The following is a 72089-nucleotide window of genomic DNA, read 5'->3' on the forward strand; positions in this document are numbered from 1 at the left end:
ACAGAGCAGACAGGGCGACACCGTTCCTTCTCGTCCAGCTCGTATGACGAACAAGCGGGGACGCTCGGGGGACGGCCTGTGGGGGGAGGTGGAGGGATCCTTCACCTGGGGGGGGGGGGGTCTGGCCCGAGATCGGGGCCTACCGATCGGCGGGCCGGCCACTTCGCCTCCCCCGGGCCTACTTCCTCCCCCGGGCCTACTTCCTCCCCCGGGCCTACTTCCTCCCCCGGGCCTACTTCCTTGCGCGGTCGGCCCCTGAACATTGACCCCCATATTGGGTCCGCCCATTTGGTGCCGGGAACGGAGGCTGGAGTGGCGTGAACCGCTCCAGCCGCCGTGCTGGCCCCCTGTGGGGGTCGGAATAGGTCGGGCCCGGGCCTCAACATCGGAGAATCGCCCCCGTGGTGTGAGAAAAATCATTCTGAGATTATGACCTTTTAAAACGAGAGGTCATAATCTTGGGATAAGAGGTAGCAAATTTAAAGCAGATTTGAGGAGGACCCATTTCTCCCAAAGGGTTGTCAATCTGTGGAATTTGCTACCCCAGAGGGCGGTGGATGCTGGGACAGTGGGTAAATTTAAGGAGGAGTTTGACATTTTGAAGGGTTATGGAGAACGGGCAGGAAGGTGGAGTTGAGGCCAGGGTGGGATCAGCCATGATCACATTGAGGGCGTTAGGCTCGGGAGGCTGTCGCCAACTTCCTCTCCGAGGTCCTGTGTTCCAGGGGGGAGACGCTCTGGCTGATATTGCAATCCAGCTCTTGGTCTGCAGCATTGTAGGTAGCACATGAGGAGCGTATCAGCCACGGGAGAAGGGCAGAGCAGACTCGATGGGCCGAATGGCCTAATTCTGCTCCTGCAACCTAGAACTTTGAACTTTGAACTTTGAACTTGTGCGTGGTTGGGGTTCGGGATGCACGGCCTGGAAGTGTGGTGGAGGCAAGGTTCGAGCGAGGATTGAAGGGGCATGGGATGAAGATTATTTGTGTGCGAGGGTTCGGGGGGGAAAAGGCAGAGGAATGGTACAAAATCATGGTGGTCATTTGTGGAGCTGGTGCAGAGACGACGGGCTGAATGGCCCATTTTACTGAACTGTAACAATTCTGCGACTCTGCAAATGTGGAGGGGGTGAGTGGGAGCAAGTTCTGAGTGAGGTCCCTCGGGGTGCAGGGTTGGAATCAATGCTCCTTCTAATTTCTGCCAATGATTTGGATGCCCAAAATCTTTGACAATGGGCCTGTGTTCCATCTGCTGGGCAGGGGCTTCAACCTACCCAACCAACCAGCCTGATTGGAGGAAGAAGCTGGATTAGGCTCCGTTACGAATGGGCTGGGGAGAGGTTAGGTCGGAGGGTCCATTACTGATGCCCACTGGTTCACATTGAAATGTTTGTAATGCATTTGCAATTGCTCCTTGAAGCTCATTGCAACCACTTACATTTCTATCAGACCATCAAAGAGAGGAAAACATCTCCAAGGCTGCACAGGAATGATTTGGGGGAGGGAGGGAGTGGCGTTGTGGCATAATCACTCGAGTAGTGATCCAGAGAGCCAGCAAAATGCTCTGGTTTAAAATCCCAACAAGCCGTGGGTTAAATTTGAATTCAATAAAAAGTCCGATGATGAAATCATTCCTGACAGTCACAGGCCCTGCTCACCAAGGCTCTGCGCATCACAGCAAGAAACACTGGTGCAGGTCCCAAAACCCGGGATAGCTTCCAAATGAGGATCCGCAGAACCCTGTTTGGCACAGGCCACCTCCCCCGGTATCGAGCCTGGTGTGGAAGCGCCGCTCACAATTGCCGATGCTGCAATGTCGATGGAAATAAGGAGAATAAAAGCAAATTAAAATCCTCGAGAAAAGAAATATCTGGTGCACTGCTGTTGTCCTTTAGGGAGGGGAATTCTGCCATCTTTACCTGGTCTGGCCTACAAGTGGCTCAATATCCACAGCAATGTCCTCTGAATTGGCCGAGCAAGCCATTAAGGCCAAGGCAAGGAGTAATTAGGGTCGGGCAATCGATGCTGGCCTAACCTGCAGCACCCACACCACAGGGAAGTTTACAAACTTCCAAAATTAGCAAAGAACTTTTGAGGTGAACAAGGAGATACTCAGGAAGATGGCCAAAGGTTGGCTCAAAGGTAGGTTTTAATGATTCTCTTAAAGAGAGGGATTGAGAGAAGAAACAGAGCAATAGATGGATAGGAGCGAAAGCAACAGGGTAGTTGTTATGGGGGACTTTAACTTTCCAAATATTGACTGGAAACGCTATAGTTCAAGTGCTTCAGATGGGTCCGTTTTTGTCCAATGTGTGCAGGAGGGTTTCCTGACACAGTATGTAGATAGGCCAACGAGAGGCAAGGCCATATTGGATTTGGTACTGGGTAATGAGCCAGGACAGGTGTTAGATTTGTAGGTAGGTGAGCACTTTGGTGATAGTGACCACAATTCGATTACGTTTACTTTAGTGATGGAAAGGGATAGGTATATACCGCAGGGCAAGAGTTATATCTGGGGGAAAGGCAATTATGATGCGATGAGGCAAGACTTAGGATGCATTGGATGGAGAGGAAAACTGCGGGGGATGGGCACAATGGAAATGTGGAGCTTGTTCAAGGAACAGCTACTGCGTGTCCTTGATAAGTTTGTTACCTGTCAGGCAGGGAGGAAGTGGTTGAGCAGGGGAACCGTGGTTTACTAAAGCTGTCGAAACACTTGTCACGAGGAAGAAGGAGGCTTACGTAAAGATGAGACATGAAGGTTCAGTTCGGGCACTCGAGATTTACAAGTTAGCTAGGAAGGACCGAAAGAGAGAGTTAAGAAGAGCTAGGACGGGACATGAGAAGTCTTTGTCAGGTAGGATCAAGGATAACCCAAAAGCTTTCTATAGATCTGTCAGGAATAAACGAATGACTATGGTAAGAGTAGGGCCAGTCAAGGACAGTAGTGGGAAGTTGTGCTTGGAGTCCGAGGAGATAGGAGAGGTGCTAAATAAATATTTTTCATCAGTATTCACACAGGAAAAAGACAATGTTGTCGAGGAGAATACTGAGATTCAGGCTACTAGACTAGAAGGGCTTGAGGTTCATAAGGAGGAGGTGTTAGCAATTCTGGAAAGTGTGAAAATAGATAAGTCCCCTGGGCCGGATGGGATTTATCCTAGGATTCTCTGGGAAGCTAGGGAGGAGATTGCTAAGCCTTAGGCTTTGATCTTTAAGTCATCTTTATCTACAAGAATAGTGCCAGAAGACTGGAGGATAGCAAATGTTGTCCCCTTGTTCAAGAAGGGGAGTAGAGACAACCCCGGTAACTATAGACCAGTGAGCCTTACTCCTGTTGTGGGCAAAATCTTGGAAAGGGTTATAAGAAATAGTATGTATAATCATCTGGAAAGGAATAATTTGATTAGAGATAGTCAACACGGTTTTGTGAAGGGTAGGTCGTGCCTCACAAACCTTATTGAGTTCTTTGAGAAGGTGACCAAACAGGTGGATGAGGGTAAAGCAGTTGATGTGGTGTATATGGATTTCAGTAAAGCGTTTGATAAGGTTCCCCACGGTAGGCTACTGCAGAAAATACGGAGGCATGGGATTCAGGGTGATTTAGCAGTTTAGATCAGAAATTGGGTAGCTGGAAGAAGACAAAGGGTGGTAGTTGATGGGAAATGTTCAGACTGGAGTCCAGTTACTAGTGGTGTATCACAAGAATCTGTTTTGGGGCCACTGTTGTTTGTCATTTTTATAAATAACCTGGAGGAGGGCGTAGAAGGATGGGTGAGTGAATTTGCAGATGACACTAAAGTCGGTGGAGTTGTGGACAGTGCGGAAGGATGTTACAAGTTACAGAGGGACATAGATAAGCTGCAGCGCTGGGCTGAGAGGTGGCAAATGGAGTTTAATGCAGAAAAATGTGAGGTGATTCATTTTGGAAGGAATAACAGGGAGACTGAGTACTGGGCTAATGGTAAGATTCATGGCAGTGTGGATGAGCAGAGAGATCTCGGTGTCCATGTACATAGATCCCTGAAAGTTGCCACCCAGGTTGAGAGGGTTGTTAAGAATGCGTACGGTGTGTTAGCTTTTATTGGTAGAGGGATTGAGTTTCGGAGCCATGAGGTCATGTTGCAGCTGGACAAAACTCTGATGCGGCCGCATTTGGAGTATTGCGTGCAGTTCTGGTCGCCGGATTATAGGAAGGATGTGGAAGCATTGGTAAGGGTGCAGAGGAGATTTACCAGAATGTTGCCTGGTATGGAGGGAAGATCTTATGAGGAAAGGCTGAGGGATTTGAGGCTGTTTTCGTTCGAGAGAAGAAGGTTAAGAGGTGACTTAATTGAGGCATACAAGATGATCAGAGGATTGGATAGGGTGGACAGTGAGAGCCTTTTTCCTCGGATGGTGATGTCTAGCACGAGGAGACATAGCTTTAAATTGAGGGGAGATAGATATAGGACAGATGTCAGAGGTAGGTTCTTTACTGAGCGAGTAGTAAGGGCGTGGAATGCCCTGCCTGCAACAGTAGTGGACTCGCCAACACTAAGGGCATTCAAATGGTCATTAGATAGACATATGGACGATAAGGGAATAGTCTAGATGGGCTTTAGAGTGGTTTCACAGGTCGGTGCAACATCGAGGGCTGAAGGGCCTGTACTGCACTGTAATGTTCTATGTTCTAGATGGGATTGGATCTGTTTATTGTCACGGTGAAAAGTATTTTTCTGCGAGCAGCTCAACAGATCATTAAGTACATGAAAAGAAAAGGAAATATAAGAAAATACATAATGGGGCGAGACAAGGTACACAATGTAACTGCGTAAGCACCAGATTCCATAGCTGCTAATGGTGGCGTATTGATGGACTAAATGGCAGAATTGAAGCTGTGAAAATATCCGTGAAGGTTTTAGGGATGGAGGAGTTTAGGAAGGCGGGAAGGAGGGAGCAAAGCCATGGAAGGACTTGCATACAAGAACGAGAATTTTAAAATGGAGGCGTTGCCGGACTGGGAGCCAGGGCGGGTCGATGAGCACAGAGGTGATGGGTGGGTGGGGCTTGATGCACGTTAGGACTCAGGCAGTGGGGACAGGTCTATGGGCGTGTGGAAGGTAAAGTGCTGAGAACTGAATAACCTGGTCCCCACAGGTTGGTGGGAGGGCATCTGATTGGCATAAGGCAGGTGGGTACAAGTGGAACCACTATCAGCTCCCCGGTGCTGACTGGAAAACGCTGTCCCTTCCCATCAGGCACTGGTGCACAGATGTTGACATTTTTACTCGGTGCCAATTTCCTGGGAACATGGAGCAAGCCTGTACTGGCTCCGTCTGCGATATCCAGGTCTGTCAGCAGGTGGCGGTGTCACAGGATACCAAACTCTGCACCCACCACGGCCTTCCTCATGATGGTAGTATTATTCAGGAGGATCTGAAATGAGGACAGTATGCAGCCTCGCCGTACCCCTCGGGATCCGCGATCCCCGTGCTGGTCCTGGCCATGCAATAGGTGGCATAGAGTTTTGAAGATGTCTGTGGTATTATGTATTAGGGGTCATGTGGGACTGGAAGCCCTAATGTCATTGGCTGACAGATCCCGGGTCCTGGTTGGCCGTTGACCTCTAGCTCCGCCCTGAAGGCGGAGTATAAGAAGCCGGAGTCCTCTCCCGCAGGCCATTCTACTATCGAGCTGCGGGGGAACAGACACGCTTAATAAAGCCTCATCGACTTCACTCTATTCGTCTCACGGAGCCTTTGTGCGCTACAATGTCAAAAAACCGTTGTGTCTTGTGGTGTACCAGGAGTGACCACCGATGGGTGCTACCAGAAGTGACCAGCGATGGGTGCTACCATTCCACAGATTGCCAGATCTGCGGAATACTTCTGCATTTGGTGTTATTATTGTGAAAACACAAGTTATTTTTTGTGCTACAACTGGTGTTTAAAATAAGCAGGTTATAGCCTGGCTGAAGGCTTGAATCAAGGGAGCATCGAGGTAGGGCCTGCTCACCTTTTCCGGGTGTGGATTTGCCTTTCCCAATGAGGCAGACAGCGTGCCTGCATCCGGAAATTTCTGTACTTTCGATGCCCGCCATGTTGGGCCCTTAGCCACCCAAGCTGTGAAAACGTGGCCTCTGATCAGGTCAATGTCCAGGCCTTTGGCCCTTTCTAGGCCTGGGGCTCTGGTCACGCTGCCCCACTGGGAGCTCTCTCGCTGCTGGAGATGGCGGTTGCTCAGTCGCGCCACCAAGACGGTTGCACCTTTCCTGCACTTTGCACCTCGAAGCTCGAGCTTGGTCCTATAATTCCCCCCTAACGCACACCGTGAAAACCAGCTCCCGATACCACCGGACAAAAAGATGAAATGCCGGTTTTGGAAAGAGCCCTCGCTGAGGGAGCCTTCAGGCAGTGACACTGAGAGATTTTTTTTTTTTAAATGTTTTTTTAAATTCATTTCTGGGATGTGGGCGTCTCTGGTTAGACCAGCATTTATTGTCCATTCCTAATTGCCCTTCAGAAGGTGGTGGTAATTACCTCTTGAACCGCTGCAGTCCCTGAGATGTAGGTACACACACCGCGCTGTTAGAGTAGCAGTTCCAGGATTTGGACTCAGCGACACTGAAGGAGCGGCCGATATATTTCCCAGTCAGGATGGGGAGTGACTTGGAGGGGAACCTCCAGGTGGGGGCGATCCCAGGTATCTGCTACTCTTGTCCTTCTCGATGGTGGTGGCCGTGGGTTTGGAAGGTGCTGCCTGAGGAACCTCGGTGAGTTCCCGCAGTGAATCTTGTCGATGGTGCACACGGCTGACACTGTCCATCGGAGGGGGAGGGAGTGAATGTTTGTGGAAGGGATGCCAATCAAGCGGGGCTGCTTTGTCCTGGATGGTGTCGAGCTTCTTGAGTGTTGTTGAACCTACATCACCCAGGCAAGGAGAGAGTATTCCATCTCACTTCAAAAGTATTACATCTCACTCCTGACTTGTGCCTTATAGATGGTGGACAGACGTTTGGGTCAGTAAGAAGTCTCACAACACCAGGTTAAAGTCCAACAGGTTTATTTGAAATGAGAAGCTTTCGGAGCACAGTTCCTTCATCGGATGAAGTGGAGGCAGATTCACAAACACAGCATATGTATATAGACAAAGGCACAATTGCAAGACAATTAGATTGGAATATGAAGAATGGTTGGAGTGCGAGTCTTTACAGGTAAACAAGTCTTTACAGGTGCATCAATGTGAGTGGAGTGAGGGATAATCACAGGTAGTTGAGGTGAATTGTCTCAGTTTGACTTTCGTGGGGTCAGGATGTGGGTTACTCACTGTAGGATTCCTAGCCTTTGGTAGCCATACTATTAAAAGCAAATGACTGCGGACGCTGGAATCTGAAACGAAAGAGAAAATGCTGAAAATCTCAGCAGGTCTGGCAGCATCTGTAGGGAGAGAAAAGAGCCAACGTTTCGAGTCCGATGACACTATTAATATGGCCACTCCAGTTCCATTTCTGATCAATGGTAACCCCCCATTGCAAGAGTTGCCTGTAATTGTGCCAGTTTTGGCTCGTCTCACCACAACAGTCTTATCGTTTTAACCACAGGGTTCAGGAGGGAAATTTGCTCGAATTATTGACGAGAAGGTTCAACACGAGTACACAAGATGACTGTGAGTCTTTAGTTGTCAGGAACCTTCTACGACCGGGAACATTTGAAGGGGATGTTTAAAGGGATGGCAGACAGCATAGGAGGGAGAAGGGGAGAGCAGATTTTGATGGTTAATTGGGCGGTAGAATAAATGGAGAGGTGAGCTGAATGTTGGCCTTTGAGGAAGAGAGTTCCAGAGACTCATCGACCCTCTGAGGGGAAAATATTTTTCCTCATCTCTGTATTAAATGATTTACACCTTATTTTTAAACAGTGATCTCCTTGGTAATAATAATCTTTATTACTGTCGCATGTAGGCTTCAATTAACACTACAATGAAGCTACTGTGAAAATCCCCTCGTCGCCACATTACGGCGCCTGTTTGGGTACACTGCATGAGAATTCAGAATGTCCAATTCACCTAACCAGTATGTCTTTTGGGACTTGTGGGAGGAAATCGGAGCACCCAGAGGGAATCCACGCAGACACGAGGAGAACGTGCAGACTCCACACAGTCAGAGACCCAAGCCGGGAATCAAACCTGGGACCCTGGCGCTGTGAAGCAACTGTGCCAACCACTATGCTACCCCACCCAAACAGGTTCAATCAGCTCAATAAAGAAATGGAAGCGCCCAACGTGGGGCTCGAACCCACGACCCTGGGGTTTAAGAGTCCCCTGCTCTACCGATTGAGCTAGCCGGGCTACTGGTCTAGATTCCCTGACAAGCGGAAACATCCTCTCAGACATATCTCCTTTCCTCGAGGCTGGTTGGAAAGAGGAATTCACTCCCACATGCACTGGTTGAGAGGAACACTGTGGAAGCTGGATAAATACACGACGGGGAACAAAGGGACAGAACGTTGATAAGTCAGATAAGGAGGGGTGGGAGAGATTTGTTCGATGGTCTGTTTCTGTGTTGTAAGCAAAGTGTAAAGCTGTACACTCTTCCTGCGCACCTAATTTACTGCTTAATTGTTACTGCCCTCCTCGGCAATTGGTTATCCAGAGCTGGGGGGGGGGACGACAAAATAATGCAGTAGGTTGATGCACCTAAGTCGCTGCTCAGTGAGCCTGAGTGGGAGCGCGATACTGCCAGGGATGCTGCCTTTCCAAAGGGTTAGATGGTGGTGCAGGAGTAGTGTCACTGCACTAGTAGTACAGATGTCCAAACTAAATGCTCTAGGGAACACTTGGCTCACCCAAAAGGGGAAACATCCTTTCAACATCTACCTCATCAATACTATTCGGGATTTTATATACTTCAATCAGGTCCCTGGTGGTCTCGGGGTTAGACCATAAGACATAGGAGCATGATAGAGTATTGATTTATTTATAGTTTTCGGTGCTAGCTGAGAGGTAAAATTATTAAAAGTGGCTTGACCGTGAGAATCCAGTCATTATTTCATATAAGCCATTGTATTCCAGTGTATTCAGCACTATTCAGGATGTTCTCGGTCTGATCGACTAATCAGTTACCGCAAGGTCTCAGGGCCGAGCTGTGTATTATGGAATGCGTGAGAAACATATCCAGTAATTTTCCTGAGACTGTGTATACAGATGCTGAGCTCCTTTTGATAGGCACCAGTCAATCTTGAGTGGGCCGAGCTGTGTATCATGGAATGCGTGAGAAACATGTCCAGTAATTTTCCTGAGACTGTGCATAGAGATCATAGAGTTATCATAGAATTTACAGTGCAGAAGGCTGAGATGCTGAGTTAGTTTTGATAGGCACCAGTAAATCTTGAGTAATGTCCAATTTTTGATTAACAAATCACCCTCTAAGTAACAGACATTTATTCGAACAAACCAGGAGGTCTCAGCTGAGAATTAGAAACCAATGAGAGTAAAGGAGGGGTTAAACCAGAAGTCCCTTTAAAAGTAGGGCCTCGTGGACGAGGGCTTTGATCCTGAATGCTTGAATCATCTAATCTGTTTGTTTGTGTGAAGGTGATTTCCTTTTGTTTTATGATTTTTGCCATGTGTCCAATATGCCAAACCGCCAATCAACCGGACTATGACTTCTGGGGGTGGCCGAGCCACACCAGATATTCCTGCAGAAGAAATGTTCCAGATAACAACATGTTACATAGAACAGCAATTTGACTTGATCAAAACGGGTACGGAGATTGAACAGATTTTCTAAAGTAGAATACTTCCAAAGGAATGGTTCATCGATGATTTAAGAAGAGTCTTGGGGGAAAAACGCCCATATGGGAGTTAAAAAACGGACCAAAAGGCCCCTGATTGTAATGAGCAGGTTCCGAAAGAGAAATGAGAATTGCAAGTACCAACTACGATCGTGAAATAAAAAGCAGAAGGAGCAATTATGGGCAGTCAGTGAGCAGTCTGGGAGGGGCTAAAGAGAGAGAAACCCAAAATTGAAAAGATACAGGGCGGGGTTCTCCGAAAATGAGACGATGTCCCCACTCCGGCGTAGAAACGGTGCCGTTTTATTCCCGAAATTCCTGGAAAAAGATTTAACGAATTCATAGCCCTGCAGGGGGCTAGCAGGGACCTGAAGTGAATCTCGCAGCTTTTGCTGCAGATATGCGCCCCTGCACTTCTGGGTCAGAGGCCGCGCATGCGCATGGCGGCGACCTCCAGCGGCCGCGCCGTGCTCCAGGACGGATTTGGACCACGGAACCATACCGAGGAAAGAGGCCCCCCTGATTGATCGCATGCCTGAGCCTCAACCCCTGCACATTAAACCCCGGCCACCTATATGGCCCCCGCCCCCCCCCCCACCCGGACTCCGATCCGTACGCCGCCGACCAGGGCGTCCGCGGACTGAGTCCGCAGCCGCCACGCGAACATCCCTGACCAGCAATAGGTGGTTCCTTCCACACCATCGGGAACTCGGCAGGTCAGGAGCGGAGGAGTGCTGAGCGGGCTTCTGGCAATGGGCCTCCGGCGTATTCCACGGTGACGCCGATTTCCGGTGCCCAGAGAATCGCCGGACCGGCACCGTGCCCGATAATGGCGTGAACCTGGATTCTCCGCCCCGGGTCCAGCTCCCTTTGGGGTCGGGCTACTGGGTGGCTAAGGTCCTGGGGAGCCTCAGTGGTGCAAGGCTTGGTAATGTTCTTTGTCACCATTTTTGTTCTGTATGTTCTGTTCCTGATGACCAAATGTATCTGCAAGAGAATGTCAAGAAGCCCGAAAATGGTGCCGCTGTATTCGCTTAAACAAATACCTCCACAGGGTATGAGCGGTTCTTACTATTATCCCAAAGTGCTTGTCACTCTTTCAAGGCTTGCCCATTCCAGTGTTGAAGGTTGTTCCTAAACAAAGGGACAATCAAAGGCAACTGTGAATGTGCCCCTTTTAGCTTTTAATTATTTTATTTTATTTTCCTTTTCGCTTTATGTTAATTGTGATTTATTCTATTAAGTTTAGAAGAATCAAAAGGGGGGACTGATAGAGTATTGATTTATTCATAGTTTTAGGAGCTGGTTGAATGCATGTAGCTGCGAAGTAGAATTATTAAAAGTGTCTTGACCATGAGAATCCAGTTATTGTTTCACATGAAGAATTAGCCATTGTATTCCACTGCCTTGACTGTGGGAATCCAGACATTGTTTCAGTAATTATTTCACATAATCAATTAGCCATTGTATTCCAGTGTACTCAACACTAAGGATGTTCTCGGTCTAATCAACTAATCAGTTACAGCAAGGTTTCTGGGCTGAGCTGTGTAACATGGAACACATGAGAAACATATCCAGTGATTTTCCTGATACTGTGCATGCAGAAGCTGAGCTAGTTTTGATGGGCACCAATCTTAAATAATGTCCAATGTTTGATCAACAAATCACCCTCTAAGTAACAGAGGGTGCAAACCAGGAGGTCTCAACTGAGAATTAGAAACCAATGAGAGTAAATGAGGGGTTAAAACAGAGATAGGAATTCCCTTCAAAGTAGGAGCTTGAGGCTGAGGTCTTTGTTCCTGAATTGTTTGTGTGAAAGTGATTTATTAATGTTTTATGATTTTTGCTATGTGTGTTTGACCTTTTTATGTAGTGTTTGATGTTTTGTTTCTCTGTTTTGATTCAGTTCTTATTCAAGTGAATAATTAGCACTAAAGTCATATTCTTGACACCTCCAATCAACCGGACTATTGACTCTTATTGGAATGTAAAATAAGAGTCCCAACAGAGCAGAATTAGGCCATTCGGCCCATCGGGTCTGCTCCGCCATTCAATCATGGCTGATATGTTTCTCATCCCCATTCTCCTGCCTTCTCCCCATAACCCCTGATCCCCTTATTAATCAAGAACCTATCTATCTCGGTCTTAAAGACACTCAGTGATTTGGCCTCCACAGCCTTCTGCGGTAAAGAGTTCCACAGATTCACCACCCTTTGGCTGACGAAATTCCTCCTCATCTCTGTTTTAAAGGATCGTCCCTTTAGTCTGAGATGGTGTCCTCTGGTTCTAGGTTTTCCTACAAGAGGAAACATCCTCTCCACGTCCACTGTATCCAGGTCACACAGCATCCTATAAGTTTCAATAAGGTCCCCCCCATCCTTCTAAACTCTAACGAGTACAGACCCAAAGTCCTCAACCGTTTCTCATACGACAAGTTCTTCTTTCCAGGGATCATTCTTGCGAACCTCCTCTGGACCCTTTCGAAACCCAGCACATCCTTCCTTAGATATGGGGCCCAAAACTGCTCACAATACTATAAATGGGGTTGGGATTCAGCATTCCCATTGCTGCGACATGAGTTTGATTCCTGGTCAGAGAATGAATATTTACAGGGCGGCACGATGGTTAGCACTGCTGCCTCACAGCGCCAGGGACCAGGGTTCAATCCCAGCCTCGGGTGACTGTGTGGTGTTTGCACATCCTCCCCATGTGTGCGTGGGTTTCCACCGGGTGCTCCAGTTTCCTCCCACAGTCCAAAATTGTGCAGGTAGGTGGATTGGCCATGATCAATTGCCCTTAGTGTCCAAAGGTTAGGCATGCCCTTTATGGAGAGTCAATGCAGACATGGATGGACCAAAGTCATCCCTCACTCTTCTAAACTCCAGTGGAAACAAGCCCAGTCTGTCCAATCCTTTCTCATAAGACAACCCAATCATTCCAGGTAAGGTAAAGTCACCACAGTCCCAGATGACCACAGGCTGCTTTCCCCTCTGAGGGGGGAGAGCTGACTGGTGGTGATTTAACCTGAGGATCACCACACCTCAATGGAGGGGCAAGATTGAGAAGGCAGGGCCTTCATGATAAACCCTAGCCGGTAGGGGAATTGAACCCCCGCTGTTGGCCTGCTCTGCATTACAAACCAGCTGGCTAGCCCAGTGAGCTAAACCGGCCAGGTATCAATCGAGTAAACCTCCTCTGAACCTCTTACATCGTTCCTTAAATAGGAGCCCAAAACTGCAAACAATATCCAAAGATGTGCAGGTTACGTGGATTGGCCATGATAAATTGCCCTTAGTGTTCAAAATTGCCCTTAGTGTTGGGTACCCCACCCAACTGGGTTATGGGGATCGGGTGGAGGTGTTGACCTTGGGTAGGGTGCTCTTTCCAAGAGCCGGCGCAGTCTCGATGGGCCGAATGGCCTCCTTCTGCACTGTAAATTCTATGATAAAAAGGTGTGGCCTCACTAACACCCCTGGGTAACTGAAACATAACATCCTTACTGTCATGTTCAATTCCTCTTGAAATAAAGAATAGCATTTTATTCGCCTTCTTAATTACATGCTGCACCTGCATACTAACCTTCTGTGACTCATGCACAAGAACATCAAGGTCCCTCTGCAGCACGGAATTTTATAGTCATTATCCATTCAAGTAATATTCTGCTTCTTTATTCTTCCTGCCAAAGTGAACAACTTCACATTATCCTGCATTCTACTCCACCAGCTAGATCTTTGCCCTCTCACTCCACCTATCTATATCCATCTGCTAACCCCATATGTCTTCGCAACATACTTTCCTACCTATCTTTTTGTCATCAGGACACGCCATGACCATGCTGTTTCTCCCTCATCAAAGTCATTGCTGTGAATTGTAAAATGGTCAGGGCCCAGCACAGACCCTTGCAGAACTCCACTCGCCACATCCTGCCAATCAGACAAAGACCTATTTCTGCATTCTCTCTGTCTTCTGCCAGCCTGCCAATCTTCAATCCAGACAAAGGTGTTATCCCCTATGTGGTGATATGCCTGTAAGCGATATTGTAGATAACTGGTGGCACCCACCTCCAACCAGCAGGTGGTGGTACAGACCAACCATGCAATCTCAAGGCAGTGGTCATGTGACAAGGCACTCCGATATAAGTGCAGGCAGATCTGGTGATCATCAAATGGTAATAAGACGTACATGAGGATAGTCGTGCTGTGGGTAGTTCCAGGGGAGTACAAAGAAACTCCACGATAACTTGCTCTGTTATCTTACTACGTGTGATTGAATAAAGATCCTGGTTTGGACAAGTCACAAGCTGTTCTGTGGATTCTTTGCAAGACATCGAACACCGAACACAACACCCTACACCATGAGCTTTTACTTTTTGCAATAAACTTTGATGTGACACTTTAGTTCAATAAAGGGAATTATGTCAGCATGACAAAATATTTAGCTGTAGTGGACTGGGTAGGAAGAATAAAAGGTAGAACAGTTGATAAACAGTGGCAGTTATTTAAGGAGATATTCGATTCCTATCACTTAAAATGTATTCTAGAGAGGAAGAAAGATATTAAGAAGGGGAAAAAAAAAGTCCCTGGCTAAGCAAGGAAGTTAAAGATAAAGAAAAAACTGAGGCATACCTTATTGCAAAAGGCCAGTGGCAGGCTAGAAGATTGGGAAGCCTAGATCAACAAAGGGTGACTAAAATAAGTTATAAAAAGAGCTGAGACAAATTATGAAAGAATACAAGAGCAAAATATAAAAAAGCACAGCAAAGGGTGACTAAAATAAGTTATAAAAAGAGCTGAGGTAAATTATGAATGAGTACAAGAGCAAAATATAAAAAAGCACAGCAAAAGTTTATGTCAGTACATAAAAGGTAAGAGAGTAGCTAAAGTGAATGTTTGTCCCTTGGAGGATCAGACCAGAGAATTAATAATGGGAAACACATAAAAGGCGGAGACACTATATCAATATTATGCCTCAGATTTCACAGTGGCGGACACTAGTACTATCCCAATAGTAACGGGTAATGCGGAGTTAATAGAAAGGAAGAAACTTCAAAAAATCATTATCGATAGGGACAAATTACTGAAAAAACTATGGGGATTGAAGGCAGACAAGTCCCCTGGGCCTGATGACCTACATACTAGGCCCTTCAAGCAAGTGGCAGCGGAGATAATGGATCCATTGGTTATCGGAGTCCAAAATTATTGGATGTGGGAAAGGTCCCAGTAGATTGGGAAAATGCTAATGTAACGACCTTATTCAAAACGGGAGGGATGCAGAAAGTAGGAAACTATAGAGCAGCTAGTTTAACACCTGACTTTGGGAAATCGTTCGAATGCAGTATTGGGGAAGTAATAACAGGACATTTGAAAAGTCAAAACGCAATCCGTCAGAGTCAAGAGTGTGTGTTTATTGAAGGGGAAATAATGTTTGACTAATTAGCTAGGGTTCTTTGACGATTTAACAAGCCAAGTGGATAAGGGGTAGCAGATTTAAAACAGAGATGAGGAGAAATTACTTTTCCCAAAGGGAATCTGTGGAATTCAATCCCCAGAGTGCGGTGGATGCTGGGACAGTGAGTAAATTTAAGGAGGAGATAGGCAGATTTTTAATTAGTAATGGGTAGGAGGGTTATGGACAACGGACAGGAAAGTGGAGTTGAGGCCGAGAGGAGATCAGCCATGATCGCATTGAATGGCGGAGGGGTTCGAGGGGCTGCTCTTAGTTCTTATGTTCTTATGTTTATCAAATGCTTTCTGGAAATCTAAGTACAGTGCATTTACAGGCTGTCCTATATCTACAGCTCATATCACTCTTTCAAAGAATTCAAGTAAATTGGTTAAACATGATTCCCCTTTCATCAATCCGTGCTGACTCTTTGCAGTTACTTTGAGCTTGTATAGGTGCCCAGCTATAATCTCTTTAATGATCTATTCTAACATCTTCCTCATGACAGACATCAAGCTAACGGGCCTATAGTTTCCTCTTATCCGCTTCCCTCCCTTCTTGAACAGAGGGGTTATATTTGGTACTTCCCAGTCTGATGGAACCTTTCCAGAACCTAACCCAGATCCAGGAGCCCGTCAACGACAGCACGAACCCGGGTCGACAGAGCTCCACGTCTTAGTGCCCTGACTGCCATGCCTCAGAGAAGAACGGTTTGCATTTATATAGCACCATTCAACACCTCAGGTTGATCACTGGATTTCTCCCCCTGGCCTCTGAATCAGGATGTTGCAGGCCCGAGTCCCACAGAGACACGGACGCCCAAATGCAGACTGACATTCCCGCTGCAGTACTGACCGAGCGGTGTGCAAGTGTGTGTGTTTGTGGGTATGTGTGAGTGTTTGTGTGTGTGTGGTGTGTGTATAGTGTGTGAATGTGGGGGCACCTGTTTGAGTATGTGTGTTTTTGTGTGAGTGTGTGTTTGTGAGTGCGCGTGTGTGAGAGAATGTGTGTTTTGTGTGTGTGAGTGTGTGTTTTGTATATGAGTGTGTATATGTTTGGATGTGTTTGTGCTTGTGTGAGCATGTGAGCGTGCGCTGTGGTGATATGCCTGTTGGCTATATCATAGATGGATGGTGTGCGACCTCCAAACAGCAGGTGGCAGTGCAGAGACACCATGCGGACTCAAGACCAAGGTCATGTGACCAGTGACAGCCATATAAGGGGAGACACATCGGGCCATGATTGGAAGATTTCAGAGGGTAATAATACATACAAGTGAATGGTTGTTGCTAGGTGTAGTTCCAGAGGAGTAATTAGCAGACTCCATGATAACCTGCTCTGTATCAGATTGCTATCTGACCACACCAGGCTCAATAAAGATGCTGGTTTGGACAAGTCGAGGTGTTTGGAGGATTCCTTTGTCAGGTATAGAAGACCAAACACAGCATGTGCGTCAGAGTGTTTGTATCCATGTGAGAGTGTCCGTTTGGTTGCTTGTGTACGTGTATGGGTTATATTTGTGAGCATTTGTCTGTGTGAATGTGTGTGTTTCTATGAGTGTGAGAAAATTTGTTTGTGAGTGTGTGACCATTTTGTATGTTTGTGAGTATTTGTATGTGTATTTGTGTGTGTGCATGTTTCTGTGCTGTGTCTATTTGTGTTTGTGAGTGTGTGTGTTTATATATGCGTGTTTATTTTTGTGCTCCTGTCTGTGAGAGTGTGTTTTTGTGTGCGAGTGTGCACATTTTTTGATTATGTGTGAATATGCGTGTGCGTGTTAATGTGAATGTGTGTGTGTTTGTGCTTGTGTGAGTGTTTTGGTGTGTGTGAGAGTGTGTGTTTGGTGTGTGTGTTGGTATGAGTGTGAGTGTGTGAACACTAGTGTGTGAGTGTATTTGTGTGTGTGAGTGTTTGTGTTCATATGAGTATGTGTGCTTGTGTGCGTGAGGGAGTGTGTATTTTTATGTGTGTGTGTGTATGTATGTTTGTGAGAATGTGTGTGGTTGTGTTTGTGTGAGAATGTTTGTGTGTGACAGTGTGTGTATGAGTGTGTCTGTCTGAGAGTGTATGAGAGTGTGTGTGATTGTGTATGAATGAGTGTGTGTGTGCGTGTCTGAGTGTGTGTGTGTCTGAGTATGCGTGAGTCTGTATGTGTGTGAGTGTGTGAGTGTGCGTGTCTGAGTATGTGTGTGTGTGTCTGAGTGTGTGTGTATGTGTGTGTGTGTGAGTGAGTGTGAGTGTGTGTGTGAATGTGAGTGTGAGCAGGTGTGCCTGTGCTATGGGAGAGATAATATAGAAAAAAACACAATTTGTGATCAGTCAGCCATTCGACAGCTGACGAGCATCAGGACAGAGTATAACATGCTGGGGTTGGTGTGAAGAGTGATTTACGCATGACACCGCCTGTTTTGTACAGTTGCCCTTAGTTAAGACGATTCGCTCGTATGTTCGTGTGAAAGAAGGAAGCTGGGACCAGGAGAGGGAAAATTTAGATGGGACAGGGAAATAAGAGCACGAGCCCCAAAATTTCCCTGAGTGAAACCCGTGACCATATTATCAGCAAATATATCCTGGGTACTTTTACAAGTTATTTTATTGTGAAGTCCCCATCATGTGTAGAAACTCAATCCTCAACCACAGAGAATCAGACCAAAATAGACCAGAAACAATGTAACGCACACGGCATATAAAGCAGTAGGTGTGCCTGTAGTCATATTTATATTTATATATGACGTATTTATAAAGCTATTGGGCAACTTTAAACCTTCATAATATTGAATTTTTAATGTGGCAGGGTGTTGACAGTATGAAGGAATAATCCCGAACATTTGAAAATAACAGTTTTCATATTTATAGGTAGCACAGTGGTTAGCACTGTTGCTTCACAGCACCAGGGTCCCAGGTTCAATTCCCGGCTTGGGTCACTGTCTGTGCGTAATCTGCACGTTCTCCTCGTGTCTGCGTGGGTTTCCTCCGGGTGCTCCGGTTTCCTCCCACAAGTCCCAAAAGACGTGCTGTTAGGTGAATTGGACATTCTGAATTCTCCCTCTGTGTGCCCGAACAGGTGCCGGAATGTGGCCACTGGGGGATTTTCACAGTAACTTCATTGCAGTGTTAACGTAAGCCTACTTGTGACAATAATAATTATTATTATTAGAGGTTCAACCGGTTTCTAAATCCAATTTTCCAACTGTTTGGATACCATTCTCCGGGTGCTGTTCCCAGTGTTCCCGAATTGTATTCAGCAAACATTTGAAGAAAGAGGATTTGATGAAAACAACTCACAATTCTAATGTGCCCCACCCAGGCCCCCCTCCCTCCTCCCGCCACCCCCGGAAGTATAGACCGTTGGGGACACTTGAGATGGACTGGATGCAGGGTCACAGAAGCGGGTGCGACGAGCTCTGAATTGGCTGATCTGTAGATTTTACCACATGTGGGACAGCTGCTTTTGAAGAGTTGGGTCGATGGATTGTTTGGTGGTTTGTGCGCCCGCTCCGTTGCATCGCATTCAGCTCTGCACATTCCCGAGGAAGTCTCCCAATGCGTTCGGTGTTTTCCTGACTGAACCTTCCCGGTTTTGGTCGGTCACAGGCCAGGAACTCTCATGAGTCAATGGGGTTGTTTGACCTCTTCACGGAAAATGTGAGGACATCCCTAAAGAGGTTTCGCTCTCCTCCTGGGAGTGTCCTGCCTTGACTGAGCTCCGGGTAGGGCAGTTGATTCAGGAGTCTGATATGAAGCAAGCAAATGTCATGTCCAGCCTCGTGGAGCTGGGTTTGACTGATTAGTGTCTCGATGTCGGACAAGTTGGCTTGAGAAAGAACCCTGAGATGGGACCACCATTCTTGGCGCAGCATTTGGAGAATCTTGCCAAGGCTCCATTGATGATACGTCTATAGTACATTGAGATGCTTTGTTAGCCACAAACACGCGTGTGCAGGAACACATACTTGGGCACACACAGCTATATAAAGAAAGATACACACACTCACACACATACTCACACAGACCACTCACACACTCACACACACACACACACAGAACACACACACACTCACACACACACACTCACATGCACACACTCACACACACATACTCAAACACACACACAGGCTTAAACACATAAACACGCACATACTCACACACACACTTAAACACACACTTACACACACTTAAATGCACTCACACACACACACTCACACAAACACACACATGTGCACACACACATACACAAACATTCACACTCACTCAAACTCACATATACATACACACTCATATAGATACACGCATTGACACACATTCGCGCAGATACACGCATTGACACACACTCACCACACACTCAAACATACACTCATACACACTCACTCACGCTGATACACACACACAAAAGAAAACAGATATACATACACAGTCACAGATATACGCATTGACACACACAAACATGCATACACACATTCACGCAGATACACACATTGACACACACTCACACTGACACACACACTCACATAGACACACATAGATACTCATACACACAGTCACACACGTTCACTGACACGCACACTCACACTGACACAGACATACACACTCACTCTCTCACACACAATCACACACACAATCACACACTCTCTTTCACACACCCGCGCACACACTCACACACACACACACATTCTCTCTCACACTCACACACATAAACACACAAGCGATGAACAAGCACACATCGGGATGTAAACTGCACGTGTGAACACAAACACAGAGACAGTTTGGAGATACTGGGCTGGATTCTCCGTCGGAGGGATCCTCCGTTTCGCCGACAGCGCACTCGCGCCCACGGATATCCCTACGGCGTGGGGATGCCCACTGCGAGTGGAGGCATGCCGCATCGGAAAACAGGTGCTGCGGGACAGAGATTCCCGCCCACAATTCCAGCTGGATTGCAAATGAGGGACCATTAACAGAGTGAACAGGAGCAATGAAGGAGAGCGAAAGGTGAAGGATTGTGGATTCAAAGCCCCACTCTGTTATGTTTGAGGACAAACTCCAGGTTGACTTGCCTCATGCGGTGCTGAGGGAGTGCTGCATTGTCAGACCTGCCTTTCAGGGGGGACATGTTAAACTGAGGACCCCATCTGCCCTCTGCTCGGGGATGGGGGGGGGGGCAAGAGACTCCAATCTTCAACTGACGTAGAATTGGGGGGGGGGTGGGCGAAGGGTTTCTCCCTGGTACCCTGGCCAATATTTACCCCTCAATCAACACCACTTGAAATGGTGGGTGGGATTTTCCAGACCCTCCCCCACCACAGGAACTTGCAATCGACCGCTGAATTTCCAGCCCTGCCCGTGATGATTCCTTGAGCAGTCGGGACTGTAAATCGCCAGCGAGTGTCCCTGGGCTGTTTGTTGGAGTTTGCTGGGTACGAGCTACCTGTTATGTTTCCTGCGTTAAAGCAGTGAAATCATTTCATTGGCTGCATGGCTGTGTGTGTCTGTGTGCTCAAGTGCATAGGAGTGTCTGTGCAACTTCGTATCTTGTAGAGATGTTTGCATGTGTGTGTGCGTTTCTCGGTTCGAATTTCTGTGTTAGAATGTGTGTCCATGTGTGTTTCTTGAGTTTTTGTGTGAATGTGCCTTTTCGTAACTGTGTGTCGGTGTGTACCTGTATTTGTGTATGTGTGTGCACCTGTGTGTACCTGTATTTGTGTATGTGTGTGCACCTGTGCGTATGTGTACCTGTATCAGTATGTGTCTATGACTGTGTGTGCACCTGCGTCTTCATGTACCTGTGTCCGTCTGTGTATGCACCTGTGTGTGTGTGTGTGTACCTATGTGTGCATTTGTATCTGTGTGTGCACCTGTGTCTCTGTGCATAAGTAACTGTGTGTGTACCTGTGTATGTGAGCGTGTGAACCTGTGCGTGTGTGTGAGTGTATGCGTGTGCACCCGTGTGTATGAATGTCTGTGTGTGTACCTGTGCCTGTGTGTATACCTGTGTCTGTGTGTACTTGTGTCCGCAAGTATTGGTGGCGTAGTGGTTAGCACCGCTGCCTCACGGCGCTGAGGACCCACGTTTGATCCCGGCCCTGGGTCACTATCTGTGTGGAGTTTGCACATTCATAGAATCATAGAATTTACAGTGCAGAAGGAGGCCATTCGGCCCATCGAGACTGCACCGGCTCTTGGAACGAGCACCCTACCCAAGCCCACACCCCCACCCTATCCCCACAACCCAGTTACCCCACCCAACACTAAGGGCAATTTTGGACACGAAGGGCAATTTATCATGGCCAATCCACCTAACCTGCACATCTTTGGACTGTGGGAGGAAACCGGAGCACCCGGAGGAAACCCACGCAGACATGGGGAGAATGTGCAGACTCCGCACAGACAATGACCCAAGACGGGAATCGAACCTGGGACCCTGGAGCTGTGAAGCAATTGTGCTAACCACTATGCTACCGTGCTGCCCTTACCGTGCTGCCATTCTCCCCATGGCTGCATGGGTCTCACACCCACAACCCAAAGATGTGCAGGGTAGATGGATTGATCACGCTAAATTGCCCCTTACTTGGAAAAAAAAAGAGTTGGGTACTCCAATTTTTTTTTTTCAATGAAATAAAATGTGTGCACTTGTGTCTGCGTGTGTGTTTGTGCACCTGTGTCTGTGTGGCCGTAGACACATGTGTTTGTGTATGTACCCATTGTTGTGTTTGCACTTGTGTCTGTGTGTATCTGTGCTTGTGTGTGTACAGCTGTCTGTGTGTCTGTATGTGTGTCAATGCATGCACCTGTGCCTGTGTATGTGTGTACCCATGTGTGTGTTCAGTTGTGTTTGTATGTACCTATGTATGCATGTGTGCACCTCTGTGTCTATCTAGGTCTGTTTGTGTATGCATGTGCACCTATGTCAATGTGTGTACCTGTGTCTTTGTGTATGTATGTTTGTGTGCACATGTGTGTGCACCTGTGTGTGTGTGTCTGCATGTGTACCTGTGCCTGTGTGCATATGCCTGTGTTTGTGTCTGCACCTCTGTCTGTGTGTCTGTGTGTATGTAACTATGTATGCCGGTGTGTGTATGTCAGTGTGTGTGTGCCTGTGTCAGTGTGTGTGCCTGTGTCAGTGTGTGTGCCTGTGTCAGTGTGTGTGCCTGTGTCAGTGTATGTGTGTCTCCGTATGAGTGTGTCAATGTGAGTTCACCTGCAGAATGTTTGAGGTGAGGGACGCCGTCAGTGTCCCTGCTGATTTCATATGTGGGAAATGCACCCATCTCCAGCTCCTCAGAAACCGCGTTAGGGAACTGGAGCTGGAGCTGGATGAACTTCGGATCATTCGGGAGGCAGAGGTGGTCATAGATAGAAGCTTCAGGGATGTAGTTACTCCGAAGAATAAAGATAGATGGGTGACGGTGAGAGGGGCTGGGAGGAAGCAGCCAGTACAGGGATCCCCTGTGGTCGTTCCCCTTAGTAACAAGTGTAGATCTCCAAATTTCTTTCTCTGTCAGTCTGGCCTCAATAAAAGTTGAGACGGATTCGCACGTAAACAGAAGTTATTTATTTAGCTTGCAAGCTTGAATCATCTTACAGAAATGTAAGAGACATCCAGCCTCTTACATCCCAGAAAACGACTGAACTAAAAGACAAAGGGATCTCTGCAAAATCAATTCAAATGGTATCAAGTTTCACATACTCGACGGACATAGGTCAGCCTATGTCCCTCCTGACCTGTTCGATCTATTCTGATTGGCTCACTTCCAATCCCTTTCTCTGGCCCCTATCAATGCAGCATCACTCTCATAGACACACCTCTTCCTGCTTTTTCCATGCGGTCTCAAATTCCTTTGTCCCTAACTGCAAGAATCAAAGTGGCTTATTTCTACATTACATTAACTAGTATCTCTAAAGTAACTATTTTATATCACATTCGTCATTCCCTCCTTTTATCATTCCATGATAACCGAACTATCCAATCTATAGCTACGGGTCCTCATCTAAAAAGATCCGTCGCTGCATTTCCAATTCCTGTCTTAGCCCCCCTTCATCTGCCTCACCCTCATGGATTTTAACAGTTACATTTTTTTTCTCGGTGATTGGGGCGGTGATCTGATCTAGTGCACCCCGCATTCTACCCATCACACATTTAAGGATGGCCAGGCCCACAAAGATGCAGCCGATAGCTACCACTAGATACATGGCCATATTTATCAACCAGTCCTTCCATCCTCCAGATCCCCAGTTACCCCAAGAGTCAGGATCCTGCATCCCGTCCAAGTGATCCCGTATGCGATCCATAAATTTAGTAATGATAGCGGTCAAGTCCTGAACACCCATGATACACTTGCCCTGTACTATGGCGCATACCCCACCCTCACGGGCCAGAAGATAGTCAAGAGCATACCGGTTCTGCATTGCAAACAACCGTAGCTGAGACAACTCCTTAGTTATTGCCCCGAGGGCTCCCAAGGTTTCATTTCCCAAGATGGTAAGGCCGCAAATAAAATAATTCCGATCACTAACAGCCAAGGAACCCCCCACACCTCCCAGTGTCAATACGCTCAGAATGCCCCACCCGGCTGAGTGGCCCCGGTTGGGTGCAAGAACCTGAGGTTTTTTCCAGTTCTCGCAAAATTCAGCAGAGACTGCCCGGCGTGCTAACTGATTATGCAGGTTCCACGCCGAAGGGCAGGGGACTGTGGTAGGGACTAGAGTCCCTATAGCAATTCGGCGGGGAAATAGGGGTGACAAAACGTTGGTCGCCGTACCATTAAATAAAAAGTAGTATCCTTGTTCCGTGTGGAGACTAGCATCACAATCAGCATATCGGTTGCGTAAGGACCTCCCAGTAGCCCAGTTTATCCAATTTTGAAATGCCCATTCGGGCCGCCCAGCAATGCGGAAAGCCCTATTCCCAACAGTGATATGAGAGACATTCGCCCAGCCACAAAGGAGCTGGAGGCCGGCGTTCAATGGAACGCAAGTGGTGCTATAACAAACGCATTGGCCAGACGCCTGGGTGATATGGCACCTCCTGTCCGTACAGGTGGGAAACAGACATGTTATATTTGTGTCCATCTCTACCAGCAAACAGCCATATCCTTCACTGCTGAAGCAATTCTCGTACGACCGGGAATCCCTATTGGGAGTGAAGTGGCTAGGTATGTACGCCCTCCACCGTCGCAGCCTATCGTACTGTGAATGGGAATTATCCCGAGGGAGGGGAAGGCAAATAGCCGGTGGTGCTGAATCCGGATCGTAAGGAAGAGTGACGTGCTCGGGCAATGGCTCGGAACGCTGACAATGAACCACCGTTTGGGGAGTGCCCCAAAGCGGTGAAACAGAAAATAACCTAGACACCGCTGCGGGGTTTGGGTAGCAGACAACCCGTCCCTGGCCATACAGACGGTGGTAAATCTGGTAGAAGAGATTCATACTACCCGGGTTTTCCTCAGTTTGGCCTTTAATTAACTTAAGTGCATCTCCCGGTAACCTACGTTCTAGCTGTACTTCCCTTCTCACACGCCCCGTCCTCTCTCTAGTCCCTTTCTCTTTCTCATGGTCTCTTCCTACACTCTTCTGACAGCCTGATGTTACCTTTATTGTACCACTTTTAACACATCCAAAATCAAATTTACATGTATTCCAAAAACAAGGCAATGTCCATATAATGTTCCCTTCCCATCGCCGGGACCGGTGCAGCTGCTTCATGACTCCCGCATTCTCCTTAACTTTGATGACCTTCCATGAGTCGATACCATGTCCTCGTATATGGGGGCAGTGAAGGACATCACCTTTGCATAGGTGATGTATCCTTGTAGATTGGTTGGGGCTACACAGATACATAATATTCCCCTTTTCCATGTCCATCGCCAATAACACGCCAAGCGAAGTGAGGCCAAATATCAGACAGACGATGCGTAGCCACTCCATCATGCTCCACACCTGTAAAATAGCACTGGAGAAGGGAGGCAGGTTAGTATCCGACCTTTTACAGTAGTGGAGATGGACTCAATTTACAGTGATGTAGGTGGACCCAAGCACTTCGCCCCTCCACTTTAACTGCTGTGGGGGTGGTAAGGAGAACTTGGAAGGGCCCGTCCCATCGCGGCTCCGACCCCTTCCTAGTCCAATTTTTGACCATGACATAACTACCGGGCTGGACTGAAAGTGAGCTAGGTACTGGGGCAATGGCTGGTGAGCCGCACGGACTGGGCCATGGAGTTCCTTGAGCACTTGCGTAAGGGCTAGAACATAGGTGGTCATTTCTTCAGTCATCTGATGAAACTGAACCCGTCTGGGAACCTGCAGGCTCCAAGGAGTTCTAAGAGGCCTGCCATAAAGAATCTCGGCGGGAGAGAGCCGGGCTGGTCCCGCAGGTGTAACCCGCAGCTGGAAGAGGGCAACGGGGAGCAACTTAAGCCATGTCAGTCCCGTGTCTGCTCTTAATTTAGCCAATTTAGTTTTGAGGGTCTGATTGTGTCTCTCAACCACCCCGGCTGCCTGCGGTCTGTAAGCACAGTGTAACTGCTGGCGTATGCCCAACTGGGAGCAAAACTCCTTGTTAATTTGTCCAATAAAATGAGGCCCATTATCAGAACTTAACTGAGCTGGTATACCGTACCGGGGAATGATTTCCCTCATCAAGACTTTAACCACAGTAGCAGCTTTACTATAGATAGTCGGATACGCCTCGACCCATCTGCTGAACACATCCACAATGACCAAAACATATTTGTAACATTGACACCTTTCCAACTCAATGTAATCCATTTGGAGCGTCTCAAAGGGACCACTGGGCAACGGGGTTTGCCCCTTCCCACAAGGGATACCTTTTCCGGTGTTATATTGCTGACAAATCAAACACCAATTACTGATACTTTGGGCCAACCCCTGCATTTTAGGGTGCCACCAAGTGTCCAGCAACAAATCACTAGTCCCTCGAGCCCCACAATGAGTTGCAAAGTGTACACATTCGATGACCCATAAAGCCAGTACATCAGACATACAAGTCTGATGTGCTGGCGTGGTCCATAAAGAGGAAACAGAATCATATGTACAACCTAACCGTTTCCACATTTGTTTATCACTCTCAGGAGCGTCCTCCTGTAACCTTATGACGTCTTGGATGGTTGCCATTGGCTTGTCAGAAGCAGACACATTCATAGTAGATCGTTTAGTCTGACTTAACATTTTAGGCACCATCACTTGCTGAATTTGTGCGGCTGTGCGCGCTGCACAATCTGCTCGTTCATTACCAACGTCAACTGGGGTTGTACCATTCGTGTGGGCAGCGCATTTAATAATGGAAATCTGCGCTGGCAGAAGGAGGGCCTGCAGTAGGTCATTAACTAAACCCCGGTGGGATATTTGACCACACATAATCATGTCAGGTTGTTCTGACGAAATGTCACTCAAATCGCCCCTTATTGTGGTAGTTTCCTGAATCAAGGCTAAACAGTCGTGGCCAGGTATGTCTTCATGGACAGGGGGACCACTAAGAAAACAGGCTGGATTGATAGTGGTACAGTATTTAAATGTCAGACGTGGATTGTTCAAAAGGTATATCTCATACCTATTCTGACGAGCTGCAGTAAGATGCTGACCATTCGCCCCATATCCCTGGCATGGTACTGGTCATGGACCTGACGTGTAATATGAGGGCTTACCGAAGCTGACTGTGGCCATAAATGTGGTGATATTGTAACAAAATCGGCTGTACCTTCTTTTCCCGTGACTGTGGCTGTAACCTTGACTGGCCATTCGGTCTCAAGTAATGGCCGGTATTTGTCCTCCAACTCCCTGTTTCGTCCAGTTCTGTCATAGGCCAGGGTAACGTGATGCAGTGACTGTTCAATGTCTAACGTCCACCACTGGGGGGTGATAGAAATATAGCACTGTTGTCTCATCCTCCTCTTCGCTGATCCATCCACCCAAAGTCACTATATTGGAGCTCCTGCTGGTAAACTACCATTTCTGCCGCTTGTTGGGATCGCAGATCATCCTTTTTCATTACATACTCAGTCTTAACCTTTGTAACTGAGCCTCCTTCTTGGCCTACACCCTCCTTCCAGTAAAATCTGACTGCCCTTGCCATCTGGGAAGGGTCGTTCTCTGTCCAATTCATGTTATTACATTTCACAGCAGTAACCACAGAAGGTGGTAGGCAATGCATTAACATAGCACAGTATTGAGGGGAATTCTGACCATTTTGATAGAGCAAATCGCCTGACTGCCCCCGGTAGATTTCATTAAAACGCCCCAGAAATTCCTATGGCTCGTCAATCTTCCTAGGTTTTAGGTCTAAGATAACAGAAAGATTTATGGGCCTTTGAAATGTGCTATTCAACGCATTCAAGATCTGTGTCCTTCTTTTCTCTATTTGCTCTCTTTTTTTTTAAAACTTAAAAATGTTTGAAAATTCAAATTGAATTACTGCAACTTGCAAGCTTAGCTCTGATCTCAACTCAGAACTAAATTTACAATTTGCTTAACACAACCTTGTATAACATTTACAACTTAATTATTTCTTTATCTTAACAATTTTTCTTTTAACAAGTTTTTTTTCTTTTACATACACATAAGTATTAGCAAAATCAACTATCATAAGTATTAGCAAAATCAACTATCATCTCCAGATTGACACTTTTTAAAATGGTGTCCATGATCTTCTTTAAGTTTCTATTAATCTCCAGATAAAATGAGATAAACCTTATTTCAAGTAAGTAAAATTTAAGATTCTGGCAATTTCAATCAATTGCTTTCGAAAATAATAACTTTTATCAAAGAGGTGGAGAAACCCACTGGTTTCCTTTAATTAATTCAAAACGTAACTTTGCTGGTGTTCACTGACTCAAAGGAAAGGTATCCGATTACACTACGGCTGCTGCTGTTATCTCAAAGCCTGAGTGAGAAGCACTGTCTGTTTTCAACTCCGCCTGCTGCTGTTAACCCTTTGAGAGACTTCTGCTTCAACCAATATGCAGCATTCCTCACAATCTCAACTAGACCTCGGAACTTTACAGTCCAAGGAGACAATTTTAGCTTAATCAACTATATATTTAAAACACTCACACATAGAGTTGAACCATCTTCAGATTTAAAAACAGTTATACTGGACTGAACCTTCATTAATTAAGTCACATCAGCCTCTGAACCCTGATAATAGACTGAACCTTCATTAATTAAGTCCCATCAGCCTCTGAACCCTGATAATAGACTGAACCTTCATTAATTAAGTCCCATCAGCCTCTGAACCCTGATAATAGACTGAACCTTCATTAATTAAGTCCCATCAGCCTCTGAACCCTGATAATAGACTGAACCTTCATTAATTAAGTCCCATCAGCCTCTGAACCCTGATAATAGACTGAACCTTCATTATTAAAGTCCCATCAGCCCAAAACCCTAACCCAAGCCGAAACAACAATATGAAATCCCATCAATTAAAGTGCTAATCCCCAGACTGACCTGTGATTTCGTCGAGGCGGTCTTTCTGTGCCAACCGCGAGTGACCAGACTAATCAGACGATAAGAAGAGGGGAACAATCAATGCACGGTCGTTTTCCAGTTCTACATTGAGGGCCCTTTGTTCCCCATCTTCCTGTTCATAATCAGTCTAATTCTGATTTCGCAGTTGGATCAGGATCGCCCAGAGAAATCCCGGTTTTCGGCACCAAATGTAGATCTCCAAATTTCTTTCTCTGTCAGTCTGGCCTCAATAAAAGTTGAGACGGATTCGCACGTAAACAGAAGTTATTTATTTAGCTTGCAAGCTTGAATCATCTTACAGAAACGTAAGAGACATCCAGCCTCTTACATCCCAGAAAACGACTGAACTAAAAGACAAAGGGATCTCTGCAAAATCAATTCAAATGGTATCAAGTTTCACATACTCGACGGACATAGGTCAGCCTATGTCCCTCCTGACCTGTTCGATCTATTCTGATTGACTCACTTCCAATCCCTTTCTCTGGCCCCTATCAATGCAGCATTACTCTCATAGACACACCTCTTCCTGCTTTTTCCATGCGGTCTCAAATTCCTTTGTCCCTAACTGCAAGAATCAAAGTGGCTTATTTCTACATTACATTAACTAGTAACTCTAAAGTAACTATTTTATATCACATTCGTCACAAGTATACCGCTTTGGATACTGTTGTGGGGGGACACTTACCGGGGTAAGCCATGGGGTACAGGTCTCTGGCACAGAGTCTGTCCCTGTTGCTCAGAAGGGAAGGGGGGAGAGGAGTAGAGCATTAGTCATTGGAGACTCCATAGTTAGGGGGATAGATAGGAGGTTCTGTGGGAACGAGAGAGACTCGCGGTTGGTGTGTTGCCTCCCAGGTGCCAGGGTCCGCAATGTCTCGGATCGTGTTTTCGGGATCCTTAAGGGGGAGGGGGAGCAGCCCCAAGTCGTGGTCCACATAGGCACCAACGACATAGGTAGGAAAAGGGATAGGGATGTAAGGCAGGAATTCAGGGAGCTAGAGTGGAAACTTAGATCGAGAACAAACACAGTTATTATCTCTGGCTTGTTACCCGTACTACGTGCTAGCGAGACGGGGAATAGGGAGAGAGAGAGGAGTTGAACACGTGGCTACAGGGATGGTGCAGGAGGGAGGGTTTCAGATTTCTGGACAATTGGGGCTCATTCTGGGGTAGGTGGGGCCTCTACAAACGGGATGGTCTACACCTGGACCAGAGGGGTACCAATACCCTGGGGGGAAATTTGCTAATGCTCTTTGGGAGGGTTTAAACTAGTTCAGCAGGGGATTGGGAACCTGAATTGTAGCTCCAGTAGAAGGAGGTTGAGAGTAGTGAGGTCATGAGTAAGGTTTCAAAGTTGCAGGAGTGTACCGGCAGGAAGGTGGTTTAAAGTGTGTCTTCTTCAATGCCAGGAGCATCCGAAATAAGGTGGGTGAAGTTGCTGCATGGGTTGGTACCTGGGACTTCGATGTTGTGACGATTTGGAGACATGGATAGAGCAGGGACAGGAATGGTTGTTACATGTGCCGGAGTTTAGATATTTCAGTAAGCTCACAGAAGGTGGAATAAGAGGAGGGGTGGCATTGTTAGTCAAGGACAGTATTACGGTGGCAGAAAGACGTTCGATGAGGACTCGTCTACTGAGGTAGTATGGGCTGAGGTCAGAAACAGGAAAGGAGAGGTCACCCTGCTGAAAGTTTTCTATAGGTCTCCGAAAAGTTCCAGAGATGTACGGGCAAGGATTGCAAAGATGATTCTGGATAGGAGCGAAAGTAACAGGGTAGTTATTATGGTGGACTTCAACTTTCCAAATATTGACTGGAAACGCTATTGTTCGAGCACGTTAGATGGGTCCTTTTTTGTCCAATGTGTGCAGGAGGGTTTCCTGACACAGTGTGTAGATAGGCCAACAAGAGGCGAGGCCATATAAGATTTGGTACTGGGAAATGAACCTGGACAGGTGTGAGATTTGGAGGTAGGTGAGCACTTTGGTGATAGTGACCACAATTCGATTACGTTTACTTTAGCGATGGAAAAGGATAGGTATATACTGCAGGGCAAGAGTTATAACTGGGGGAAAGGCAATTATGATGCGATAAGGCAAGACTTAGGATGCATAGGATGGGGAGGGAAACTGCAGGGGATGGGCACTATTGAAATGTGGAGCTGGTTCAAGGAACAGCTACTGCGTGTCCTTGATAAGTATGTCCCTGTCAGGCAGGGTGGAAGTGGTCGAGCGAGGGAACCATGGTTTACTAAAGTAGTTGAATCACTTCAAAGAGGAAGAAGGGGGCTTATGTAAAGATGAGACGTGAAGGTTCAGTTAAGGTGCTCAAGAGTTACAAGTTAGCTAGGAAGGACCTAAAGAGAGAGCTAAGAAGAGCCAGGAGGGGACATGAGAAGTCTTTGGCAGGTAGGATCAAGGATAACCCTGAAGCTTTCTATAGATATGTTAGGAATAAAAGAATGACTAGGGTAAGAGTGGGTCCAGTCAAGGACAGTAGTGGGAAGTTGTGCGTGGAGTCCAAGGATTTAGGAGAGGTGTTAAATTAATATTTTTCGTCAGTATTCACACAGGAAAAAGACAATGTTGTCGAGGAGAATACTGAGATACAGGCTACTAGACTAGAAGGGCTTGAGGTTCATAAGGAGGAGGTGTTAGCAAATCTGGAAAGTGTGAAAATAGATAAGTCCCCTGGGCCAGATGGGATTTATCCTAGGATTCTATGGGAAGCTAGGGAGGAGATTGCTGAGCCTTTGGCTTTGATCTTTATGTCATCATTGTCTACAGGAATAGTGCCAGAAGACTGGAGGATAGCAAATGTTGTCCCCTTGTTCAAGAAGGGGAGTAGAGACAACCCCGGTAACTATAGACCAGTGAGCCTTACTTCTGTTGTGGGCAAAGTCTTGGAAAGTTTGATAAGAGATTGGGTGTACAATCATCTGGAAAGGAATAATTTAATTAGAGATAGTCAACACGGTTTTGTGAAGGGTAGGTTGTGCCTCACAAACCTTCTTGAGTTCTTTGAGAGGGTGACCAAATAGGTGGATGAGGGTAAAGCAGTTGATGTGGTGTATATGGATTTCAGTAAAGCATTTGATAAGGTTCCCCACGGTAGGCTATTGCAGAAAATACAGAGGCATGGGATTCAGGGTGATTTAGCAGTTTGGATCAGAAATTGGCTAGCTGGAAGAAGGCAAAGGGTGGTGGTTGATGGGAAATGTTCAGGCTGGAGTCCAGTTACTAGTGGTGGACCACAAGGCTCTGTTTTGTGGCCACTGCTGTTTGTCATTTTTATAAATGACCTGGAGGATGGCGTAGAAGGATGGGTGAGTAAATTTGCCGATGACACTAAAGTTGGTGGAGTTGTGGACAGTGCGGAAGGATGTTACAAGTTACAGAGGGACATAGATAAGCTGCAGCTCTGGGCTGAGAGGTGGCAAATGGAGTTCAATGCAGAAAAGTGTGAGATAGTTCATTCTGGAAGGAACAACAGGAAGACAGAGTACTGGGCAAATGGTAAGATTCTTGGCAGTGTGGATGAGCAGAGCGATATCGGTGTCCATGTACATAGATCACTGAAAGTTGCCACCCAGGTTGAGAGGGCTGTTAAGAAGGCATACGGTGTGTTAGCTTTTATTGGTAGAGAGATTGAGTTTCGGAGCCATGAGGTCATGTTGCAGCTGTACAAAACTCTGGTGCAGCCGCATTTGGAGTATTGCGTGCAATTCTGGTCGCCGCATTATAGGAAGGATGTGGAAGCACTGGAAAGGGTGCAGAGGAGATTTACCAGAATGTTGCCTGGTATGGCGGGAAGATCTCATGAGGGAAGGCTGAGGGACTTGAGGCTGTTTTCGTTAGAGAGAAGAAGGTTAAGAGGTGACTTAATTGAGGCATACAAGATGATCAGAGGATTAGATAGGGTGGACAGTGAGAGCCTTTTCCTCAGATGGTGATGTCTAGCACAAGGGGACATAGCTTTAAATTGAGGGGAGATAGATATAGGACAGATGGCAGAGTTAGGTTCTTTACTCAGAGAGTAGTAAGGGTGTGGAATGTCCTGCCTGCAACAGTAGTGGACTCGCCAACACTAAGGGCATTCAAATGGTCATTGGATAAACATATGGGCGATAAGGGAATAGTGTAGATGGGCTTTAGAGTGGTTTCACAGGTCGGCGCAACATCGAGGGCCGAAGGGCCTGTACTGCGCTGTAATGTTCTATGGGTGTACCTGCGCCTTTGTGTGTCAGTCTGTGTGTGTACCTTTATGTGTGGTGTGTACCTGTGTGTCAGTGTGCATATACCTGTGTGTGTGTTTCTAAGTGTGACTGTGTGAGTGCGTATATATGTACCTGTGTCTGTGTTAGGTGCACCTGTGTCTTTATGTGTACTTGTGTTTGTTTTTGTATGTGTGTGTGCCTGTGTGAGTGTGCACCTTTTTGTGTGTGTAACGGTGTCTGTTTGTGTACCTGTGTCTCTGTATACATGTGTGCCTGTTTGTGTGTACCTTTTCTATGTACATGTGGCTGTGTGTACCTGTGTCTGTGTGTGCATGTGTTTGTGTACTATGTGTGTATACCTGTATGTGTACATGTGTCAGAGTGTGCCTGTACATCAGCAGCAGTGTGTGGGTGTCTGTATGTGTGGTGTGTGTATCTGTATGTGTGTCAGTGTCTCTGTGTATGTCAGTGTGTGTATACCTGTGTTTGTGTGTCAGTGCATGTGTGTGCCAGCCTGTGTATGCCAGTGTGTGTCAGTTGTTATGTGTCATTGTGTGTTTTTGTGTATGTGTCACTGTGTGTGCGTCAGTGTGCATCTGTGTGTGTACATCTGTGTGTGCGTCAGTGTGTGTGTGTCTGGGTGTGTATGCGATTATGTGTTTGGCAGTGCATGTGTGTGTCAGTATGTTAGTCTGCATGTCAGTGTGTGCAACTGTGTCAGTGTGTGTGTCTGTGTGCCAGTGTGTTTGTACCTATGTTGTGTGTGAGTGCGCATGTGTGTCAGCCTGTGTGTGCCAGTGTTTCTGTGTCAGTGTGTATGTGCGTGTTTTTGTGTGCCAGTGTGGGTGTGTGCATCTGTGTCTGCATGTGTGTGTGTGTCTGCGTGTGTGTGTATGTCAGTATGTGTGTGTCAGTATGTGTGTGACTGTGTCAGTGTGCGAGTGTATGTGTGTTATTGCACGTCAGTATGTGTGTGACAGTGTGCGTCACTGTGTGTGTGACTGTGTGTCAGTGTGACTGTATGTCAGTGCATGTGTGTCAGTGTGTGTGACTGTGTCAGTATCTGTGTATGTCAGTGTGTGTGTGGTGTCAGTGTGTGTGTCAGTCTCACAATGTGTGCGACTGTGTGTCTGTGTGTATGTCAGAGCGTGCACGACTTTGTGTCTGAGCGACTGTGTGTCTGTGTGTGTGTCAGCGTGTGTGCAACTGTATGCCTGTGTGTGTTTCAGTGTGTGTGAGACTGCATGTCTGTGTGTGTGTGATTGTGTGTCTGTATGTGCGACTGTGTGTCTGTGTGTGTGTGACTGTGTGTCAATGTGTGTTTGCAATTGCAGTTTGAAATCATTCCACACCAACAGTTAAACAATCGTTACGATGCAGTTTATTCATCGACACTGAAATGTTTAAAAGCCCACATTAAGCTGTGGAAATTACTTTGAGTAAAATCTCTGGCACAATCCATCTTGTACCTAATTTACACCAGCCTGATTTCAGGCATTGCGTTTTCACCTGACACACTTCATAAAGCATCCTAACAACTCCTCAAAGATATGCTGCAAAAGAGAGAAAAGAAATGATTTCTCCTGTCAGTCTTTCTGACCTCGGGAAGATGATCGGAATTTGCAAACTCACAGAGAATCTGCAGAGGAACCAATGGCCTGTACTGACCTGCCTGCCTGAGGCAGCTCAGGAGAGATGTAAGAAGCAATACAGGGGCCTATCAATGTCAGACGCTGCACTAACGCACACTCGCGGGCTCGATCACCAATCCTGAGCGTGGATGAGCTGGTCACTTTCTAAGACACTCAGTAGGGAGGGGTCAAGGGCAGAATGTCAATAGAGCTGCGACTGTGATGGGGTGTCAGTGTGACACTGCCTGTTATTGCCCAGGCCGGGTTCCACCTGTCTACATTTGAGTTGAGGAATTCTGACTGAAGCCTTGAAGGAAAGATGCGATATGGGGCGTGTTGTGTGTTAAACACTCCCTGCCAACACCCCCCCCCCCGATGAAGAATAATGGTTCATTATTATTAATTTGGTGATCCCTTCGGTTCTCCGGGAGAGTTCTGGTGGCTTTAAGTGCCGGAAACGGTTCCAGTGCTTTGGATTTCCATCGGAATGATTTATTTCTCCTCGTCCGGGAGAGCTCCGCGAGATGAAGCGGACGAGCAGGTGAGATCCCCGTCTGCTTTACCGCGCTTTTGTAAATGGGCAGCTAAATTATGCATGTGACCCGATGCAACGAGAACGCTCGCCACCCTCCGCATCGTCCATCATAATCCCCTGCGGAACGCTGAGGGGTGTAAGGAGGTCAGAATTCCAACAATCCCCGCGGCATTCTGACCACAGCACAACACAATCACTTCAATCGAGAGGGGAAATCCCAGAGTGTCCCCAGAGTGAATTCCTCAGTGAAATCTCAACTCAGAAATTACACCTCTTGGTCCAGAAGTGTGGGTGAACAGTTAAAACCTGCCAATCATTGCTAAGCAGTGTCAAATAACATCTGCAAAATGCCAATCATTGCTAAGCAGTGTCAAATCACATCTGCAAAATGCCAATCATTGCTAAGCAGTGTCAAATCACATCTGCAAAATGCCAATCATTGCTAAGCAGTGTCAAATACGCGTCGCAGGCTGGGCCAGCATTTATTGCCCATCCCTAATTGCCCTTGAGGGGGCAGTTAAGAGTCGACCACATTGCTGTGGGTCTGGAGTCACATGTAGGCCAGACCGGGTAAGGACGGCAGATTTCCTTCCCTCAAGGGCATCAGTGAGCCAGATGGGATTTTACGACAATCGCTAATGGTTTCATGGTCATCATTAGGCTTTTAATTCCAGATTTATTTTACTAAATTTAAATTTCACTATCTGGAATGACGGGATTTGAACCCAGGTCCCCAGAACGTTACCCTGGGTTTCAGGTTTACTAGTCCAGTGAGAATGCCACCGCCTGCCCTCAGTCAGCGTCTGTGTGCCACATACACCCTACTGCATCGCACCCTATTTTTAATTCCCTTACGGGGGCCGGAATGTTCCGGCTGTTTTCTGGCAGCGGGATTCTCGGGTCCCCGCCGGCAGCCCGTCCACCACCCACCGCCCCCTCCCCGCCCCCTCCCCGGTCGGCTTCCTGGCAGCGTGGGATGGTTTCAATGGGAATTGCTATTGGCAAGCGGCAGCGACAGGGAATCCGTCAGCAAACGATCGGTGGGAAACACACAGCTGGGTGGACAAAGAATCCTACTCGGATGCGGGCATCACCGGCTGGGCCAGAGTTTATTGCCCATCCCTAATTGCCCCTTGACAAGGTGGTGCTGAGCTGCCGTCTTGAAGCCGCTGCATTCCCGGAGGTGTAGGTACACCCACCGTGCTGTTAGGGAGGGAGCGCCAGGATTTGGAGCCGGCGACACTGAAGGAACGGCCGATATAATTCTCAGTCAGGATGGGGAGTGACTTGGAGGGGAACCTCCAGGTGGGGGCGATCCCAGGTATCTGCTGCTCTTGTCCTTCTAGATGGTGGTGGCCGTGGGTTTGGAAGGTGCTGCCTGAGGAACCTCGGTGAGTTCCCGCAGTGAATCTTGTCGATGGTGCACACGGCTGCCACTGTCCATCAGAGGGGGAGGGGTTAGAGAATAGCGAAGGATACACAGTGTAACTAATGAAGCTGAACAACAACATACCATGCGACAAATAAACATCTGAGAACAGTATCAAACTCAAACTGGAGGCAATTTTCACTTGCTAATCCCATTGGGAAACGGACAGGATAAGGTGAGCCACTGGTTTTATTCTCTGCCCCATTGAAGACAGCAAAGAACATTAAAGGACTCAGTATCTGATTACATTCACCTTGTTCCTGTGGGCTTCCCGCTTAGTGGGTGAGGTGAGTAAAACTCCACGGATGTTTCGCGTTTCAGCACAAAAAATTAAATTTCCATTTGTTTCATGGTCATTTGTGGCCAGAGTGTTAAAGGTCCGACTCCTGCGAACGTCTTTCAATATTTAACGCGATTTATGACTGGTGCCCTCGAGACACAGTGGACGTTAATCCTGAGGACGTGGGCCAGACCTCAGAGTGGACAGATTCCTTTCAATAGAAAACATGCAAGAACAACAAAATCCAATGGGACGCCAGACGAACAAGCTTGTTTCTTGTTGCGCCTGAAACATTATGGAGGGGCACGGTGGTCAGCTCTGTTGCTTCACAGTGCCAGAGGCCCAGGTTCGATTCCAGCCTCGGGTGACTGTCTGCGTAGAGTTTGCACTTTCTCACCGTGTCTGCGTGCGTTTTCTTCGGGGGCTCTGGTTTCCTCCCACAAGTCCACAGGTTCGGTGGATTGTCCACGATCAATTTGAACAACACCTCACTCTTCAATTGGACACTACGCAGCCTTCTGATGCTCAGCATTGTGCTCGGCAGTTTTAGGCTGGAACCTCTGCCTCCATTTCTCTTGGCTGTGTTTTTTTTTCTCTCTCTATCACTTGGTTCTCTCTCACTTACTTTGCTTCTGGGCGACAGCCGTTCAGTATCCTGCCATTCACACCTCCTCTAGCCTCCTCTCTTGTTCTTTACTTGCCCCGTTCCCCATTCTTCAGCCCTCCGCCCGATCACAGCCCTTCCCTTCTTCTTCCCGGCTCGCCACCTTTTCGCTTGCTCAAAACCCATCAATAACTTTTCCCAGTTGTGATGGAAGGTCCCAGGCCTGGAACGCCATCTTTCTCTCTCTCTCTATATATGAATGTCGCCTTCCGGCATTTTCTGTCCTTATAACAAAATAGATACTATGTTAAAAAAATAAAATCACCCTTGTATTATCTTACGGATCTCCCCATCCAAACCAACAGCACCCGCCCCCCCCCCCCGCCCCCCCCCCCCCCCACCCCAACCCATCATCCAGTGCGGGTTCAGATCTTAATTACACCAAAGAATGTCTTTCCATCCACATAATCCACCAGATGTGGGTTACTGACATTGACAAACAGATGGTGATCCCTCTCGAGTTCCACCACGGCTCCCTGGCCCAGGGTGGTGTACCAGGTTCCGCGGTTGTGATTCCTGCCACACACGGTCTCGGTGCCGCTCAGCAGCAGCAGGGGCTGGGGGTAGGAGTCGTGTTTGCGGAAGACCCAGTTGTAGAGGGTGACCGGCTTGTCCTTGCACTCGCTGCCCCGGAAGCCCACCTGGCAGTAGACGTAGTACAGGCCGCGGGTGGGGATGACCAGCGAGTGGCCCAGGTACCTGACCGAGTCCTTGGTGAAGGCCAACCCTCTGACCGACTCCCATTCCAGGGTCCGGTGAGAGTCAGCGCTGGGACCGTCCTTCAGGGAATGGTGATAGATTCCTAAGGGAGGGGAGAAAAAAACCAAGATCAGATCAGTGGGAAATTGCTCGACACCCTTAATAGATGAATCCAAAATTTCTGTGGGCCCCAATCCTCACTTCCTGTGGGTTCCAATCTGCACTGACTTCCTGTGAGCCCCAGCCTCACTTCCTGTAGGCCTCATTCCTCACTTCTTGTGGTCCCAATCTGCACTGACTTCCTGTAAGCCACAGCCTCACTTCCTGTCAGCCTCAATCCTCACTTCCTGTGAGCCTTGATCCCTACTGGCTTCCTTTGGGCCCAAACCTGCACTGACTTCCTGTGAGCCCCAGCCTCACTTCCTGTAGGCCTCATTCTTCACTTCTTGTGGTCCCAATCTGCACTGACTTTCTGTAAGCCACAGCCTCACTTCCTATGAACCTCAATCCTCACTTCCTGTGAGCCCCAATCCGCACTGACTTCCCGTGGGCCCCAATCTTCACTTCCTATGAGCCCCCATCCTCACTTCCTGTGATCGCCAACCTACACTGACTTCTTGTGAGCTCCAACCTTCACCCTGTGATCCCCAATCTGCACTGACCTCATGTGGGCCGCAATCCTTGCTTCCTGTGGCCCCCATTCTGTACTGACATTCTGCCTGCCCAATTCTGTACTAACTTCCTGTGGGCCCAATCCTCACTTTTCGTGAGCCCCATTCCTCACTTCCTGTGATCCTCAATCTACACTGACTTCCTGGAGCCCCAATCTTCACTTCCTGTGGGCCCCAATCCTCACTGACTTCCCGTGGACCCCAATGCCCACTGACTTCCTGCGGACCCCAATCACCACTGACTTCCTGTGACGCCAATCCCCACTGACTTCCTGTGAACCCCGATCCCCACTGACTTCCTGTAGGCCTGTGATGAACGGTTATTGTATTACTGTACCCTTATCATCATGTAAGGTGTTGTCCCCTTTAAGACCGGGCTTGGAACCCTGGGGGACTCCCCCTACGACTCCACCCACCTGGAAGTCGAATATAATGGGCCGCCTTGCAGGCAGCACCCAGTAACCACCCGTCTCAGCACTAGGCTAGTTCTTAGCTTATTAAAGCCTTCTTTACCGCTTTACTCTCTAGCGTCGTTATTGAGGGTACAACAAGGCCCCAATCCGCACTGACTTCCTGTAAGCCGTAATCCTCACTCACTTCCTGTGGGCCGTAACCCTCACTCACTTCCTGTGGGCCGTAATCCTCACTCACTTCCTGTGGGCCGTAATCGTCACTCACTTCCTGTGGGCCGTAATCCTCACTCACTTCCTGTGGGCCGTAACCCTCACTCACTTCCTGTGGGCCGTAATCCTCACTCACTTCCTGTGGGCCGTAATCGTCACTCACTTCCTGTGGGCCGTAATCCTCACTCACTTCCTGTGGGCCCCACCCTCACCCACTTCCTGTGGGCCCCACCCTCACTCACTTCCTGTGGGCTCCACATTTGAGGACGTTTGTCTTGGGATGAAGCGATTATGCCAGGGCAAGTGGTTTATTGAGGCGTGAGATTGTGCCAAAGTGCATGGGGGTTCGGGCAAGTGACCTGAGGGAGGGGGGGGGGTGTCCGTTTGTAAGTGCCTGTGTGGTCCCCAGCTAACATGTGGCGAGACTTGATCTGGAGCTATCAGAATGCTGAATAAACCAGGAAAGGCCTCGGTTGTGAGACTTTGCGAGGGCAGTGGGATGTGAGATCTTCCCTGTGTGTGTGTGTCTGTTATTTCTTAAAGTGACATTCTCGTGACAGTGTCACTCACTAACCTTCTGGCCAGTGCTAACTCAGTACCTCTCTTAAAAAACGGGAGCTCTCACCCTGCCACTCCCCACCCTCGACATTTCTCAACCTTCCTCTATATTTAGTTTGTGCTCGGGAGCCAGCTTTCCTAACCGAGTTCCAGCGAGTGGGAAAGTGAAAGCTTTCTCTTTTGTGAAGTCTTGAAAAATGTGCTCCGATTACCGATCAGATGTGCTGCTGGCTTCTCGCTGTCCCTCACCTCCCGTTGTTCATCACTCCCTGCAACAGAATAAGCACACAGGCACAGACACAGAGTGTTACTGGTTAATGAGGGAGTCATACAGATGCCACTACAGATAACTGTGGTCAGTAGCAGCAAATCGACACATCGCAATTCAGCACCAGCATTGCATAATTGGCAATCATTTGAAAGAGGTTAAATGCCATATTAAGGGAGCATTTACAAACACATTAACCAATTTCAACAGGCTAAACACTATGTTGAAACAACACCCCGGGCAACTTAACAGGAGCAGGTTGTTTTTTAAACAGGTTCACACCTATGCTCATGATTATAACAAATGATTGAAGACTTAATGTGCATGTCACCCGCAGAGGAGTGTTTTTTCCTGTTCAATTTTTCATGAACCAGATAGCCTTTCTCTCGTTGCATTTCTGTCCTTAGGTGCAGTTGTTAACCAATTCGGCACCAGTTCATATTCTCCTTAGAGCAGCGGAGGTTAAGGAGCCCCGGGTAATTCGAACAAAGCACAAGGCTTGAACATATTACTTTTGTTTGCAGATCGCCAAACTGCCCCGGGAGCTTGGGGAGCCAATAGCTCCCCCTTTCTTTTCGCCGGGGCAAAGCTTCGGCCAATCAGAGTCCGCTTGCCAGCCTGTCAAAGCCACCCTTCTCAGGCAGTATTAATTGTGGGGATAGTTTGAAATGTGGAATGGTTGAGTTTGTCCTGATGAGTGTCACACAGGAAGCTTGGACAACTTGTCCTTCTTTTCAGCGCCCTCCAGATTCTCCACCAGGAGGCGGTCGTTCCAAAGAGAATTTGGATCAAATGCGCGCAGGGAAAAACATTCTAAGGCCGTGGAGAGATGAAGCAGGGCTGAGGACTAATTGGACAGAGGTACGGCCGATACAGCGGGGAAAGTGGTACCAGTCCATTAGCTGACGCTTGATCTTTATCATCGCTCTCTTTAGCTGACGTTACTCCATATGACCATACCCAATAGGGACATCTACCGATCTTAGTCGTGCAAGTTTCATTTGTCCGGTGGAAGTGACAGTCTTTAAGATGAAGAGAGTTTCAGATACTTCTGCCCTCTGTGAGGAGAAGCAATTCCTCACCCCCCCCCCACCCCCCAAAACCCCCCAGAGTTGACTAACCCCGATTTTAACCTGATGCCCTCTTGGTCCTGAATCTCCACTCTCGAGAAAACAGCTTTCCCATATCTAACCCCGCTTAATGATCATAAACATCTCAAATCACCAATGTCACAGAACTCGACTGCTTCGCTAAATTATCAACCGTCCAGATTTGACTCGGTTTAGAGGGTTTGGAAGGTGTGGCCAGTCTCAGCACCTGGCACCAGCCCCAAACCAACATAGGGAGCAATTGCCGAGCATTTTGGTCTCATTTTGTGTTCAGGGTTTCGACCTCGATCAGCAGCACCTAGTTGAAGAAAGGAAGTGACCCAGACAAGTCATAGGTCCCTCTCCGGGTGGAAACCTGACTCAGGAGATTGAGGCACCTACCTAAATATTCTCTCATCGTGGATGAATTGGGAGGAATCTGTGGATTGAAACAAAGAGAATTAATGTTTTTTTTCCCTCTCACTTAAATATATGAATCAACATTTACCATAAGATGCTGATCTTCCCTCACACAAATACATAACAGAATTGTCTGCTACCACCCCTGAATAGAATCTGATACTCACTACTGCCACTCCTGACTAACGCCCACTACTCACTACTGCCACTCCTGACTAATGTCCACTACTCACTACTGCCACTCCTGACTAACGCCCACTACTCACTACTGCCACTCCTGACTAACGCCCACTACTCACTACTGCCACTCCTGACTACTGTCCACTACTCACTACTGCCACTCCTGACTAACGCCCACTACTCACTACTGCCACTCCTGACTAATGTCCTCTACTCACTACTGCCACTCCTGACTAATGTCCACTACTCACTACTGCCACTCCTGACTAACGCCCACTACTCACTACAGCCACTCCTGACTAATGCCCACTACTCACTACTGCCACTCCTGACTAATGTCCACTACTCACTACAGCCTCTCCTGATTAATGTCCACTACTCACTACTACAACCCCTGACTAATGTCCACTACTCACTAAGGCCTCTCCTGACTAATGTCCACGACTCACTACTACCATTCCTGACTAAAATCCATTGCTCACTACTACCATTCCTGACTAATGTCCACTACTCACTACAGTCACTCCAGACTAACGTTCATTACTCACTACTACCCACTCCTGGCCATGGTCTACTACTCACTATTACCACTCCTGACTAAAGTCCGCTATGCACTTCTGCCACTCCTGACTAAAGTCCACTACTCACTACTGTTACTCCTGACTAATGTCCAGTACTCACTACTGCCATTCCTGAATAATGTCCACTACTCACTATTGCCACTCCTGACTAATGTCCACTACTCATTACAGCCATTCCTCACGAAAGTCCACTGCTCACTACTGCCACTCCTGACTAACATCCACTACTCACTACTGCCACTCCTGACTAATGTCCACTGCTCACTACTGCCAGACCTGGCTAACATCCACTACTCACTGCCACTTCTGACTAATGTACACTGCTCACTACTGCCATTCCTGACTAATGTCCACTGCTCACTACGACCACTCCTGACTAATGTACACTGCTCACTATACCTGACAAACATTCTCTTCTCACTTCTACCACTCCGGACTAACCCACTTCTCGCTACTGCCACTCCTGACTAATGCCCACTACTCACTACTATCACTCCTGATGAACATCCACTTCTCACTACTGCCATTCCTGACTAATGCCCACTACTCAGTACCACTCCTGATTAATTTCCATTGCTCACTCCTACCACTCCTTTCTAATGTTCACTGCTCACTACTACCACTCCTGACTAACCCACCTCTCACTACTATCACTACTGACTAATGCCCACTGCTCACTCCTACCACTCCTGAATAAAGTCCACTACTCGCTCAGCCACTTGCTTCTAAATTGAAAAACTTTTAAAACATCTGTCTCTCATTCAGCATCCCTAATGTTTTCCTGCAAAAATCAATTGTGAAACCCCATATATGTTAAATGAAAATCACTGTCCGATCAGAAAGCGAGGACTGTTTCTGGGTTACTTCCCAACGTCCACTTTCTACAGTGAAAACCTCTTGACTGTCCTGACCTTCAGTTTGAAAATCTTCTGCTTAACTTGCAACCTCTTCCGAACACGCTGCATTTCACCTCGCTGCCTCTCCTGCTCCCCCACTGCGCCCACCCCCCCCTTCCCTCCCTCAGGCCGACCACCCGCCACCTATCTCACCCGCTGTTCCGTTGACCTCCCAGGAACCATGCCGCCTCTCTCGCCCTGCTCCCTTCCCTGTCGTTCGTCGGCCTGCCTCTCTCCCTGGTGCACAGTGAGGGCTCGGGAGAGAGAGAGACGGCAAGCGGGGAGGAGCAGGGGTTCAGCTGGAGAGCTGTGTGGCCGTCGCTGCATTTGTTGTCCAGCCCTAATTGACCTTGAAATAAGTGACTCACGAGGGTCATTTCAGAGGGCAGTTTAGAGCCAGCCACATTACCGTGGGCCTGGAGTCACGGGTAGGCCATACTTCCTTCCTGAAAGGCCATGAGTGAATCAGAGGGGTTTTTACAACAATCAACAATGGTTTCATGGTCATTTTTAGACTTTTAATTCAAGATTTTTATTGAATTCAAATTTCACCACCTTCCGGTCGCTGGAGTGGGACTCGAGCTTACAACCTTTCCGCCTCAGAGGCGTGCTTGCCTTCCCACAGAGCTTGGTTGACATTTTCAGGGTCAGGATTTCCTATACGACCACATCGACCCTAAATTCAAAAACACTCCATTGGCCGGAAACACGTGGCAACGCCGGGTTGTTGAAGCGAGTGAAGACGGGGACGGCAGGCGGCGCAGTGGCTAGCACTGGTGCCTCATGGCGCCAAGGACCTGGGTCACTGTCCGTGTGGAGTTTGCACATTCCCCCTGTGTCTGTGTGGGTCTCACCCCCCGCAACCCAAAGATGTGCAAGGGAGGTGGATTGGCCACGCTAAACTGCCCCTTAGTTGGAGAAAAAAAAAGAAGATGGAGAGGGTGAAAGAGATGAAAAAGACGAATACCTTGTCCCAAAATTGAGAATCGGTTTTGGGAAGAGCCACTCCGACCCTTTTCCCATTGGAGCTGACAACAGGACCTTGCGTGTATTCATAGCATTGTTTGCTTATGTTCCTGGGATATTCAGGGATCCCTTGAACCTTTACTACCCCAGGAGTAGGAACATTTGGCCCCTCCAACCTGTTCTATATTTCAATGGGGGGTGGCTGAGCCAGCCTCAAATTGCTGTTTGTGGAATAGTGTTCCAAACTTTCAATACACTCTGTGTGTCGACATGGGGCATGATCTTCCGTCTGTTCACACCAGGGGGATCTACTAGCCCCGCTGACGGCGCGCCCCGTCCGGAGTTCCCGGCGACGAAGGGGTGGATACAATGGGAAACCCCATTGACAGCGGTGGGACCAGTGGATCTCGGAGCGGCCTAAAGGGGGAGCTGCTTCCGGAGACCGAGAAACCCACCACAGGCAGGTCAGCCAATCTGGCCCGTGTTTTGGGGTTTTGCCCCGGAAATGTCTCGTGCGGCTCCTTGCCTGATATAAACACCCCTGAGAAGTAATTTAGAGATTTGTTTTAGTCACACGAATTGGGCATCGCCGACTGGCCCAGGATTTGTTTCCCATCCCAAATTGCCCCTCGAACTGAGTGATGTGCGTGGCCATTTCTGAGGGGTTAAGGGTCAACCACATCGCTGTGGGTCTGGAGTCACCTGTAGGCCAGACCGGGTAGGGATGGCAGATTTCCTTCCCTAAAGGACAACAGTGAACCAGATGGATTTTCACGACCATTGCTGAGAGTTTCACGGCCGTGATTACCGCTTCCAGATTTTTAGGACTTGAACCCGTGACCGCCCCCCAGGGATAGCCAGGACATCGGGATGACGGGCCCAGTGTTACCACTATGCCACCACCTTCCAGCGAGGATCCACTGTTGGAATGGGCCCAGAAACAATTTGGCCCAACCTTCCCCAAGCTGGTGTCCAGGTGTCACACCAGCACCCTCCCAGCCCTCCTCATCGCACTCGATAAACATTCCCCCTGGTGTGTTCATCCAGCTTCCTCTTGGTAGTTACCTCAACCACTCCTCGTGATGGTGAGTCCCACGCTCGCACCATTTCCTGGGGAAAATCAATTCATTCCCTCATGAATACCTCATATTGTGACTTCCGTGGAATTTTCAATTGGATTCAATAGAGACTGCATCATATTTAATCCCTCTACTTAAATTGCCTCCTGCACAGCTGGGGAAAACTCCCCTACCTCTAACCTGTCGAGCCGCTTTGTGATTTGAAAGGGCTGCCATTGAGTCACTGACTGGGTTGTTCTGCACTTTCAGTCACTTTGCTCGCTGGGCCGGAACGATCGTGACGGGCCCTGGCTGGGGGAATGGACTTGCCTGAACGTGTGTTACTGGGAACTTCCAGAAGGGCTGGGTGTCCCACATTCCCCGAGGACAATGGATCAAAGAAAAGGATTGTTACCTCACCGCTTCTTCAGCGTCCAAAGGGTTTCCTTGCCAACGGCTCCAGGTCACTCCCGTTCAGGCCTGTCCCATAACACAAGGAATTGGCAGAGATCGGTTCGGAACATAGGAACAGGAGTAGGCCATTCGGCCCCTCGATCCTACCCCACCATTCAATGAGATCATGGCTGATCTGTGGCTAAACCCCGAGTACCAGCCCACGCACCTTAATAACTTTGCTAAACAAAATTCTATCTCAGATTTAAAATTAACAACTGGTCTAGCATCAACCCCTGTTAGTGGGGGAGAGTCCCAGACCTCTACCACCCTCTCAGGGAAGACGTTCTTGCCAATATCACGAGGGGACATAGCTTTAAATTGAGGGGAGATAGATATAGGGCAGATGTCAGAGGTAGGTTCTTTACTCAGAGAGTAGTAAGGGTGTGGAATGCCCTGCCTGCAACAGTGGTGGACTCGCCAACACTAAGGGCATTAAAATTGTCATTGGATAGACATATGGACGATAAGGGAATAGTGTAGATGGACTTTAGATTGGTCTCACAAGTCGGCGCAACATCGAGGGCCGAAGGGCCTGTACTGCGCTGTAATGTTCTGTGTTCTATGTTCTATCTCTCCTGAACGCTGGAGCCTAATTTTTAGACGATGCCTCCTTGTTCTAGAATCTCCAATCAACAGAAACAAGAGAATCAACTTGGTAGATCAGGAAGAGACAATTCCCTCTGGTGGGGGAATCCTGGAACAGGAGTTAGAAATTGCAGGCAGTCCATTCCAGAAGGATTGTATTCCAGAATTTCTGTGGATACTGGATGACATTTGAGCTTCTGTTGGATGATGGGAAAAAGGACATGGAGCAAAAACAATAAGTGAGGTATATATAGACACACACACCAGGAGTGAGCTACAGGACAGGGCTCAAGCAACAGGCCTCCTCCCGTCACCATGACAGTGACTGATCCACTGTCCCACCCAGTCTCAGACCCACTGTCCCACCCAGTCCCAGAGGGGGAAAGGACAGTGTCTGACCCACTGTCCCACCCAGTCCCAGAGGGGAAAGGACAGTGTCTGACCCACTGTCCCACCCTGTCCCAGAGGGGGAAAGGACATTGTCTGACCCACTGTCCCACCCAGTCCCAGAGAGAGAAAGGACAGTGTCAGACCCACTGTCCCACCCAGTCCCAGAGGGGGAAAGGACAGTGTCTGACCCACTGTCCCACACAGTCCCAGAGGGGGAAAGGACAGTGTCTGACCCACCGTCCCACACAGTCCCAGAGGGGGAAAGGACAGTGTCTGACCCACTGTCCCACCCAGTCCCCGAGGGGGAAAAGACAGTGTCTGAACCACTGTCCCACCCAGTCCCAGAGGGGGAAAGGACAGAGTCTGACCCACTGTCCCAACCAGTCCCAGAGGGGGAAAGGACAGTGTCTGACCCACTGTCCCACCCAGTCCCAGAGGGGGAAAGGACAGTGTCTGACCCACTGTCCCGCCCAGTCCCAGAGGGGGAAAGGAAAGTGTCTGACCCACTGTCCCACCCTGCCCCAGAGGGGGAAAGGACAGTGTCTGACCCAATGTCCCACCCAGTCCCAGAGGGGGAAAGGAAAGTGTCTGACCCACTGTCCCACCCAGTCCCAGAGGGGGAAAGGACAGTGTCTGACCCAATGTCCCACCCAGTCCCAGAGGGGGAAAGGAAAGTGTCTGACCCACTGTCCCACCCTGCCCCAGAGGGGGAAAGGACAGTGTCTGACCCACTGTCCCACCCAGTCCCAGAGGGGGAAAGGACAGTGTCTGACCCACTGTCCCACCCAGTCCCAGAGAGGGAAAGGACAGCGTCTGACGCACTGTCCCACCCAGCCCCAGAGGGGGAAAGGACAGCGTCTGACGCACTGTCCCACCCAGCCCCAGAGGGGGAAAGGACAGTGTCTGACCCACTGTCCCACCCAGCCCCAGAGGGGGAAAGGACAGCGTCTGACCCACTGTCCCACCCAGTCCCAGAGGGGGAAAGGACAGTGTCTGACCCACTGCCCCACCCAGTCTCAGAGGGGGAAAGGACAGTGTCTGACCCACTGTCCCACCCAGTCCCAGAGGGGGAAAGGACAGTGTCTGACCCACTGTCCCACCCAGTCCCAGAGGGGGAAAGGACAGTGTCTGACCCACTATCCCACCCAGTCCCAGAGGGGGAAAGGACAGTGTCTGACCCACTGTCCCACCCAGTCCCAGAGGGGGAGAGGACACTGTCTGACTCACTGTCCCACCCAGTCCCAGAGGGGGAAAGGACAGTGCCTGACCGACTGACCCACCCTGTCCCAGAGGGGGAAAGGACAGTGTCTGACCCACTGTCCCACCCAATCCCAGAGGGGGAAAGGAGAGTGTCTGACCCACTGTCCCACCCAGTCCCAGAGGGGTAAAGGATAGTGTCTGACCCACTGTCCCACCCAGTCCCATGGGGGAAAGGACAGTCTCTGACCCACTGTCCCACCCAGTCCCAGAGGGGGAAAGGACAGTGTCTGACCCACTGTCCCACCCAGTCCCAGAGGGGTAAAGGATAGTGTCTGACCCACTGTCCCACCCAGTCCCATGGGGGAAAGGACAGTCTCTGACCCACTGTCCCACCCAGTCCCAGAGGGGGAAAGGACAGTCTCTGACCCACTGTCCCACCCAGTCCCAGAGGGGTAAAGGATAGTGTCTGACCCACTGTCCCACCCAGTCCCATGGGGGAAAGGACAGTCTCTGACCCACTGTCCCACCCTGTCTCAGAGGGGGAAAGGACAGTGTCTGACTCACTATCCCACTCAGTCCCAGAGGGGGAAAGGACAGTGTCTGACCCACTGTCCCACCCAGTCCCAGAGGGGGAAAGGACAGTGTCTGACCCACTGTCCCACCCAGTCCCAGAGTGGGAAAGGACAGTGTCTGACCCACTGTCCCACCCAGTCCCAGAGGGGGAAAGGACAGTGTCTGACCCACTGTCCCACCCAGTCCCAGAGGGGGAAAGGACAGTGTCTGACCCACTGTCCCACCCAGTCCCAGAGGGGGAAAGGACAGTGTCTGACCCACTGTCCCACCCAGTCCCAGACGGGAAAGGACTGTGTCTGACCCACTGTCCCACCCAGTCCCAGAGTGGGAAAAGACAGTGTCTGACCCACTGTCCCACCCAGTCCCAGACGGGAAAGGACTGTGTCTGACCCACTGTCCCACCCAGTCCCAGTGGGGGAAAGGACAGTGTCTGACCCACTGTCCCACCCAGTCCCAGAGGGGGAAAGGACAGTGTCTGACCCACTGTCCCACCCAGTCCCAGAGGGGGAAAGGACAGTGTCTGACCCACTGTCCCACCCAGTCCCAGAGGTGGAAAGGACAGTGTCTGACCCACTGTCCCACCCAGTCCCAGAGGGGGAAAGGACAGTGTCTGACCCACTGTCCCACCCAGTCCCAGAGGGGGAAAGGACAATAGGATGAGGTGCTGTGTCCCCGTGTTGCCCATGGCTGCCTGGAAGGCTTTTTCTGACCACGGAATCAGTGGCAGCCATTTCGGGTTGTGTTAACTGAGAACGGAACTTGTGGCAGGATTATGTTACAGTAGAACATTCACCGGAAAAACCACAAACCTGCCTTGTTGACGTGTCTTCGAACAAGTAAACAAAATTGGCCAGGGCCCAGAAATGTAGGTCACAAAGTACAAGTGAGAGATGGAAACCCAACAACAGACAGTGAGCAGGAAGTCTCCACCTGTCCAACGCTCGAGGTCTGATATTCGGGTCAGTGGGGGGGGGGGGGGGGGGGCGGGGGGCGGGCGGTGCATGGGCTGCGTGATGTTGGGTTTCTGAACACCTTGCAAACCCGGGCCCGCTGGTCATCAGGGTTCACCGTCACCGCCTCGTGTTTAACTGTCGCAGAAATGTGGGCACCGACCCACCCGTACGTCCCGTACATCCTGACCATTTGGGATGTGGATATCGAGAGTAAAGCAAAGGGGGTTACCCTCAGGGAAAGCGATGCCCACCCGAGAGCGGGTGCTTGATACCCGCGGTGAATTGCCTGGCCGCTCACTGGGCTTGGGTCAGAGTTTCGTTTGGGGGAGGGGCCAGTTTACCTCGGCTGGCTGGACAGCGGGTCCGTGATGTGAAGCGACTCCAACAGTGCGGGTTCAATTCCCACACCGGCTGAGGTTATTCATGAAGGCGTCGCCTTCTCAACCCTCGCCTGAGGTGGGGTGAGCCTCATGTTCAATCACCTCATGCTCTCTCTCAAAAAAAAGGTGGCGAGCAGCCTATCGCCCTCAGGGACAAAGGCGACTCTCGTGTCATTCAGCTCAAACTGCACTGTTGAAAACGATCCAAAACATTGTCCAGCACCTTTCACAATGTCAGGACACCCCAAACGCCCTGTCTCCCAATGGCAGCATTTCCAGAGTGTAGTCAGTGTTGTCCCGCGGGGTACAGGGCAACCCGTTTATGCACAGCAAGATCCCACAAAACGAGGCCTCGGTTTTGATGCCCAATTCAAATGACAGCACGCCTGACATGGCAACACTCCTTTAGTACGACACTGAGGGTGTGGGCCTACTGACTCAGGCCCCCGGTGCTGACACTCAACCCCAGCCACATTGCCAAATCCCCTGACCATCCCATGCTCCTGCCGTTCAGCAACAGCCACAGAGCATGCTGGGAAACCCTGACTTTGTTCGCGATGGAGGGGGGACTTCCCCTCCATCTCAGCAGACGAAAGATGAAAGATCGAGTCCCGGCCCGCAGTGGTTCCTCCAGCACGTAATGTCAGAGGATCACTTTGCACCACCTTCAAAGTTTAAGAGGCCCACCTGGGAAGACCCTCGGAATGTTTTTACCAGGTGAGGAGCCCTATAACACTATGCCCTCGTGTAGCTGTGGCTGCATTGGGAAGGAGAGCATTAAAAGACTGAATGAGATCCAGCAGCGCAACCTAATGTACGAATGGATGAAATAGGAGCAGCAGAAGGCCACTCAGGCCCTCGAGATCCCTACCCCATTCAGTAAGATGGCTGATCTGTTTGTGTTGAGCTCCACATCCCCATCTACCCCCGATAACCTTTAACCGCTTTGCCGAACAAGAATCGATCTACCGCCGCCTTAAGAATATTCAGTGAGCACTCCCTCCACCGCTTCTGAAGCAGAGGGTTCCAAAGTCGCTCAGCCCTCTGAGAGAACAAATTCTCCTCATCTCTGCCTTAAAAGGGTGACCCCTAATTTAAAACAGTGCGCCCTCGTTTTGACTCGCCCTCAAGTGGAAACATCCTCTCAAAGCCCATCTTGTCAAGATGGCTCAGGATCTTCTATACTTCAATCAAGTCATGCCTCACTCTTGTAAACTCCAGTGAAAACAAGCCCGGTCCGTACGTTCGTCGGTAACCTGATGTGATCAAGCCTAAGTTCAGGGGCTGGGTTCTCCCGTTCCCCCATCCGCGTGTTTCTCGGCCGCGTGCCGTTCGCTGGCGGCGGGATTCTCTCTTCCCACCGCTTGTCAATGGGATTTCCCATTGGAACCACCCCAGGCGGACCCTTTTTGCCGGCGGGAAAAGTGGATCCCAACGGCCGGAGAATTCCAACTAAGATTGAGGCACGACTGCGGCAGCCTCGTCTGAGGTGAGAGCTTGGAGCACGATAAGGCCATTCGGCCCATCAAGCTGCCCCCTTCATCAGATGACGCACAACTGTAGCAACAATCAGCAAGTTGTATTTATGTAGCAACTTCATCGCAGTGAGTGACATTCATTCTATCCCTAATTCCTAATTCTAGGAATAATTGCTTTGACCATTTCAGAGTCAACCACCTGACTGTGGGTCTGAAGTCACATGTAGGCCAGACCAGGTAAGGATGGCAGATTTCCTTCCCTAAAGGGGCATTAGTGAACCAGATGTTTTTTCTTTACAGCAATCGGCAATGATTTCATGGCCATCATTAGACTTTTAATTCCAGATGTTATTTTTCATTGAATTCAAATTTCCGCCATGCGCAGTGGTGGGAATCGAACCCAGGTCTCTCACGCCTTATCCTCAGTCTCTGGATTACTCGTCCAGCGACAATGCCACGACACCATTCCCTCCCCTGGAATATCCCAGGGCATTGGGAGGGAGCATGTTCAACAACAAACGGACTGCAGCGTTTCCAGAATGTGATTCACCGACATCTCCCCGAGGGCAGCAGGGTAGCACAAGTGGTTAGCACAGTTGCTTCACAGCGCCAGGGTCCCAGGTTCGATTCCCCGCTGGGTCACTGCTGTCATGATATTCAGGTAAACATCATGGTGCAAACACACATACACACTGATGGACAGATCAACGGACCAATCAACACACACGCAACATCACAGCCAATCACAAGCAAAAGCAGACACACTATAAAACGGGGAACACGACACTTCCGATTCATTCCAGCAGGAGACAGCTCAGGGCACAGAGCTCACAGCAAGCCACTCAGACATTCACCATGTGCTGAGTGCCTCTCCAAGATAGTGTTAGGGCTAGGTCCACAGGTTAGAGGGTAATGAACGAACCACAGTAACCAGTTTACAAATGTTAATACTGTTAGTAATAAAACTGAGTTGTAACTTCCGCAACCGTGTTGGTTCGTCTGTGTAGCAGAGCACCCAACACGACAACTGTCTGTGCGGAGTCTGTACATTCTCCCCGTGTGTGCGTGGGTTTCCTCCGGGTGCTCCGGTTTCCTCCTACAGTCCAATGAGGTGCAGGTTAGGTGGATTGGCCATGATCAATTGCCCTTAGAGACCAAAAAATGTTAGGAGGGGTTATTGGGTTACAGGGATAGGATGGACGTAATGGCGTAAGTGGGTCGGTGCTGACTCGATGGGCCGATTGGCCTTCTTCCGCACTGTATGTTCTACGTTCAATGGCAACTAACGAAGCAACAGTTTAAAAAGCCAAGCCACGTAAGGCGGTGCTGGACCAGGCGACCAGCTTCCATGAGGAACGGGAGCTCAGGAGGCTGAGAGGTTACAGGGAGGGGATTCCGCAGTCTCGCGCCCTGACACCTGCAGGCACAGCCACTGATGGTGAAACGATGGGGATTGGTCAAGGTCAGGATTGGAGGTCCGCAGAGGCCTCGGAGGGCTGAGGGCTGGAAGAGAGGGAGGGAGTCACTTTGAAAACAAAGATGAAAACTTTAAAATTGAGCCTTGGCTGGAAGCGGGCTGCTGGTTTCTCTCTGCCCACGAGATGTGTCGACGGCAGAACGACACAGTAAGCTGCCCAAGGCACTGCAATGGTTTACATATTCTACCTCAGTGGTAGTTCTTCATGAGGCATTGCTGGAACCTCAGCAACGCGCGGCCAACCATGAACATGCTTATATGTCTTAGCGACTTGGCAGAAGGGAACCAACAATAATTTCTACAGTGCAGTGGGTTATATTGTGGCTTTGTGCTGTAGTTTAGTAAGGGTGAGGTGTAAAGTGGCTACTGAGTAATTTTCATTGGGATCGCCTTATCACACAGAGTCGCTATCTATTCCACCCGCTGTGTGTGACGTACCTTGATGCCAGGGGTGGGAATCCTGACAATCACATGGGAGAGAACGCACATTCCTGAAGGGGATGGACAGGGTAGACATTGAGTGGACGTTTCATCTCGTGGGACAATCCAGAACGCGAGACCATGGGGGGGGGGGATTCCTCCGGTCTCCGAAACCGAAATTGCGTTCAGCGATCGGCCGGAGAATACCCGTTTGCGACCAAATCTGGGGGCAGCGCCGCTTTCGCGATGCCCCGCCCCAGCAAAGCGGCGTACTCTAAGAATACGCCGCACACCGTATCGACGGCCTCGGGACGTTACCTGAGGCCCACCTCCCGATGCGTCGGCACGGGCCGAGTTCCCGACAGTGTCGGTCGCGTGTGCTATTTTTTGGTCGTGAACTTGGCGTGGCTGCTGCGGACTTAGTCCAGCGGCATCACAGTCGGGGGAGGGCCCAACCGCAGGCAGGGGGTGCTCTACGCTGCCTTCATGCTGGCCCCCGGCCTATCGGAGATGGGTGGCCGCTTTGCCCTGATTGTGCCATCGTAAAAGGTCCAGTGTCAGGACATGGTCTCCAAATCGGAGAATCTAGACCCGTACTATTAGGATAAAGGGGTAGCAGATTTAAAACAGAGATGAGGAGAAACTACTTCTCCCAAAGGGTTGTCAATCTGTGGAATTCACTACCCCAGAGTGCGGTGATGCTGGGACTGTGAATACATTTAAGGAAGAGTTAGACAGATTTTTCATTTGTAATGGGCTATGGAGAACGGGCAGGACAGTGGAGTTGAGGCCAGGATGGGGTCAGCCGTGAGCATAATGAATGGTGGAGCGGGATCGAGGGACTGAACGGCCCAATCCTGCTCCTAGTTCTTATGTTCACAAACTACAGGGTGACCTTCCTCGTGAGTGTCACAATGTTTAACCTGCTGGGCCCTCCTGCTGATGCGAGCACTGCTCCGTTTATGCTCAGCCCCGTTGACGAGGGGCCGCCCCCACCGGAGCGGCGATTCAGAAATCAGACGTTGCCGTCTGTGATTTCTGTTCCGTGCTCCAGCGTGCCTCAGCTACAGGACAGGGAGGCCGGCCCCACGCAGCAGCGGCTGTGGTTTACCGGGGATTCGGTTTCATTCTGAGCCCAGCGCCGGGGCCAGCTCAGTCCAGGGGAACGGCGGGGGTGGCTAACGGAGGCGACTCAGTTTACGCTGAAGCCAAACATCGCGGTTTGAAAGGGCGGCAGGATAAGACAGAGCTTGTGGATTGTCGTGGGTGACTTTGAATTGCAAGTGAAGAAAAATGTTGCAGAGAAAGGAAGACAGGATCCTTCGCTTTGATAAAGAGAAGCAAAGAATGCAAATGAAATAGAACGTTGAGGCCTCAGAGAGAGTGCGGAGGGGATTGAGCGGAATGTTATTGGGGAAGAGGGTCATCAGGAAGAGGGTCATTACATGTAAATGCTATGATCAGTGAAGCGAAGTTGGAGGAATCCAGCGATCTTTGGAACGGAGAAGGTTCAGAGGAGGTTTCACAAGGGACTCTCTCCCTAACAGCACGGCGGGTGTACCTACACCTCAGGGACTGCAGCGGCTTCAAGATGGCAGCTCAGCACCACCTTGTCAAGGGGCAATTAGGGATGGTCAGTAAATGCTGGTCGGCCCAGCGACACCCTCATCCTGGAAATGAATTTTTTAATAATCTTTATTACTGTCACAAGTAGGCTTACATTGTCATGAAGTTACTGTGAAAATCCCCTAGTCGCCACACTCCGGCACCTGTTCGGGTACACAGAGGGAGAATTCAGAATGTCCAGTTTACCGAACAGCACGTCTTTCGGGATTTGTGGGAGGAAACCGCAGCACCCGGAGGAAACCCAGGCAGACACAGGGAGGACGTGCAGACTCCGCACAGGCAGTGACCCCCAAGCCGGGAATCGAACCTGGGACCCTGGAGCTGTGAAGCAACGGTGCTAACCACTGTGCTAAAACAAGGCCGGTCGAAAACCCACCGTCGGCAGTAACTGGCAGGATGGTCGGGAACCAGAAGGTAATTCGATCAAGAAAGGAGGGGAGGGGGTGGTTGGTGAGGCCGGGGAACAGTGCCGTGTGAGGGTCCCGCTGACCGTGTGGCCGTCCTGGGCGTGGAGTGAGCAGCTTGGCAGCCAGCTTTTCGACTGGGTGAATCTACCCATTGCCAGCTGACATTGTGTTCACCCCGTTTTGGGGATGCTGAGCCTTCTGGTGGGGTGGAGAGGCAGGGAATGCTACACCCCCCCTCCCTGCCCCCTCCCCGGGCCTCCCCCCCCCTTACCACCAATGGATTCTCCCTCTCGAATCTTCCCTCCTTCTAAATTAAGGAATTACCTCAGTTCCACTCACAGGACGGGGACAACAAGATTCCAAGAATGAGGAATTAGCAGCAGGCATGGACCATTCAGCCCATCCACCCAGCGGCTGGCATCCGATGAGATTGTGACTGATCTGATTGCGGCCTGAGCTGCACGTCCCTGTCTGCACTCCAACCTCGTCCTCCCCACGCTGCACCCTCCTTCCACGTGACCTATTCCCTGTGGGATTCTACCTGCACTGGCGCGTGCGAGACACGGAGAGAGACAGAGAGAGAGAGAGAGAAGTGGCCATTTTTAACAGGAAAAGCTCCCATGGCTCCGATATTAACACAACCTTTCTTCAAAGAAAGTGGAGAGACCCGCATTCAAATAGCACCTTTCTCGACCAGAGGATGTGCAGCTGATGCAGCAGTCCTTACGCGGTGGGACACGCCTTGGCCACTGATGTTCGGGAAATGCAGCAGCCAATTTGCGCACAGCAAGATCTCACAAAGACCGTTCGGGGTGGGGTGTCGGGGCACGATAAAGGACCGGCTCACCTGTCTGAGTGGTCGCCCACGAGGGCGGGCAGTTTGGAGGTGGTGGGCCTCTGCTTAACGTCTCATTCGAAATGCTGGACTGCTGACAGTGCAGCACTCCCTCAGTCCGGCACTGAAGTGCGGACAGAGACCCATGCCCAGAGGTCAGAGTGTCACTGACTGAATCAGGCTTGCCAGCCTAATGACTGGTCGAAAGGAGACGGTTAAGTAATCAGCCACTTTCTGTTACTCTTTGCGACCAGAATTTATCTCTTGCCCCAATATGCCCCCTTTCCACCCTCCCTTCAATTCACCGCCCCCTTTAGACGTTAAGCCCACTACAATACAGATTTCCCCTCTCTCCATGCACTGACCTGGACCGGGAGGCTCGGCTGGCCCCCACATCGGAAGTAGATGACCAGCAGGGCAGTGGTGGGCACGGACAGTGCCAGGGTAAGGAGCACGGTGCAGAGTACAGCCGCCAGGCTGGAGCTGCCGCCTTCCACTCCCCTCTCCGAGCGGGGCATTCTCCCGTGTTCCTGGCTTGCCTTTGTGACGCCTGTGGGCACTTCACACTTCCTCAGTCCTCTCAGGGTCACTTTGATGCTGGCGAGGTCCTCTCTCGGGTCAATGTGACACTGGTGTGTGAGAGTCCTCCACACAGTGTAACTTCTCTGTCAGACACTGTGACACTGGTGTGTGAGAGCCCTAGACACTGTAACTTCTCTGTCAGACACTGTGACGCTGGTGTGTGAGAGTCCTCCACACAGTGTAACTTCTCTGTCAGACACTGTGACTCTGGTGTGTGAGAGTCCTCCACACAGTGTAACTTCTCTGTCAGACACTGTGACTCTGGTGTGTGAGAGTCCTCCACACAGTGTAACTTCTCTGTCAGACACTGTGACGCTGGTGTGTGAGAGCCCTCCACACAGTGTAACTTCTCTCTCTCAGCTGTGCTGACAGTGTGCTGACACAGCTCGGGGAGTGACAAACACTTTGGAACTCCTCTCTCTCTCAGCTGTTTTTTTTTCATTTCACTATTACTGAACACCCCGCCCACTGGGCTTTCCACTAATCCCACACGCAAATCAGCAAGCTTCGTTTCAATTAGCAGTGAAGCAACATTTTTATTACCTCCCTTCCCCCTGTCCACTTTCCTTCCCCTCCCAGCCAGCTCTTCCACAACCCTCCCTCTTTAACCCTCCCCTCACCCCCCCCCCCCCCCCACAGGAAGACTCTGTGCCCACCCCCCCCCCCACCCCCCACCACTCCATGCGCACCCCCTCCCCCACTCCAGTTGCCTTTTCTCAACATCAACAAGGTGCGCCTGTCAGTTTGAAAAGGAATAAAGTCATTCCAAGTCGCTCAAAGGACAGCCACCTTTCGTTGTGCGACGGGCCAGGGTGGATATCGGTTTAGATGTGAAAAGCGGGACAGGGTCCGGCGGCACGTGGTAGCAAGTTGGCCATGTGATTGAATTTGTAAGTCTCACACTGCAGCCTGCCCTGTGACACCAGTGTGCCCTCCATTCACTCGTGCCTCTTATCCCAGTGTGAGAGGTTTACACAATTCTATTAAACTCTTTATCCTTTAGCACTGCACTTTAACAAAGCCTTTCCCCTGTTAATGTCCAGTGAGCTGACTAATCCGTTCATTTAATTTTAAAACATTTTTTTTTAGAGTACCCAATTATTATTTTTTTCCAATTAAGGGGCAATTTAGCGCGGCCAATCCACCTAACCTGCACATCTTTGGGTTGTGGGGGTGAGTCCCACTCAGGCACGGGGAGAATGTGCAAACTCCACACGGGCAGTGACCCAGGGCCGGGATCGAACCTGGGACCTCAGCGCCGTAGGCGGCAATGCTAGCCATTGTGCCACGTGCCCGCTCAGACTAGTCCATTAATGATGCAGCAGACACAGGAACACAAGAAGAAGCAGGCCTCGGCCCCTCGGGCCTGCTTGGCTAGTCAACACCTGTCGACCATCCACAGGCGCAAGTCAGGAGTGAGATGGAAAACTCTCCACTTGCCTGGATGAGCTCAGCTCCGACACTGAAGACGCTCGACACCATCCAGGACAAAGCAGCCCCGCTTGATTGGCGTCCCTTCCACAAACACTCACCCCCTCCCCCTCCGATGGACAGTGTCAGCCGTGTGCGCCATCAACAAGATTCACTGCGGGAACTCACCGAGGTTCCTCAGGCAGCACCTTCCAAACCCACGGCCACCACCATCTGGAAGGACAAGAGCAGCAGATACCTGAGATCACCCCCCCCCCCCACCTGGAGGTTCCCCTCCAAGTCACTCCCCATCCTGACTGGGAAATATATCGGCCGCTCCTTCAGTGTCGCCGGGTCCAAATCCTGGAGCTCCCTCCCTAACAGCACGGTGGGTGTACCTACACCTCAGGACTGCAGCGGCTTCAAGAAGGTAGCTCAGCGCCACGTTGTCAAGGGGCAATTAGGGATGGACAATAAATGCTGGTCTACCCAGCTACACCCACAACCCGTAAATGAATAAAAAAAGAAAAAATTGGTCACCTTGAGCTTCAACACCATTTGCCCACCCTGCCCCCATATTCCTTGATTCCTGAAGAGACTAAAACTCTGTCTATCCCAGCCTTGAGAAGGCACAGCCCTCTGGCATAGGGAATTCCAAAGATTTGCAAACATCTAAGTCAAGAAATCATCGACTCCTTACCTGAAACTATGCCCCCCCCCCCACACCCCCCATTTTAGATCTTTCCAGCCAAGGGAAATGTATCCCTCAGCACCTATCCTATCTCACTGAAGGAGTTCTATGTGCTTCTTACTGTCTGTGATCAATTTGTTTTGATATTTGAGAATTTGTATGTTTTTTTCTCAGCGTGCTAGTTCTGAATTAAATTATTCCAGCAGCCAGCTATTTGTGAGTTTTAAAAAAAACAGAGCAGGTTATTTATTATGCCACACCTTATCCAAGGATTGAAAAAAATGTTTCAATTCATTCGACACACAGACTATTACTCAGGCAAAGACGAAGAAAAAAAAACACAATTACAAATTATAATTGTCTCCTTCTCTCTTAGGCCTGTGGTTTCTTGGATGAGTTGATGCTTTTTGTTGAAGTGAAGGTCTTGTAAGTAGAGGTTTGTCCGTGGACTATGTGTCTTCTTGCAGTCGAATTTCCAGAAGATTGATTCTCAGTTGGACTTGAAGGAGAGACCTTCTCCCGCTTTCAATAAATTGCTGTTTATTACCATGGCTACTCGGTTGACCACTGAAGCTTTACTGGCTTTCTGCTTGTCTATCTGCGCAGAACAGATTCTTGCTGTTCAAATACAGGTGAGGAAAATGGCTGTCTCACCACACAACTTGTTTAAAATCCAAAGACCTTTTCCAAATAAGGGCAGCACGGTAGCACAGTGGCTAGCACAATTGCTTCACATCTCCAGGGTCCCAGGTTCGATTCCCGGCTGGGTCACTGTCTGTGCGGAGTCTGCACATCCTCCCCGTGTGTGCGTGGGTTTCCTCCGGGTGCTCCGGGTTCCTCCTACAGTCCAAAGTTGTGCAGGTTAGGTGGATTGGCCATGCTAAATTGCCCTTAGTGTCCAAAATTGCCCTTAGTGTTGGTTAAGTGGGGTTACTGGGTTATGGGGATAGGATGGTGTGGGATTGGGTGCTCTTTCCAAGAGCCGGTGCAGACTCGATGGGCCGAATGGCCTCCTTCTGCACTGTAAATTCTATGGTCTATTCTATGATAAGGTGGAGGGCCAGGTCGATTTTACATCCTGTGAAAGGACTCTCACATCCTGAGATTTTGAGACAGGAGATGCCTTTCTATTTGAATAACCCATTCAATTTGAAAGGACCCTTTTGAAACTAGTTTCAGGGAAAGTGCATTGAGCCACCATTAATCTGGAAGGTCCCTTTTGTTCCCTCTTGAGACAGGCCAATCAGATTGGCTGCCAGCTCTCCAGTCCCTGCCGCACCAGAGATTGCAGAGAAAAGGATCGGGACTGTATGTAATCCTCAGAGCCTAAGTCCCGGGATTCCAGGAAGTGTTTGGGCGCCTCAGGGTGGGAGGCCTGAGGTGGGAGGGTGTAGACAGTGGGGTATAGAGGTGTCTTGGAACGCCCCCCTCCTCACCCATTCCCCCCCCTCTACCCCTCCCTCCCCCACCGAGTTTCTTCAACCACCTGGGTGAAAATGGCGGAAGGGAGGGTCCTCAAGTTAATGTTAATGCCGAGGGATGGCACCACTGACAGTGCGGCGGTCCCTCAGTCCCGCGTTGGGAATCAGCCTGGAGACCTAATGCTCAAGGTCTCCCAAGCGGGGTTTGAACCAGTGACCTTCTGGCTCTGAGGTTTGTGTGCCGCCCACCTCGCCTCCCTCCGCGTCTCGGAGCCAGTGGGCAACCTGCTCACCACCTGACCCACAGCCTGGACAGCCACCTCCCTCAGCGTTTCGGAATCCCTCACTCTCCGCCGTCAGAAGCGGGAAGCAGGAAAACTCTGCACCCAGTATTTTACACCCCTCAGTCAGAGCGACGGGGAATGTCGAATATTCCCAAAGTGATAAAGAAGGAAAACCACTCCTCCCCATTCTCCTGCTCAACCTCCATGTGCCCTCCATGCTGCCTACCCCCCTGCCTGGAGGGCCTTTGGGCCGCAGAATGGCACAGTGGTTAGCACTGTTGCCTCATGGTGCCAGGGACCCGGGTTGATTTGATTTGATTTGTTATTGTCACATGTATTAGTAGACAGTGAAAAGTACTGTTTCTTGCATGCTGGACACACAATGCATACCGTACACAGGGAAGGAAGGAGAGACTGCAGAATATAATGTTACAGTCATAGCTAAGGTGTGGAGAAAAGATCAACTTAATAAAAGATCAACAGGTTCCATTCCTTCCAATGGTCTGTGCGGAGTCTGCACGTTCTCCCCGTGTCTGCGTGGGTTTCCTCCGGGTGCTCCGGCTTCCTCCCACAGTCCAATTGGGAGGTTAGGTGGGGTTACGGGACTGGCGCGGGGGGATTTGGCACAAGGAGAGTGCTCTTTCATAAGGTCAGTGCAGACTCAATGGGCTGAATGGTCTCCTTCTGAACTGTAAGGGTTCAATGGGCCGTACGATGTAGAATCACAGAATCCGAGAATTTACAGAACAGAAGGAGGCCCTTGGGCCCATCGAGGCTACACCGGCTCCTGGAAACAGCATCCTACTTACGCCCACGCCTCTACCCTATCCCCGTAACCTCAGGTAACCTTTTTGGACACTAAAGGGAATCTATCGTGGTCAATCCATCTACCCTGTACCTCTTTGGGCGGAAACCGGAGCACCCGGAGGAAACCCACGCACACACGGGGAGAACGTGCAAACTCCGCACAGACAGTGGCCCAAGCCGGAATCGAACCTGGGACCCTGGAGCTGTGAAGCAACTGTGCTAACCACCGTGCTACCGTGGGAGGCTTCAGGGCTGACCAGGAGTCGGCCAACATTTAGACAGGAAATCCAGTGGTTGGTTCCCTGAAGGGGGACCGGGAAGTTGTTGGGAGTGCCCCTTACCCACTGGAGGGCAGCAGCTCTGTCTAAATCTGGGCTCTTTCTCCCACTGTGGAGCACGGTGGCCCCGGATAACCAGAGGCCCCCACTACCACCATCACCATCGCAAAGACCTCAGCAGCCGACGGAATTGCCATCGCAATAAATCAAACCCTTGCATGAACTCCATCCGGAGTGAATAAACAGCGATTCCTCCAGAAAGATCGGAGGTGAGTGGCCTGATCCAGGTCTTTATGAATGTGAAAGGGTTCCAGAGTGTTGGAAAAACATCTCCTCTTGCGGGGTGAAGCAAATCGAGTCACGAATCAAACCCATCGGAAATTCAGCGGAAATGACTTCACCCTGACAGTCGGGAGAAGGTGGAACTCCCCTTCTCTTCTGATGCAAGATCTATTTCGGAGCTATCTGTCTCAATGACTGCATCAATTATTACACTTCCAAAAAAAAATAGTTTGGTCTTTTAACTTTCTGAGCTTTGCAGAGACATTCATCAGCACTGCTCCCTGGGGGCACAAACACGTGCCGATTTGAAATGTGAGTCCTGGGTTTGTGATGTGCCCTGACAGATCTCCCATGCAGACTCAGCTGCACTTTGCAAATCACTAAATCTGAGTAGAAATTTAAGTTAAAACTTATCAGGTGCAAATAAGAATCGTTTTATTTGTCCTCTGTTGATTACAATTGAGAGTCATGCAGAAGTCTAATTCTCTAATAAGAATGTGGAGATGCCAGCGTTGGACTGGGGTGAGCGCAGTAAGAAGCCTGACAACACCAGGTTAAAGTCTAACAGGTTTGTTTCGAACACTAGCTTTCGGAGCGCTGCTCCTTCCGCAGGTGAATGAAGGGGTAGGTTCCAGAAACATATATATAGACAGATTCAATAAATTCAATAAAATCTAATAAGTCCAGCCAGCGTAGGACTCACAGAGAGGCAATTTGTAGACAATTGAAACTTTCAAAAGAATCACAGAAATGATTTTCTTGCGTAGGCAAACGGCTCGCAATAACTTCAAAAGTCAAAGTCAGAAAGTGAAATATGAAAGGCAGCGAATAGTTAAGTCAAAGTATAGATTGATTCTGGAAAGAGAGAGCGTGATCCAGAGAATCCATCACGGTTATACTGTATCATATCTGTCTTTAGCCATCTAATTACACCCCTATGTAATCCTAATTGGTTTGGATTAACATTAAAATGAGTTTGATTTGAGGGTTAGTTGTCACTCATTTATAAACAACATTAACCTGAAATGTATTCTTGTGTAAGCTATGCTATGCGATTCGGCGCTGTTATCGCAAGCGGCCTGATCTGGCTTGTTGCTGACTTGAATGTTGGGACAATAGTTCTTTTAGGTTCTATACTGTTGCTGTGCTGTTGTCATGGCTTGGACTGCCCTTTGTCTTGCAAATGTATTTGTTAGCTGAATAAGAATGCTGTTTTAATCTATCTGCTTCTGTGTTCTGTTGAAGCTATGTTTTGAAATGACCTGAGGTTATGAGTGAGTTTTAAAATGGTATTTAATAGACCAGGGGCTTAATGCTAAATAGCTATCTTTCACCTATAGAAAATAGCTGGCTTCTACATGCCCGCACTTTCGACTTGACACTGATTGGACACGGAAGAGAACATGGTTCCACTGGAGGCTGAGATCGCAACCAGAGGCAAGAAATAAAAAGCAGCCAGTGATTAGTGCCAGAGGGGAATTGAGGAGTAGCCAGGTTTACCCAGAGAGCGGTGAGAATGTGGAGCTCGCTGCCACGCGTCGAGGGATTGAGGGCAGCAGTGTGGGCGCGGTGAAGGAGGAGCTGGACGGGTCTGTGGGGGTGGAGGGACGAGAAGGTTAGGCAGGTAGGCTTAGATGAGGTCGGAGGGGAGAATGGGTGGAGTATGAATGCTGGCAGGGAGTGGGTGCCAGAACGGCCTCTTTCTGTGCCGTATGGACGTTGGCACAGTGGTAGCATCGTTGGGCTAGCAATGCAGAGGCCCAGGTTAATCACCTGGGGGACATGTGTTCAAAGCCCACCAGAGCAACTAAATCTAGCCCCAGTGATGATGACCATGAAACCATTGTCGATTGTTGTAAAAACCCTTCAGGTTCACTGACGTCCTTTAGGGAAGGAAATCTGCTGTCCTTACCTGGTCTGGCCCACATCTGACTCCAGACACACAGCACTGTGGTTGACTATATCTGCCCTCAGAATTTGTTTTCACTTGCAGAAGTAGGGTTCACTGACTAGACCAGCATTTATTGTCCATTCCTAATTGCCCCTTGACAAGGTGGCGCTGAGCTGCCTTCCTGAAGCCGCTGCAGTCCCTGAGGTGTAGGTACACCCACCGTGCTGTTAGGGAGGGAGCTCCAGGATTTGGACCCGGCGACACTGAAGGAGCGGCCGATATATTTCCCAGTCAGGATGGGGAGTGACTTGGAGGGGAACCTCCAGGTGGGGGGGTGATCCCAGGTAACTGCTGCTTTTGCTCTTAATCCAGTCACTAGCGGCTGTGGGATTGGAAAGTGCTGCTGGAGGAGCCTTGGTCCATTCTTTGTGGGGTAGCAAGTCAGTCAGTTCCAGGGCAATTAGGGATGGGCAACACCGACCGGCGACACCGACATTCCATGAAATATATGTTTTTTAAAACCCTATGTAATGCCATCCGGGCCGATCAGACACTAAACTATGAAGCCTAAATATGAGGTAGCCATCGAGTCATAGAGGCCTCGAGCACGGAAAAGGCCTTGAACCCATCGCATCTGTACTGGTGCCCTGAATAAATCCCACATGAAATTCAGGCGAAAGGCCGTATCTGGACAGTGGTTAGAATGTGCAATTCATTACCGTTCAATGAGGGGTTGTGGTGGACCGCATAGATTTGTTGCCGAAAGGCCTGGCCACATTCCAGAGGGAGAAGGGTGTACAGATTGAGTGAGGTGGCCGCTGGTGGGAATGTCGGGTTGAAAGAACCATTTCCATGTGGGAAAATCCGACGTCACGCTGCCTGAAAGCAGCGAGGGTGGAGGGAAAGCTGCCGTGACCTCAAGGGAGGATGTTGTTGACAGAAATTTCCATCGTGCCTTTACTGGAAGTCTCACTTTCCCGAGCTGCAGTTACCGAAACACGCAGGTATCAGGTGAGAGCAAAACTGACACCTCACAGGAAGTGAGATACTGTTCAACCGTTCCCCTGAGCTGAGTGGAACCGCACGATGGTTTCCGCATGCTGTCAACAAGCTCAGCTCCCACCTCGGGGAAGCAGGCTCCAGAATCTGCTGCCTCAGGGTGGTCATTCTCTTGGGCGCCCTGTTTGAACCTCAATGCTCCCCCCCCTCCCCCTCCAACAGGGTTCGCAACCACCACCATCGTTGCATGGCAGCCGACCTCTCACCTCTGCAACGTCAGCAGGCCCCCCCCCCCCCCCCCCCCCCGCCCCCGCCCCCCGCCCCCCCCCCCCCAGGCTGCCTCGGAATTCCCGTAGTCTGCCTTCCTAGAATTACTCCCACTCTCTGCACTCCAGAGATTTCAGGTCGGCAGCCCAGATCCTGACTCACCCCAACTTCCATTCAGGAACTACATCTATTTCCAGTCCAGCTGTGACTCCATTGTAAGATTCACATCCTTGCTCTCAGATTCCTCCCCTCCTTGCCTCTCCCTATCTTTGTACTCCCCTCCAACCCCACAACCAAACAACCATAGAATTCCGACCGTGCAGAAGGAGGCGTTTCAGCCCATCGAGTCTGCACCGACCCGCTGAAAGATCACCCCACCCAGGCCCATTCCCCCGTCCTATCCCTGTAGACACGTAACCCCACCAAACCGGAACATCATTGGTCACTAAGGGACAATTCTAGCGTGGCCAACCCACCTAACCTGCACATCTTTGGAATGTGGGAGGAAACTGGAGCACTGAGGTTAACATTGAGGCAGAACATTACTGGGGGAATCAATACTGAGGGAGATCAACACTGAGGTAGATCAACACTGAGATAGATCAACACTGAGGTAGATTAACACTGAGGTAGATTAACACTGAGGTAGATTAACACTGAGGTAGATCAACACTGAGGTAGATTAACACTGAGGTAGATTAACACTGAGGGAGATCAACACTGAGGTAGATCAACACTGAGGGAGATCAACACTGAGATAGATCAATACTGAGGGAGATCAATACTGAGGGAGATCAACACTGAGGTAGATCAACACTGAGGGAGATCAACACTGAGATAGATCAACACTGAGGTAGATCAATACTGAGGTAGATCAACACTGAGGTAGATCAACACTGAGGGAGATCAACACTGAGATAGATCAATACTGAGGGAGATCAATACTGAGGGAGATCAACACTGAGGTAGATCAACACTGAGGGAGATCAACACTGAGATAGATCAACACTGAGGTAGATCAATACTGAGGTAGATCAACACTGAGGTAGATCAACACTGAGGGAGATCAACACTGAGGTAGATCAACACTGAGGTAGATCAATACTGAGGTAGATCAACACTGAGGTAGATTAACACTGAGGTAGATCAACACTGAGGGAGATCAACACTGAGGTAGATCAATACTGAGGTAGATCAACACTGAGGGAGATCAACACTGAGGTAGATCAACACTGAGATAGATCAACACTGAGGTAGATCAATACTGAGGGAGATCAACACTGAGGTAGATCAACACTGAGATAGATCAACACTGAGATAGATCAACACTGAGGTAGATCAACTGAGATAGATCAACACTGAGATAGATCAACACTGAGGTAGATCAACACTGAGATAGATCAACACTGAGGGAGATCAACACTGAGGAGGATCAATACTGAGGTAGATCAACACTGAGGTAGATCAACACTGAGGTAGATCAACACTGAGGTAGATCAACACTAAGGGAGGACAACACTGAGGTAGATTAACACTGAGGTAGATCAACACTGAGGTAGATCAACACTGAGATAGATCAACACTGAGATAGATCAACACTGAGGTAGATCAACACTGAGATAGATCAACACTGAGGGAGATCAACACTGAGGAGGATCAATACTGAGGTAGATCAACACTGAGGTAGATCAACACTGAGGTAGATCAACACTGAGGTAGATCAACACTGAGGAAGATCAATACTGAGATAGATCAACACTGAGGTAGATTAACACTGAGGTAGATTAACACTGAGGTAGATCAACAGTGAGGTAGATCAATACTGAGGTAGATCAATACTGAGGTAGATTAACGCTGAGATAGATTAACACTGAGGTAGATCAACACTGAGATAGATCAACACTGAGGTAGATAAACACTGAGGTAGATCAACACTGAGGTAGATCAACACTGAGATAGATCAACACCGAGGTAGATCAACACTGAGGAAGATCAACACTGAGGGAGATCAACACTGAGGTAGATCAACACTGAGATAGATCAACACTGAGGTAGATCAATACTGAGGGAGATCAACACTGAGGTAGATCAACACTGAGATAGATCAACACTGAGATAGATCAACACTGAGATAGATCAACACTGAGGTAGATCAACACTGAGGGAGATTAACACTGAGGGAGATCAATACTGAGGGAGATCAACACTGAGGTAGATCAACACTGAGGGAGATCAACACTGAGATAGATCAACACTGAGGTAGATCAATACTGAGGTAGATCAATACTGAGGGAGATCAACACTGAGATAGATCAACACTGAGATAGATCAACACTGAGATAGATCAACACTGAGGTAGATCAACTGAGATAGATCAACACTGAGATAGATCAACACTGAGGTAGATCAACACTGAGATAGATCAACACTGAGGGAGATCAACACTGAGGAGGATCAATACTGAGGTAGATCAACACTGAGGTAGATCAACACTGAGGTAGATCAACACTGAGGTAGATCAACACTAAGGGAGGACAACACTGAGGTAAATTAACACTGAGGTAGATCAACACTGAGGTAGATCAACACTGAGATAGATCAACACTGAGATAGATCAACACTGAGGTAGATCAACACTGAGGGAGATCAACACTGAGGAGGATCAATACTGAGGTAGATCAACACTGAGGTAGATCAACACTGAGGTAGATCAACACTGAGGTAGATCAACACTGAGGAAGATCAATACTGAGATAGATCAACACTGAGGTAGATTAACACTGAGGTAGATTAACACTGAGGTAGATCAACAGTGAGGTAGATCAATACTGAGGTAGATCAATACTGAGGTAGATTAACGCTGAGATAGATTAACACTGAGGTAGATCAACACTGAGATAGATCAACACTGAGGTAGATAAACACTGAGATAGATCAACACTGAGGTAGATCAACACTGAGATAGATCAACACTGAGGTAGATCAACACTGAGGAAGATCAACACTGAGGGAGATCAACACTGAGGTAGATCAACACTGAGATAGATCAACACTGAGGTAGATCAATACTGAGGGAGATCAACACTGAGGTAGATCAACACTGAGATAGATCAACACTGAGATAGATCAACACTGAGTTAGATCAACACTGAGGTAGATCAACACTGAGGGAGATTAACACTGAGGTAGATCAACACTGAGGAAGATCAACACTGAGGGAGATCAACACTGAGGTAGATCAACACTGAGGTAGATCAACACTGAGGTAGATCAACACTGAGATAGATCAACACTGAGGTAGATCAACACTGAGATAGATCAACACTAAGATAGATCAACACTGAGGTAGATCAACACTGAGGTAGATTAACACAGAGATAGATCAACACTGAGGTAGATCAACACTGAGGTAGATCAACACTGAGATAGATCAACACTGAGGTAGATTAACACTGAGGTAGATCAACACTGAGATAGATCAACACTGAGGTAGATTAACACTAAGGTAGATCAACACTGAGGTAGATCAACACTGAGATAGATCAATACTGAGGTAGATTAACACTGAGGTAGATTAACACTGAGGTAGATCAATACTGAGGTAGATCAACACTGAGGAAGATCAACACTGAGGTAGATCAACAATGAGGTAGATCAACACTGAGGTAGATTACCACTGAGGTAGATCAACACTGAGGAAGGTCAACACTGAGGTAGATCAACACTGAGGTAGATCAACACTGAGGTAGATCAACACTGAGGTAGATCAACACTGAGGAAGGTCAACACTGAGATAGATCAACACTGAGGTATATCAACACTGAGGTAGATCAACACTGAGGTAGATTAACACTGAGGGAGATCAACACTGAGGAAGATCAACACTGAGATAGATCAACACTGAGGAAGATCAACACTGAGGGAGATCAACACTGAGGTAGATCAACACTGAGGTAGATCAACACTGAGGTAGATTAACACAGAGGGAGATCAACACTGAGGAAGATCAACACTGAGGTAGATCAAGACTGAGATAGATCAACACTGAGGTAGATCAACACTGAGATACATCAACACTGAGGTAGATAAACACTGAGGTAGATCAACAATGAGGTAGATCAACACTGAGATAGATCAACACTGAGGTAGATCAACACTGAGGTAGATCAGCACTGAGATAGATAAACACTGAGGAGATCAACACTGAGGTAGATCAACACTGAGGTAGATCAACACTGAGGTAGATCAACACTGAGGTAGATCAACAATGAGGTAGCTCAACACTGAGATAGATCAACACTGAGGTAGATCAACACTGAGGTAGATCAACACTGAGGTAGATTAACACGGAGATAGATCAACACTGAGATAGATCAACACTGAGGAGATTAACACTGAGGAGGATCAACAATGAGGTAGATCAATACTGAGATAGATCAACACTGAGGTAGATCAACACCGAGGTAGATCAACACTGAGTTAGATCAACACTGAGGTAGATGAACACTGAGGTAGATTAACACTGAGATAGATCAACACTGAGTTATATCAACACTGAGGTCGATCAACACTGAGGAAGATCAACACTGAGGTAGATCAACACTGCGGAAGATCAACACTGAGATAGATCAACACTGAGGTAGATCAACACTGAGGTAGATCAACACTGAGGTAGATCAACACTGAGGAAGATCAACACTGAGGTAGATCAACACTGAGGAAGATCAACACTGAGATAGATCAACACTGAGGTAGATCAACACTGAGATAGATCAACACTGAGGAAGAACAAAACTGAGGTAGATCAACACTGAGGGAGATCAACACAGAGGGAGATCAATACTGAGGTAGATCAACACTGAGGTAGATTAATACTGAGGTAGATCAATACTGAGGTAGATCAACAGTGAGTTAGATCAATACTGAGGTAGATCAATACTGAGGTAGATCAACACTGATGTAGATTAACACTGAGATAGATCAACACTGAGGTAGATCAACACTGAGATAGATCAACACTGAGATAGATCAACACTGAGATAGATCAACACTGAGGGAGATCAATACAGAGGTAGATCAACACTGAGGGCGCTCAGCACTGTGGTAGATCAACACTGAGGTATATCAACACTGAGGTAGATCAACACTGAGGTAGATCAACACTGAGATAGATCAACACTGAGGTAGATCAACACTGAGGTAGATCGACATTGAGGTAGATCAACACTGAGGTAGATCAATACTGAGGTAGATCAACACTGAGTTAGATCAATACTGAGGTAGATCAATACTGAGGTAGATTAACACTGAGGTAGATCAACACTGAGGTAGATCAACACTGAGGGAGATCAACACTGAGGGAGATCAACACTGAGGTAGATTAACACTGAGGTAGATTAACACTGAGGGAGATCAATACTGAGGGAAATCAACACTGAGTTAGATCAATACTGAGGTAGATCAACACTGAGGGAGATCAACACTGAGGGCGCTCAACACTGAGGTAGATCAACACTGAGGTAGATCAACATTGAGGTAGATCAACACTGAGGGAGATCAACACTGAGGGAGATTAACACTGAGGTAGATCAACACTGAGGTAGATCAACACTGAGGGAGATCAACACTGAGGTAGATTAGCACTGAGGGAGATCAAACACTGATATACATCAGCACTGAGGTAGATCAACACTGAGTTGGATCAATACTGAGGTAGGTCAATACTGAGGTAGATTAACACTGAGGTAGATCAACACTGAGGTAGATCAACACTGAGGAAGATCAACACTGAGGTAGATCAACACTGAGGGAGATCAACACTGAGGGAGATCAACACTGAGGGAGATCAACACTGAGGTCGATCAACACTGAGGTAGATTACCACTGAGGTAGATCAACACTGAGATAGATCAACACTGAGATAGATCAACACTGAGGTAGATCAACACTGAGGTAGATCAACACTGAGATAGATCAACACTGAGATAGATCAACACTGAGGTAGATCAACTCTGAGGTAGATCAACACTGAGATAGATCAACACTGAGGGAGATCAACACTGAGGTAGATCAGCACTGAGGGAGATCAACAGTGAGTTAGATCAATACTGACGTAGATCAATACTGAGGTAGATCAACACTGAGGGAGATCAACACTGAGGTAGATCAACACTGAGGTAGATCAACACTGAGATAGATCAACACTGAGGAAGATCAACACTGAGGTAGATCAACACTGAGGTAGATCAACACTGAGATAGATCAACACTGAGGTAGATCAACACTGAGATAGATCAACACTGAGGTAGATCAACACTGAGGGAGATCAACACTGAGGGAGATCAACACTGAGGTAGATTAACACTGAGATAGATCAACACTGAGGTAGATCAACACTGAGGAAGATCAACACTGAGGTAGATCAACACTGAGGTAGATCAATACTGAGGTAGATCAACACTGAGGGAGATCAACACTGAGGTAGATCAACACTGAGGTAGATCAACACTGAGATAGATCAATACTGAGGGAGATCAACACTGAAGTAGACCAACACTGAGGTAGATCAACACTCAGGTAGATCAACACTGAGGTAGATCAACACTGAGGTAGATCAACACTGAGGGAGATCAACACTGAGGTAGATTAACACTGAGATAGATCAACACTGAGGTAGATCAACACTGAGGAAGATCAACACTGAGGTAGATCAACACTGAGGTAGATCAACACTGAGGTATATCAACACTGAGGTAGATCAACACTGAGATAGATCAACACTGAGGTAGGTCAAAATTGAGGTAGATCAACACTGAGGGAGATCAACACTGAGGGAGATCAATACTGAGGTAGGTCAACACTGAGGTAGATTAACACTGAGGGAGATCAATACTGAGGGAAATCAACACTGAGTTAGGTCAATACTGAGGGAGATCAATA

General features: G+C 48.7%; 1 protein-coding gene and 1 non-coding gene across 2 annotated transcripts; both read right to left on the reverse strand.

The window, feature by feature from the left end:
- Positions 1-8253: 8253 nt before the first annotated feature.
- On the reverse strand, positions 8254-8327 carry trnak-cuu (transfer RNA lysine (anticodon CUU)). The gene has a single exon. It is a non-coding gene; the product is annotated as a tRNA-Lys (tRNA).
- Positions 8328-37807: 29480 nt separating this feature from the next.
- Positions 37808-57188, reverse strand: LOC140389430 (lymphotoxin-beta-like). The gene is made up of 4 exons (XM_072473573.1): positions 56604-57188; positions 41760-41796; positions 40214-40270; positions 37808-38252 (listed from the first exon to the last, which is right to left on the reverse strand). The coding sequence occupies exons 1-4, from the start codon at positions 56754-56756 to the stop codon at positions 37816-37818; spliced, it is 684 nt and encodes a 227-aa protein (XP_072329674.1). The 5' UTR covers positions 56757-57188; the 3' UTR covers positions 37808-37815.
- Positions 57189-72089: the final 14901 nt, after the last annotated feature.

The sequence above is a fragment of the Scyliorhinus torazame genome, chromosome 14 (genome assembly GCF_047496885.1).
Source record: "Scyliorhinus torazame isolate Kashiwa2021f chromosome 14, sScyTor2.1, whole genome shotgun sequence".
In the NCBI taxonomy this organism is placed as follows: Eukaryota; Metazoa; Chordata; class Chondrichthyes; order Carcharhiniformes; family Scyliorhinidae; genus Scyliorhinus; species Scyliorhinus torazame.

Bases quoted from the DNA above. Each gene is read 5' to 3' on its own strand.
- LOC140389430 (XM_072473573.1), bottom strand. From the start codon at position 56,756: ATGCCCCGCTCGGAGAGGGGAGTGGAAGGCGGCAGCTCCAGCCTGGCG. The intron at 41,797-56,603 runs GTCAGTGCATGG...TTCAATCCACAG, and splicing joins AGCCGAGCCTCCCGGTCCAG to ATTCCTCCCAATTCATCCAC. The intron at 40,271-41,759 runs GTAGGTGCCTCA...ATTCTGTTGCAG, and splicing joins CACGATGAGAGAATATTTAG to GGAGTGATGAACAACGGGAG.